This window comes from Ahaetulla prasina, chromosome 3, assembly GCF_028640845.1.
Source record: "Ahaetulla prasina isolate Xishuangbanna chromosome 3, ASM2864084v1, whole genome shotgun sequence".
In the NCBI taxonomy this organism is placed as follows: Eukaryota; Metazoa; Chordata; class Lepidosauria; order Squamata; family Colubridae; genus Ahaetulla; species Ahaetulla prasina.
In genome coordinates, this window is record NC_080541.1 from 150,773,218 (window position 1) to 150,845,306 (window position 72,089).

General features: G+C 38.9%; 1 protein-coding gene across 7 annotated transcripts; it reads left to right on the plus strand.

Annotated features, from left to right (window-relative positions):
- The first annotated feature begins 912 nt into the window (after positions 1–912).
- Positions 913–37,867, plus strand: ODF2L (outer dense fiber of sperm tails 2 like). Of its 7 annotated transcripts, XM_058177684.1 has the most exons (19): positions 2,136–2,257; positions 4,006–4,130; positions 5,957–6,121; positions 8,416–8,579; positions 14,004–14,130; positions 14,602–14,733; positions 15,804–15,866; positions 17,292–17,363; positions 19,369–19,485; positions 21,721–21,906; positions 24,136–24,245; positions 25,957–26,092; positions 26,488–26,598; positions 28,744–28,848; positions 28,978–29,136; positions 31,280–31,365; positions 31,461–31,623; positions 33,884–34,009; positions 37,686–37,867. In XM_058177684.1, exons 3-19 carry the CDS (start codon positions 5,960–5,962, stop codon positions 37,812–37,814), a joined length of 2,148 nt encoding a protein of 715 aa, XP_058033667.1. In that variant the 5' UTR covers positions 2,136–2,257; positions 4,006–4,130; positions 5,957–5,959; the 3' UTR covers positions 37,815–37,867. The 7 variants fall into 7 exon arrangements, with proteins under 7 accessions (XP_058033669.1, XP_058033666.1, XP_058033670.1 ...); XM_058177686.1 differs by lacking the exons at positions 2,136–2,257; positions 4,006–4,130 and adding an exon at positions 913–1,216; XM_058177683.1 differs by lacking the exon at positions 4,006–4,130 and having other exon boundaries at positions 2,134–2,257.
- The last annotated feature ends 34,222 nt before the right edge of the window (positions 37,868–72,089 follow it).

The window sequence follows — 72,089 nt, forward strand, 5'->3', positions numbered from 1 at the left end:
ATCCGAGAATTAAACATAGGAGACTCAGTGTGGGCACATAATTACAGCGACGGCCCTAGCTGGAAGAGGGGATAGTCATAGACAAACGGGCCCCAAATCTTATCTAGTGGAGCTAGACGATGGCAGAATCTGGAGGCGCCACATAGATCAATTAAGAAACAGATTGAGCGATAAGGCAGAATTAGGCGAGACCAGCCCTGACTATGATTTAATTAACCCCACAGCTGACTGGAGCCGAGAACAAACAGAAATCGTAAGCAAAGAACCAAACAGAGACTTATCTGAGTCAGGCGAGGTCCAGCGACACCCTCCGGTCCCTCTAGAGGACAGCAGGTCCGAGCCGGCGAATAATCCAGGGCCGGATGGCGGGAGGAGGAGCTCAGAGGGCGAAAAGTCCCTCCGGCAAGCTCGACTCAACTCCAGAAAGTGAACTGCGCAGGTCCGGGAGAGTCAGGAGGCACGTACCTGCAGGACTACGAGAGAAGTAGTATGCAAATATGGGCAAAGTGCCTTCTGGGAGGGAAGGAGTGTAATGTATTACTGTAAGTTTTGGAGGGAGTTTTAGGCGGGAAATATCTCGTCTCTGATTGGATGCAGCCTCAGGCTGAAGTGTATATAAGGAGAGGTTTTTCTCCAGAGTTTTGCTGGGTCACACTATATTAAAGAGCTGTTGTCACTAACCTGGTCTCCTGCCTCGTCAATACCCAAACATAACAAGAAGGGCTCCTCTGTTCTATAGGGAGATGTCCGTTCTGTTAGTCAAAGCATTTTGACGTAAGTGAAGCATTCTCTCCTCCAAGCGGAAGAGAGCGGGAATGATTCGTTTCAAATCCTGGAAACGTTGTCGAGAATTCAGTCTCCCTTCAGTGAACTATGCTCCGGCGTCACTCGCTCTCCTCCCTTACCTGGAGCAGCTCAAGGAGCCGGAAAGCATCGGGCTTTTCCTAATCAGCCAAACTAAGGACTGAGGCGGAAAGTCAGCACAACTGGGCTCCTCCAACCCGAGAAACCCGCTCAGTCTCGGCTGGAGATCTGTTTGGCCAGGAAAAAGAGCAGGCGACCCGAAAGGTGCAGTTTGATAGATTGGAAACATGGAGCCGATCGTCTCTGATTTATTAAAGGAATGTATTAACGGGATTTTATATTGCACTCCCGCTCTTTCCCCGGGGAAGCGACATTTGGAAGGCTCCCTTGCGGCTGGCCAGTACACTTGACGGTGAGTTAACATATTTTAAGCATTTATTATTATTGTTTCATTGCCCATTCAAAAAAGCTCCTTGCATGGTTTACGGGTAAGAAAAACAAACAAGTAAAAAGGCTTACAGTTACAAATAGAAGCAGATCGCGGGGCTGTTTTATTTATTTACAGCTGCTGTTATTCCCCGCGCGCTTAATTTGGGTTTAAAATCCAGTCCGCGCGGGATTTGGTGTGTCCGGATTCGCTTTTGCAGGCGGCGATCCTGGCATATTTATTTTAGCTGCACTGAGCTTTATCGGGTTTATTTCCGAATAAATGTCCGCACATAAATAAAAGCGTTTATTTACGATTGAAATTTCAAAAAAACCAAAACCAGAATGGTGTATTATTAGTCAAGGATCTTGTTGTAGATCTTTGGCAGGATTATAGCTACTGCAGAAACCTCAGCTACATTTCATGTGGTGGTTCTCTAACGCAGGGATCTCCAACCTTGGCAACTTTAAGCCTGGAGGACTTCAGCTCCCAAAATTCTGGGAGTCTTCAGCGCCAAACCAGGCTTCTGCGTCGCCAAAACCTCATTTAATGCCTAAAGTTGATTCGCTTTTGCTTCGTAGAGCCGGAACGTGTTTCCCGCTGGTATAAAAATCGAGCCCCGTTTCGGATTGCCATTGAATTCGAGCCGGGGTTGATAGGGAGCCACTGAGCAGGTTGTATTCATGTTAGGCTGGCTGCTACTTTGTTTCGCAAGGATAATTCCTGAATTTTTCAAAATCAAAATACTATTTTTTCCTCCACCGCCGCCTCCTCCATTTTACCGAAAGAAAAGGGGTACACCTTTACGGGAAAGGCAGAAACAGAGCCCATTGCTAAGAGAGTAAATACAGCCCAAGTAAGGGCAAGGCAGGGCGTCAATCGCCCCTCCTGAGCATGCTCGGAGTTGAGGCGAGCATGCTCGGACGATTCCCGGCGGCCTTCCTAAAGGTTGTTGCCAGGGCGAGAAGGAAGCGGAGCTCGGTTTTCCCGCCCGAGACCGCGGCGGTGGCAATGGAGAGCAATGGGGTAATGTCGCTAACTGGGTCTAGGGGAGAAAGCTGGGTCACGTCCCAAGGTGGAGATTCCTGGTTTGTGATATCTTAGGGTTGATTTTTGGGTCTTGGAAACCTCAACCTTCCCCCGCAGTTACATTCTTTGCATAGCCCCCTCCCCCCCAAAAAAAACCACCAGCTTGCACTTTTTTATATCAGTGGTGGTTCATGGACTAATGGTGGTCCATGAGAAAATTTTGGTGGTCCCCAGAAAAATTATTTGCATTTTTTTATATTGCACTAAATCAGGGGTCCTCAAACTAGGGACGGATAGGTGCCGTTTGTGTTGCTGCAGAGAGTCTCCCTCTTCGGGGTCTTCTTGTGTGGGTCAGAAGGTGGCAGAAATTCTGACTCTGGGTCTGCTTCAGCCTCCTGGTGTGGGGCTTTGGGCGAAGGCTGGAGGGAAGCACTGCTGGTGGCAAAGAACCGGAGGACTTCGTTCCAGTGGGACAGCATCATGGCCTGGAACTGGCTGACCATCTCAGCCCGCTGAGCCTCCAGGTGCCGGTACCTGGCCTAGCATTCCCGCAGGCCTTCCCTCTGCTTGGAAAGCCTGTGCTTCTAGTCCTCAGCGAGGTGCTTCTGCTGAGCCAGATGCAATTTGAACTGAGCCAGCTGTTTTGCCAACTCTTTCTTGTGGCTGCTTAACTCCAACAATTGCTTCCCGTTGGGGCCCTAAAGAGCCCAGGCAGTCAGGGAAGGTGCCCTTCGACATGAGTGACATTGAGTTGGCCACGCCCACCCAGCTGGTCATTAGACAGATCATATTAGTGGTCACAGGATTTAAAATTATGAATTTAGTGGTCCCTGAGGTCCGAAAGGTTGGTGACCCCTGTTCTATATGATGGTTACATGACTGCTCAGGATTGACGGTGATGAAAGAACAAGGCTAATTTGCAATCTGAAAAGCAGAATGCTCCTAAGCATGTCTAGAGTGCCTTTCCTTTGCCACTGAGCATGCCTCTGTCCATGAACTGAGTCTTTTATTTTTGCTAATAATGATTTCTTATTAATATAAGGCCTGTGAAAGATGGGATTCAGGTAAAGGACTTTTTAGCTGATTCAGGTTTTGGGTTGGAATATTCGTTTGCTTATAACCCTGTGTAGAATCAAGTGTGATATGAAAGTTGTGTTGTCTTTTTACTAGCAAGTGCTATTTCCAGATTATAATTTGAACTGGGGGCCACCAATATGTAAACTGGGAGTAGAACAATTTAGATTTGCAATAGATAAGAATATTTTGTTGATTTTGTATGGTGTATATTTACCTCACTACAGATATTAATTTCAGTTTTCATTGAGAGGTCAGAAAAAGAAAAGGCAGCTTCCAAATTACTTCTTTTTTGATATATGTTCCCAATTTTATATTGTTTTTACATTCTTGACCTTATGGCATGTCTATGAGGAGAATTGCAATGTAAAAAATAATAGTTTTGAGCCCTATCAATAATTACTAATTAGCAAAGGGATGTTAATTATGTGTGGAAGTTGTGTGGTGCACCTTTCAACTCATTAAGGTTATTGTCATACTTTAGCATCAATTTCCAAACTCAGTATTGGAACTGAAAAAAATATACGGTGAATTGTCATAGAATTCTAATATAAGGGACATGCTTATAGCATCCAGAAACATCCAGAAGGATGTTGGATTAGGGCAGGCCCAAGACACTTTGCTGCTAAAGTTAAAGGAGAAGATGATGCCATCTTCAATTCATCACCCAGGTATTGAATCTTGTCATGAAATCGGCATCTTGAATAACACTACAGCATCATCTTCTACTATATGTGAAGGCTATGGACTAACTCAAATGGTGCTGGCATTTTTCACCTCCTGACATCCATTACAGGTAATCCTTGGTTTACCACTATTTGTTTAGCAACCATTCAAAGTTTACAGTGGCAGTGGAAAAAGTGACTTACAACCAGTCCCCGCGCTTATGACCATTGCAGCATCCCCACAGTTGCATGATCAAAATTCATGCACTTGGCAACGGGCATGTATTTATGATAATTGCAGTATCCTGGGATGTGACCGCTATTTGTGACTTTCCCAGACCTTCTGATCAGCAAAGTCAATGGGAGAAACCAGATTTGCTCAGTGATTGTGAGCTGCACTTAACAAGTGCTGCTCTTATCAACAATATGATAAGCAAATCTTAACAAGTGCAGTAATTTGCTTATCATATTGTAAGTAATCCAAAGTTGGTATATCAGTGAGATGGGGCCCCCATAAAAATGTAATAAATAAATAACCCAGGCGAAAATTGTAAAATAGGACATCACTCACTTAAAAACCACCTTGCTTAGCTATGGAAATTCTGGGCCTAATTGTGGTCATAAGTCAAGGATTGACATATTGTGCTAAGCCTAATTGTCATAAATCAAGGATTTATCTGAGCCACTCATCCCATCATGACTAGCCATATCTTTTATATCTTCATGCTGTACAACCTTACAACCTTTTGGAAATGTAAGTTCTTGTTCATCATCTAAATTTTAGGGATATGTAATTGCATCTAGTAAGAAAGAAAGGTCTTTGGCGAGAGACAGTTCTCATAGTCTAATCTATGGAATCTACTCTTTGTATCTTGCGATTATAGCATACCATATGAAAAGTGAAAGGAAAAATAGTATCTGCTAAGAAGTTCTCCTCTCTAGAGTTATGTATATGAATATTTTATTTTTTGTTACTTTTTTTTTACTTTCTGTTAATTGTAATTTGGTCTTTAATTTTGTTTATAAGATATTCTTAGACAGAATCATGATATTTATCTTTTGTAAGCCATTGAAAACATTTTTTAATTGTAGGATATAAATCAAATAAATAAATATAAATAATTTGTACAGTAATTAGAATAGAATAGAATTTTATTGGCCAAGTGTGATTGGACACACAAGGAATTTGTCTTGGTGCATATGCTCTCAGTGTACATAAAAGAAAAGATACGTTCATCAAGGTACAACATTTACAACACAATTGATGATCAATATATCAATATAAATCATAAGGATTGCCAGCAACAAGTTATAGTCATACAGTCATAAGTGGAAAGAGATTGGTGATGGGAACTATGAAACGATTAATAGTAGTGCAGATTCAGTAAATAGTCTGACTATTCTATACGTAATAATCCAAAGTAGGATACCCCTGTCTTTTAAAAAGCGAAAAACAAGCCTCTTTAGTTTTCTTAATCTAAGGCTATAAAGATATCACGTTGCTCTTTAGTCAAGTGCTATAATTTTGATTATTGTCTAATAAAACTATTTCAGGATTTTCACAATTCCACTGCCCAATCAGCAGAACTCTTTAGTTTACAATTTTTTCCAGATTATATTTGAAACTGTAGGCCTTAACTTCATTACCAAATGCATTAGATGATTATTGCAAAGCTATTACAAAGCTAAAATGCAGAAAAATAAATGGCCCTTCTGTTAGAAGCATTCTGCTGTCTGGCTAGAAAAACATGAGATAAAGGCAACAAATGAATTTCAACTTTCCCTGGATCTTTTTCACAATTCCTTAAAATGTGCCAGTATACATCTAACTTTGATGCATTTTTCAGAGTGTCTGATTTTGCAGGATTTTATTTAAAACTCTACTGTATTTTAATAGTTATATATTATTATATATTGCTAACTAACAAGAAACTTTATCTTATGTGATTTATTTTAGGAAATGAACTATATGTCCTGTCTTGCTTCTGGGGAAGCAGAACATTTTTGTTGTATTATTCAATCATGTGATTCAAGCTTTGTAAAAAATCATCTTGGAACAGAATCATCCAGCCAACTTGGAAAGTTTTTATTAAATGAATCAACAGACAAATCAGATATGCATGTAAGTAATATTGTTGTAGTGTTCACTTGGAAACTAGCTGTTTCAAATAGTATTTCTTTATATTGGTATTGATTAAAGCTTTTACATAGCTGTTGATAATTGTATATCTAGTAATAAATAACTTATTAGTGAGACTTAGAAACTTATCTAAGTTCATGCATGTATTCAAGTGTGTTAAAATGGACATAATAAATGTTGCACGAATTGATGTGATATTAACACCTCTAACCGAGCCAATAATAGCATATAGTTGTAATTGGGATGAACATCATTGGCAATTGCCTAAGCTTAACATATTAATTAAAGTTTCGAATGAATGTGATTAGAACCAAATGCATATGCAACTAATCAAGTGGTTTTACTAAATTTAAGATTGAAGACTACTATGTGACCATATAGATCAGGGGTGAAATCTAAAAATTTTCCCTACCGGTTCTGTGGGTGTGGCTTAATTGGTGGGTGTGGCTTGTTGGTTAGGTGATCGGGTGGGTGTGGCCAATAACAAATAATAAAAATAATAAAGTACACGAAACAATAAGAGGTACCAAAAACCAACTTTCACACTTTACACACACACAACACAACACAACTGACACACACACAAAATGCCACAAACAGCTTTGTGAGATTTTGTGTGTTTGTTTAGTTAGAGTGAAACACTACAGAAACACACCAAATCTCAGAAAGCTGCACAAATATATTATTTTATTTATATTTTTTAGATAAAAGCAGCTAAATTTAACTTTAAATTGCTGTCTAAAAAAAAAACTCCTTTAAAAAACCCCAATTAACTATTTTTAAAGCTCCCTCCCCAGTTATACCCAATTGGAGGCAGACAGATTGAATTGCTCACCGATGAGATGGATTGCAGCAGGCAGATTCAGTTGTTAGCTGATGCAATTGATTTTAGCAGCCGAAGCAAGGCTTAGCGAGCCCAAAAGAAGCAGCAATTAGGCAAGTGGGAAGTGGGCGATTGCGTGGGCATGGGCAAGGGCTGTTGTAAGAGGTTGTAAAAAAATGATTTTAAAAGGCTGTGATAATCAGGCAACTCATCTGGGATCGCCAGAGGAAAAAATGCTTTTAAAAGGCTCTTCTGACGATCCCAGCTGAAGTTGCCTGATCACCAGAACCTCTTAAAAGGATTTTTTAAACAACCTCTTCGGCCAAAGAGCTTGTAGAAAACATGCTTTTTAAAGGTTCTGGCAATCGGGCAACTCAGCTGGGATCGCCAGAGGAACTTTTCAAAAGCTTTTTTTTTTTTTTAATACAACCTCTTCGGCCGAAAAGGTTGTTAAGAAAAAGCTTTAAAAGAGTTCTGACAATCCCAGCTGAGCCGCTCGGTCAAAAAGGGAAAGGAAAATGATAATGTGATAATAAAGAATTTGAAAACTATAAACTAATTATAGGACAATATGGCAAAAAGAAAAACTAAAAAGTTATAATGAAGTTTTTTAAAGATGTATTTGAAGCAATAAATCAGCTGGTACCATTAGATTACAAAAAATAAGATCAAAGAGGATATGGCTTAAAGAAAAACTGAATTAATTTACTGTCAAACATAAGGTCAGATGTGTGTAATGTAATCTGTGGATGACATTGGGGGACAAGAAAAAGAAATGCCACCTACAGGACTACCAGACAAGAGGGAGGAGCCTGCAGTCACGTAATAGTCAGAGAAAGTTAGCTTAGAAAGAACCTGACCTAACTGATCAGACAGCTAAAAGCAGTTGCAAGGAGGTTTGTACCTTCAGGCTTGTAAAATTTTGCTAATGTAGCCTTATAATAAAGTAGATTTAGCTCATCTAGTTGTGTTTCCTATCTGGCTTACCTGGAAGGGCTGACATCAGCCTTCCAAGTCTGAAGAGTTATTGATTGATTTATCTTAATAAAAGCCAAAAAAGATATAGAAGATACATATTTCCTTCCTTTTATCCTATCGGTACAGAAATTATAGAAAATAAAGCAGTTTTCTTCTGTTGGTATCTTGAATCTTGATATAATAATAATTGTTTATAGTTATAGCAATTTTACAACTAGCCACCTATTACGACAAGATAAAAGGTTCAGTAAATCTATATGTCTTTAGTGATTTGCTATTCTTGGTTAAATACTCTTATTAAATATTAGTCTTGGTTAAACATTATTACTTAGTAATAAATTGTGTCAGAAGGAAGAGAGGGAAGTATCAGCATCTCAGACTGTCACAATTTTGATGTAAAGTTTGCTTTATGAAATCGGGTGTGAGGATGGAAGAAGAAAAATAAAGAGTGAAGTAAAATCAATATTTTTATAAGCCCTCAGAAAGTGAAGAGGTTGAATCGCTGAAGGAAAACTGGGTCTCATACAACAGATTTATGAATAAACATCAGAGCAGGATGAGAGAAATCTTGCCGTCCCTTAAGGAGAAACCCCAGGATAGCGCCTTGGAAGAAAGCCTGAACACAAGTGAAACAAAATGGTATGCTTTGAGATTGGTGGTAAAAGGAGTTTTAGGACATATCCTATAACTCAGATGTTTTTCTTTAGAATGTATTTGGTTTTTATTGATATTATTATATCTATCACGCCAAGAATATTCTGCCTAGATAGATAGATAGATAGATAGATAGATAGATAGATAGATAGATAGATAGATAGATAGATAGATAGTGGAAAGCTGGATTAAAAGAGCCAAAGCTTTAGAAAATCCTGTAGCTAATTTTTTTCTCCAGAGTCCTCTTGAAAGCATGAGGTGTACATATATTTTAAAACAAACTTGTTGAATACTGTTAGATCTTAAAATTCATTTTTACAAAATCTTTTTCATTCCTTTCTCTTAAATGCTAAAAGTAATGTTGGATAGATTATCATTGAGCATGTCATATTTGTGGGAGAAGAGCTTGAAGATTCAGTATCTGTTGGCAACACAATATGTGGTTGGTTAGGTGTAGGTGTACAGATTCAGGATTTCCATTTTTTATACCATTGCAATGTACTTTAAAATCTTATTGATTCATGAGAAAAAAAATGCATAAATTTTTATTTATTTATTTATTTATTTATTTATTTATTTGTTTATTTATTTATTTATTTATTTATTTATTTATTTATTTATTTATTAGATTTTTATACCGCCCTTCTCCCGAAGGACTCAGGGCGGTTTACAGCCAGAATAAAAACAATAGCAATGTACAATTAAAACAAAATTAAAAAAACTTATTATATAATTGGCCGAAATTTAAAACATATAAATGTGTAAATCTCTGTGTCATTTGTTACTAGCAAACACAGTCAATTTACAAACTCCTGTATGAGTCTGGTTTGAAATGTATACAAAAAGCTGACATAAATAACAATTTAGGATTTTCTTTCTTTCTTTTTGTTTATGACATTCCTTATTTGTAACACTGAGTTTTACGGAACTTGAAAATGTGTGTTTTTTATGTGTTTCTTTTCCTAAATAGGAGATTACCATCTACAGATTTGAATTTTTCTAGGCTGACTAAATGATTAGATTACTCTCTTAAAAAAGAACATTATATCCAGAATTTCATTGGAAATCTTAATAGTTTATTAAGATTAAATTCATTCAATTTATATGGCCATCCATCTTACATTTGTGATTTGGTGGCTCACAATTAAAACATACTACCAGAAAACCAAAACATAAAATAGCTGTATAAGCATAACAAACCATTAAATCAGTTGGAACAATTAAAACAGTCACAATCACTAGGAAAGTACAATTGATTCAAGAACAGTGCAGTCATTTTATGGGATCCACATTGCTATTTGATTCTTAAACCAGATGGAATAGCCCAGGACTGTCAAATTTGCTGCCCATGGGCCAGATGCATCACATGATGCCCACACACATGGTTTAGCGAAGGGGGAAAAAATTGTGATATGTACGTGATGATGCTGTGACGATGCAAGTTTGACACCTCTGGAATATTCAGACCCTTCCAGCAGGCTCTTGGGGCTAGGCTTATCCTGAGTTTGGGTGGTGAGAGGAATGATGTTCCAGGTGCAGCATTACAATAATTATAAGGGGCGTGCATAAGAGCACCAGCGTACCTACCATTCCTGTCCTAATGTTCCCTTTGATCGTATCCAATTTGTATGGTTATTTCATGCTTATATATATTGTTATGTTTGACAAATAAATAAATAATAAAAAAAGGCCCTCCTGGATCCTATCAGGTGACATTATCTAGTAGATGGAACCTGTAATACACCCCTTCTGCTGAACCTGTTGAGTTGTGTAGAAGTGACTGTGAAGAAGCAGTCCTTCATATAATATCAAATAGCTATTATTGTAAAACATTAAAAACCAGCTTGCTGTAGTAGTTAAGATGCCAGGCTAGAAGTCAGGAGCCTGTGAATTTTAGTTCCTGCCTTAACGTTGCCTTAGGCATAAAAGCTGGCTTAATAATTTCACTCTTTCAGCCCAACTCATCTCACAGGGTTGTTATAAAAATAGGAAATAGGAGGAGGAAGAAATATTAAGCATGTCTAGTCACCTTGAGTTATTTATAAAAATAATAAAGGCAGGATACAAATAAATAGATAAATGTTTTTATTTCAAAAAGTACAGGCAGCCTTAGAGGACTGCTCTACTTCGAATAAACCACATCATCCTTTATGACGTCATATAGAAAATAACAAAACGAAAGTTGCATTCATGCATTCATGTTATTAAAGCTCACATCTGTATGTCAGCATTGGTGATGCTATCTAATCTGGTAAATGAAAAGTCTTCAAGAAGAACATTAATTCAGAGAGAATCAAGAATCCCCCTAATTTCTTCCTATTTTCTAGATATCCATCATAGTTGGAAGATTTGTAAAAGATTGCATAATTAAAATATTTAGTGCTTGGAATTAAAATGCTTGGAATAACTTAAATGGCACCCTGGATTTGATTTTCATCTCTGGTCAGTGGTTGAAGGATCTGGACTTGAGGGATTTAGTCATTGAGCCTTTGTCATGGTCAGATCACTTCCTCCTTCGCCTAGACTTTCAGACCGCCACTCAACACCGCAGGGAGACGGAACCAATACGTTGGTTCCGTCCCAGGCGCCTGATGGACCCGGAGAGGTTCCAGACGGAGCTTGGGCCGTTTCCTGAGGGTCTGGCTCACGGCTCGGCCGAGGAACTTGTCGCGGCTTGGGAACGAGCCGCGGCGGGGGCCTTGGATCGTGTCGTGCCTTTGCGGCCTCTGACCCGGCGTAGGTCTCAACCAGCTCCCTGGTATTCAGAGGAGCTGAGGGAGATGAAACGCCGGAGAAGACGCCTAGAGAGTTCCTGGAGGTCCAGTCGTTCGGAGGCTGATCGGACACTAGTTAGGTCCTATACTAGGGCCTACCTAGTGGCAATGGGGGAAGCGAGACGTTGCTACGTCTCCTCCCTCATTGCGTCGGCAGATAACCGCCCGGCCGCCCTGTTTCGGGTAACTCGCTCTCTCCTTCAACAGGGAGAGCGGGATGACCCGTTGCAGGGACGTGCTGAGGAGTTTAGTGGTTATCTATACGACAAAATCGTTCAGCTTCGGGACGGTCTGGACCAAAATTGGGTAGATCCGGGTGGGATGTCTGAGAGCCGTCTTGTTGAGGTTGTTTGGGATGAGTTTGACCCTGTGGCTCCCGAGGACATGGACAGGTTGCTGGGTAGGCTGAATGCCACCACATGTTTACTGGACCCGTGCCCCTCCTGGTTGGTGCTGGCCGCACAGGATGTGACACGAGGCTGGCTCCAGGGGTTTACAAATGCTTCTTTGTTGGAGGGGGTCTTTCCGGCCGCCTTGAAAGAGGCAGTGGTGAGGCCTCTCCTCAAGAAGCCTTCCCTGGATCCAGCTGTGTTAGGTAACTATCATCCGGTCTCCAACCTTCGCTTTGCGGCAAAGGTTGTAGAGAGTGTGGTGGCATGTCAGCTTCCCCGGTACCTGGAGGAAACGGTCTATCTAGACCCGTTCCAGTCCGGTTTCCGGCCCGGTTACAGCACTGAGACGGCTTTGGTCACGTTGGTGGATGATCTCTGGAGGGCCAGGGATAGGGGTTATTCCTCTGCCTTGGTCCTATTAGACCTCTCAGCAGCTTTTGATACCATCGACCATGGTATCCTGCTGCACCGGTTGGAGGGATTGGGAGTGGGAGGCACCGTTTATCAGTGGTTCTCCTCCTGTCTCTCCGATCGGTCGCAGACGGTGTTGACGGGGGGGCAGAGGTCGGCCCCGAGACGCCTCCTTGTGGGGTGCCTCAGGGGTCGATTCTCTCGCCCCTCTTGTTCAACATCTATATGAAGCCGCTGGGTGAGATCATCAGTGGTTTCGGTGTGAGGTACCAGCTGTACGCTGACGACACTCAGCTGTACTTTTCCACACCGGACCACCCCAATGAAGCTATCGAGGTGTTGTCCCGGTGTCTGGAAGCCGTACAGGTCTGGATGGGGAGAAACAGGCTCAAGCTCAATCCCTCCAAGACGGAGTGGCTGTGGATGCCGGCATCCCGGTACAGTCAGCTGCAGCCTCGGCTGACTGTTGGGGGTGAGTCATTGGCCCCAATGGAGAGGGTACGCAACTTGGGTGTTCTCCTGGATGGACGGCTGTCTTTTGAAGACCACTTGACGGCCGTCTCCAGGAGAGCCTTTCACCAGGTCCGCCTGGTTCGCCAGTTGCGTCCCTTTCTGGACCGGGATGCCTTATGCACGGTCACTCATGCTCTCGTGACATCTCGCCTGGACTACTGCAATGCTCTCTACATGGGACTCCCCTTGAGGAGCACCCGGAGACTCCAGGTAGTTCAGAATGCGGCTGCGCGGGTGATAGAGGGAGCCCCTCGTGGCTCCCATGTAGCACCCCTCCTGCGCAGACTGCACTGGCTGCCTGTGGTTTTCCGGGTGCGCTTCAAGGTTTTGGTAATGATCTTCAAAGCGCTCCATGGCATAGGTCCGGGTTACTTATGGGACCGTCTACTGCCACCGAATGCCTCCCACCAGCCCGTGCGCTCTCACAGGGAGGGACTCCTCAGGGTGCCGTCGGCCAGGCAGTGCCGACTGGCGACGCCCAGGGGAAGGGCCTTTTCTGTGGGGGCTCCCACCCTCTGGAACGAGCTTCCCCCAGGACTTCGTCAACTTCCTGACCTTCGGACCTTCCGCCGTGAGCTCAAGACACATCTATTCATTTGCGCAGGACTGGACTAGATTTTTAAAAATTTTAAATGTCTAAATTTTAGATTTGATTTTAAATTGGGTTTTATTGTTTATATGTCTATTTTAAATTTTGGCCTATATAATAAGTTTTTTAGATGAATGTTTTTACTTTGTATATTTATGTGTTTTTATATGGCTGTACACCGCCCTGAGTCCCTAGGGAGATAGGGCGGTATAAAAGTATGAATAAATAAATAAATAAATAAATAAATAAATAAATAAATAAATAAATAAATGGTATCTTTATACTTTTAAATTAAAAGATTATGTAACAGTCCAAAGAATTACACACTTTGAATGGATTCAGACATCACTGCAGTTCACAGTGGCTTTGTGTTTTGTATGAACCCAGTCTCAGATCTTATAAACAGAGTTTTATACCAAGACTGCAAAGTGCTTATATATTCATGCAGTCAAGGAGAGTATCGGGAGAAGAATAAGGTAATGATCCCCAGCCATTTCCTGCCCTGCTTCTTCGTAAAGTTTGTCAGCCTTTACTCTGTAACGTGAGCGCTTTTAACTATTTCTCAATGCTTTGCCCCGACTCACCATTTAATATGCTGCAATGTATTCAATAAACCATGGTTAAGCATGTATCAGCAATGTTTTAATTAATATAAACAGGATTAGATAAACAGGTTTTGTATATTTTATATTACAGAATGCATTTCTGTTTGCATTGTTTTTATGATTAGGTCATGGGAAGATGCTATGAAAGATAAAGTTGCTTTTCAGGAAATGCTTCATGAGGCAGAGCTGGCAGTTAAGTCGGCAGAAATGTTTTTGCCATCGTTTAAAGAAAGTCTTCTTAGAATTACAAAAGTAAGTTCAGTTACAGTAGTTATCTATAAACACTGCTAAATCAGGTGAAGTAAGAATTATGAGCAGAATTGTGATCATGGAAATGGATTTCCCCCCCTTTGTTTACTATCCTCTGACTAAATTTGGCAAGAGATCTTTCAGTTTTCAGTCCAGCACAAGAGACTGCAAAAAATACAAAGCTTGGGTTGGGTTTAAAACAATATTTGGATAAGTTTATGATTGATTACTTTCTGATAAGTCAATACAAATATTGAACATTAGATTATCAGTTCATATCTGATTTGAAGTTTAATTTTGCTAAAGTTCCAGTAGTCATATGCATTGTAGCAAGCTGTTCTTCTATTTGAATAATATTACCTGTAAATTACCTGTATTTCAAGATGGCTTGTTTTAAAATAATAATGTTAACAGTAAAACTGACATTAAAAACGTAAAGAGTTTTTGGAGATTCATTTAACCATTTTTTTTTAGGCTTGTTGTATTTCTGCTTCTGATGAAATAACAATTTCTATGCAAGAGGACTTACTGATAAAGGAGCTAGCAGTTATCAAAAAAATGAAGGAATTGTTAAGCTGGCTATTAAGATCAAGAAAGGAAAAAGAAGTAAGAAGGATGTAAATTATTGTGACCAGGATAGCATGAATTAAAAGGGAATTAAATATTTGTAACTGTTTTGATTTAAGGATTACAAAGGGAAGTTGTGCATTCACAGAAAAATGTTACATATATACCAAGTTTTTTGCACCTGTCTATTACTTATCAGAGTAATGATGTTTCCAGGTTTAGTAATCTGCCCTAAATTTCTGTTGCTTTGCGTATCTGAAGAAGCCACTCAATGACAGAGTAACTTAGGAATGGCTTATTAGATCAATTTGTAAATAAAAATTCCATCGGAGCAGATCTGTCAAATGGCTGACCCAGATGATCAAGAACATTAAGCAGAAGTATATGCTTTTTTGAAATAAATCTACTTACGTTATGCCCCTCACCAAAGGAAAACAAATCCTGGATATTCCTCTTCTAGCAAAACAGCTGTTTGTAGAATAAAATAGGTATCGGTAGTTTATTGTGTCTTGCATTAGATTTTTGCTTTTAAATATTGTGTGCTTCTCCAATTCCCCAAGGGGAAAAAACAAATGCAGAGTTCATAAATAAGTTACTCTTTATTGCCCGAATAAGCAAAAATGAATGCAAAAGAAGTTATTAACAGAAGATAGATTTTTGGTAGTTGTCCCAAAGGTGCTTTTTCAAAAGGCAAATGGACTTTGCTTTTCCTTGAAAAAGCACCTTCGGGACAATGTGACCTGGATGACAGAGACATTTTGGGTAGTTCTGTTTTTATGAGTTCTGTAGCTGTATTCAGCATTTGATAATGGAAGTAAGTTTTGCTTTGTTCTTTGTTCTCTAAATTATGTATAAACATGGCACATATTTATATATTTACTAGAAATGGGTGAACATTCACTTTCCAGATGTAGCAAAACTGCAACATCCAGTGTGTTCTTTGTTTCTGGCTATGCTGGACTTGTAACGTTCAGAGCCTCTGAAGAATTATATGTTCCCACCTCTTTTAGGAGGATGAAGAATTTGATACTTCAGGAGCCATATCAAACAATTACATTGTATGTGTTTTTAAATGACAAGCAATTTGACTCAATTTCTATTATTTTTAGATTATCGATAAAGAGACAAAAGATTTGGGTCAGACTTTATCAGAAAGTGAAATGGATGTTGAAGTAAGTTTTTTTTTCCTGCTACATCTTCCTCTCATCAAGGGTAACATCTCCATTGAAGATATACTCAGCAGCTGCTAAGAGAAGAAAAAAGGATAACAACTTTATCCTTTGACTGTTACTTCTGATAGTATATTTTCCACCTAACTACTTTTATTAAAAGACGTGAGCTGTAGCTCACTTTACCAGATGCAAAGGTCATTTTTCTTTTATTAAATTGACTAATCAGAAAAGGTGCTACCAAACTCCTGATTTTCTGCCACCATAGACCAGGGGTGTCAAATTCTCAGCCCACGGGTCAGATGAATCACGTGCTGGCCACGCGCACCCTCGGTTCCGCGAAGGGGAAAAAAGTTGTGATACATCACATGACGACAATGTGACGCCGCGAGTTTGACACACCTGCCATAGGTTAACACTGCTCTCCTCTTTGTTACATATAATTGTAAAAGATTATTTAGCAAAAATACATGAACATAATGCAGAAAACGTGAAACAAAAGCTTCCCTTGAATGTTTTAGAAAAACATTGTGCAACCAGGTTTTCCTAGAGACTGACTGCTTACTTAGGCACCAGCAGTATAAGGAAATGGCTGAAGGCAGGTTGGAATATTGGCCTCAAACTGGGTGCATAGCCTGAGACCCCAAGGCAATATGCATTTCTGCCAAAACTTTGTCATACTTGTTACTAAATTATTATTCAGAGTAATACAAGGAGGAAATGATTAAATATGTGAAGAATCGTATTGTTTGTTTTTAATATTTTTAAAGGTCCTATGCAACAATTCCAGATCTTTTGTTCTTTGACTGCTGTTGGTAGAAGTTCTCTTGATATCTGTTGTATTTTCAGTAGCACTCTCTCACTCTCTTCCCCTCCTTCCTTCTCTCTCTCTCTGTCTCTCTCTCTGTGTGTGTGCGTTTGTGTGTATATGCAGGCATGCAGTGGCCCATGCCTGCTTGCAGGCATGTGCCCATGCTTTGAGTCAGTTTTAACTATTGGCAACTGCCAGGGGCAAATCACTGTGGGTTTGGGGTTTTTTTTGCAAGGGTTTTCAGAAGTGGCTTACCATTGCTTCATTTCCAGGACTGAGAAAGTGTAGCTGGCCCAAGGACACTCAGCTAACTTCATGCCTAGTGCAGAGCTAGAACTCCTGGTCTCTAGTCTGGTGCCTAAAGCACTACACTAAACTGGCTCATTTTCAGTACTTGGGAAGGGAGGGTGGATCAATCACACTTAAGTAATGAATGTTGGCTACTTGGTATGCGAATGACCCCTAGAGATTATACCTAAACAATATGATTCTTCATGTATTTAATCATGTCCTCCTTGAATTACTCTGAATAAAACAGTAAGGATAGAATTCATCTAAAAATAACAATCTCATAAACTTTTCTTGATACTGGGTCTTTTTTCTCCTTGTGTCTGAAGAGCCTCAGAAATGAAGTGATTCAACAAGAGAAGCATATTTTAGAGCTTTCAGTTGAGCTTCAGCAAGAAAAAGTAAGTTAACATGTTTCTTCAAGGCATACTTTTTTTTAAAAAAAATGTTTGTATTCATATAACAATAAGATGTGCCTGGCTATAAGGTTATATGATAATCTCATTGCTTTTGGAATATTTTGGCTTCAGGATGTATTTGCCTGTTTTAAACTTCAATCCCATATCTGGAAATATACTATACTGAACTGAATTTCCAGCTATATGGGAATGTAATTTGAATACATATACTGCTGTATTTTATTATCTATCCATTAAATCTATGCTGATTTAATGTTTATAAACGATTGATGTAATTTTTTTCTTGTACTCTATTTTCATATATGATTATTAGCTGCTTTGAGAATTCATTTGGAAGTAAAAATGGAGTAAAATCATAAAAATAAAAATTAGGTTTATCTGAATGGGCTAGCAACAATTTCTGGAATTTTCCACATTATATTACGTCTAGCACTTCTATTCATTTCAGAAAGTGCACATTAGTTTGTGAAGTGGTTGATTGACTACATCATAGAAGCAAAAATTCCTCTTGAGTCGAGTGAAAAGTTTACCATGATCCCTTATGCATTTTCAAGCCATCTTTATCATAAATGCTACAATTGCTAACCAATATGACTACTGTCTTGCAAATAAAAGGCTCAAAACAAGGAAGTTTCTTTTCCTGTTTAATTACTATTTTTCTTTTCTTGAGCTTTGTACTTTCCCCTGTGCTTTTTTTTTTTTCTTCTGAAAGAAAAATTCCAGCAATGCACCATAGGATTGAAATCTTTCAACCACAAATGACGTATGAAGCCATTTATTACCGGAAAAAGTAGGGCATTTAGATAAAATAAAATAGCAATTTAGAAAGGACTTCACCCTGTTTCCCTGTTTTTAGATATGGTAATAACATGGTAAAGCTCAACAATACTAGAAAATCACAGGAAGAAACACATTTTGAAACTCATCATCCTGTTTCATTCTGAGATATTTTATTATATTTCATTAACCCACAGATTTCATTCAGAATATACTGGTTTAGCATTGTATGTGTTAATGGCTACAAGGATTTTCTATGCTGTTTGTTGAAAAAGATCTTTCATCTGCTCTGTGGAAGAATGTCTAACTAAATTGTCTAGACCAGGGGTCTGCAAACTTGGCTCTTTTAGACTTGTGGACTTCAGCAAAGCTGGCTGAGGAACTCTGGGAGTTGAAGTCCACAAGTCTTAAAAGAGCCAAGTTTGCAGACCCCTGGTCTAGAATAACTTCATGATAAAAAAGTATATCTGATGTTAAGTTGACTTTGTAAAAATATACAAATAGAATGAGACTATTGCCTTATACACTGTAAGCCGCCCTGAGTCTTCGGAGAAGGGCGGGGTATAAATGTAAACAAAACAAAAAAAATTCAATTCTATTAGGAAACCATTTTTAGACTATAGTTTTATACATAAAATTTGGAGTTTGACTTTATATATATTGATTTGTTATCTATATAATCTACATAGAATTTACAGGATTCTCTTAAGGCATTGTTTATCATCCATAATTACTCACTCCTTTTAATAATTCCATTTCTATTAACCGAATACCTTTAAAGTTTAATAGAGATATGCTTGAATGGATGTGAACTCTCACAGTATAAGATATTAATGATATATTAAAATATATAAATCTTAAGATATTTTAATTTGTTCTATATTTGCCTATATTTGGTTTTAATCTGCATTATCTATTTCTATATTTTTAAAAACTTATAATTTTTTGTCTTTTAAAAAAGTATATATAGTTTGTAAATTAAAATATTTCTGGTTTCAAATAGTTGGAACACTTGCTTCATTATTCATCTAGTTCTGCATGCAATATAAGTATTTAAACTGAATACAAGGCTGGGGAGCACATACACACTAAATTAAAACTTCAGCATATTTCACAGTGATCATGCCAGATGCAGCTGATATTAATTCAGTACTTGAAAAAAAATGCTTTTATTCTTGGAATATATTTGGGGGTTTCTTTTATATTTTAGGCTAATGTACAAAAAACATACCGCCATTCTGAAGCAATACAAACAGTACAAACTCATCTTCAATCTCAGGTAGAGAAAAAAGAAGAAGAAAATAATCAACTAAGAACAAAATTTCAGGTTAGTTTTTAATAATTTTTGTTTCCTTAATAAACAGGTGGACATCTCTGAGTTGAGAAAGTGGTTATGGTTATTAAACTGTAGTTATGTAAACTTTTATGCAAAATACAGATAAATGGGCTGATTTCTTTAAAAAAAACTTGTCTATTTGGCAGTCACAAATATATCTGCTTATAGATTTCTTTAATTCTATCAAAGATTTGGAAAAGCATGTTTGTCTTGGAGATAGAAAATAGCTAAATGTCATAGTTTGTGAAGACCTATAAACAAGTTTAGATTCCAAACCAGGGATTTAAATGAATTTTATGGGAAAAAAACTTTCCCATGAATAAATGGGAAAAATTCTGAAAACTTGATTTCTTTGTGATCTATGACATATTTCATATAAAAATTACATTTAAATTTGATTTTTTTTCAAATTTGATTTTTTTATAAAAATAGAAAATAACCTCATTAAATCAATAAACTGAATAACATCAATAAATTATTTTTAATTTAGTTTACATTGTAAAAGATTATATTCTTAAGTGTAACCACACAATTGACAGATGTAAATAATGTAAATATTCTATCCATAAAGTTGTTTTATTTCTAGATTGGTCATTTTTTTTGTTGAAATTACAGAACTGTAATGGTGACACCTAGTGGTAGCAGGAAGAAAAACAGTGATATAGATTGTTACTGACATTTGTCAGTAAACTGGGTAAATGGCATATCCATGTAGGCCGAACTACCCTGCTTGTATTTTAACATATGAATAATTCACAATTTCCTTCCCCAAGCAGACTCAAAAACAATTTTTTTTGCATTTTTGAATTTTGAAGGTTATCATACATTGCAGGTGGACTACATTTGACTTGGCAGGCTTCAATTCACACAGGCCTACTCTAACCTGGCTTGGTGGCTACAGAAGTGGAAGTGTAGGACTGGAAAGTTTATATTGGAATAGTAGCTTAAAATATTTCCCCAGGCAACCTCTTTAGACTGTCTGAGCCAATTAAAATAACATTTTTCCACTCCTCAGCTTGATTTGTTACTTGATGCTGTTGTATAAAATTATTGCACTTTTTAAAGAAAATGTTGTTGTCCTCTACATGTAGATACTACTTCAATTGAAATATATGACTGCTGGTTACCTAGTGGATTCTATAGTACAGAAACTTGTAAAAAGCTTTCCAGGCTAGTGAGACGGTTTGAACCCGAAATAAGCATAAACATTCTGGAATTTCTGCTGTACTGTTCCAGTTAGGCCATGGTTTAGTAGAAATGAAATTTGCAGCCTCTCCTCCCCTCCCCTCCCATTCCTTCCCCTCCCCTCCTCTGTCATTTTACTAGTGCCGTCTCTTCCTTTGGTTCCCTGCTTCCATTCCATTGTCACCACGACTATACCAGTGTGGCATAATACACTGGACCTACTCACATTTTTCCAACCTTTTTCTCTTCTTCCCTTGCCCAGTTTTATTTCATAATCTGAATCAAATATCCATGTTTTGCTTCAAACAGTTTTCTGTACCTTTGTACTTTCTTTATGTTTCACAAAGAACATAAACCAGATCGATTTGATCTGATCAGAATGACTCCCTTCTAGTATTGGATTCAAAAACCTATTATCCTTATTTATAGGGTTATCGATAAATTAAAGATTAGGGTATAGTTCCATATAACAGTATTTGCAAATAATCCCCTTTGAATGCAAAAAAAGAATTTATTTCTGAGTAGATGTGAATAAAATTTACACTATTAATAAAAAGGCATGACTTTTGATTGTGTACAAGGCAAATAATATTCTTCCAGAAAGAATATTTCCCTCCCTTTCTCAGACTTGCTGTTTATCCTTGAATATAGAGTTGACGATGTATGCTTGAGTCAGGTAGCCTCCATTAGTGTTCAGATTTTCAGTACTTATTATGTCAGCTAGATATTCAAAATAAATAGTTTATCACATGTGGTACATTTTCAATAGCCTTGATCCAGTAATGGAATTTATTCACATTTAGCCATTCCCTTAGCCCAACGTATCTCACAGGGTTCTTGTAGAGAAAATAGAAGGAAAGAGTGTTAGATATGCTCATCATCTTGAGTTATTTATAAAGATAATAAAGGCAGGATATTTTTTAAAAAATTAAAAAGACAAATATCTTTAGCATTTCATTAAGGTAGATTATATGTCAATTCTAGTCAACATTCACATTAATTTTCCCATACTGAGGACACATTTTAAAAATTCTGTTGCAGACAATGGAGAGAAATATTGCTGAATGGAAGAGACAAGTTGGTGAATATAAGCAGAAAATTTTGGCTGAAAAGAAAAGAAAAGTGGAACGGAGGAACGCCCTGAAAAGAGCAGCTGTTGTTCAGAAACAAAGAGCTGAACAGATGAAAATGGTTGTCGAAAACTTATTTTCAAAAATGAAGGAGAAGGTTGGTAATTGTAGAAGCCAAAGTGTGCGGATAGAAGGGTGATAGGGCTGCTGATAACTCCGTAGTAGCTACTTTATGAGAGTGCCCTCAACACTCCTTCAGAATTCCAGACATGCTTGCTGGTTAAAACATATTGCTGACCCCTTCCTGAAAGGAAATTAATCATTGGCTAGGGATTTCATAGATAGAAATTCAACTTCATATACACACATGCATATTTACATTATTTTATGATGAAATACATACAAGGTATTGGAATGACTTACAGGTAGTCTTCGACTTACGACCACAATTGAGCCCAAAATTTCTGTTGTTAAGTGAAACATTTGTTAAGGGAGTTTTGCCCCATTTGGCGACCTTTCTTGTCACCGTTGTTAAGCGAATCACTGCAGTTGATAAGTTAGTAACCCGGTTGTTAAGTGAATCTGGCTTCCCTATTGACTTTGCTTGTGAGAAAGTCGCAAAAGGTGATCAAATGACCTTGGGACCCAGCAATGGTCATAATATAAACCAGCAGCCAAGCATCTGAATTTTGATCACATGATCCTAGGGATGCTGCAAAAGTCGTAAGTGTGAAAAATGGTCATAAGTCACTTTTTTCAGTGCCATTGTAACTTTGGACAGTCACTAAAATAACTATTGTAAGTCGAGAACTACCTGTACTTATATCATGCACGTACATTGTTGGGAATTTGTCCTAAAAAATTAACTGTTTTTATTCAAAGAAATCCATAAATGCATTCAGGCAATGTTCAGCTAAATGATTAGGAAAAAAAATAGATTTGTTCTAATTTTGAGTAAGGAGTTGGACTGTGGGTATTATTACCTGCCAGAATGCTGTTTGGTCCACAGGATTGCCTTCTCATGTATGCTGCCTTTGGCGTCCCTGCTTTATAAGGCTTGCACATTTTGAAAAAGATTTGGGAAATTTTCAGATTTTGTAGGCAAATTAATTTTGTTGGGCTTCCATGGGAGGCAGAAAGAAAATGGCTGCTGCCTTAATGAGCGATGTAATTAAAACATCTTTAATGCAACTCATATATTAATTGCACCTTTTTCAGGCACTGAAAGAAGGCTTGTTTAATGAATAGCAAAAAGGTGTTCTGCTAGTACAAGATTCAAAATGCTTGTGTTTGTTTCTTCCATCTAGGGCTTGAAAAAGTTTTGTTTTTGATTTAGCTACAAAGTTGAATGTTGTGCATCGTTTATAAAGCCGTACAATTGAATGCTGTGGTACAGATAAAAGGAGAATATTTTTAGCACTGGGGTCCTTGGTGCTCTCTGAGCTTCATTGTTTTACCAAACTAGGTAACATCATCAGTGCTAGGTGAATATTGTAGGTATAGTTTGTTTGTGTATGTGTGTTTTAACAAACTTTCCTTAACTGTTATTTGGAACAGGTGTGTTTGTGTGTGTTTGTTGCAAGCAGTATTTTATTGCAGACTTGTAGATAAGCATACAAAAGTTTCTAGCCCGGAAGATAAGGAACTAGGAACTTTGTACTACTAGCAATCCCTTGATTTCTGCTGTTCACTAAGAGAGGAAGGTTTTCCCAATAATCTGCTCAATTTGATTCTAGACAAGAAGAAAGAGGGGAGTAAAGTAAAAATTGTTTCTCGTTCAACCTTTTTGTTCCTCTAAACAGAACTTCCAGTTACCTGTGGCAACTGGTGAAGTGCAGTTCTAATGCAAAATGCTTTCCAGGTTCCAATCGGTTGTTTTTTTTTAAACTCATAATTCCAATAATGATTTCATTGGGTTTCTTGTTGATAGCAATCTCATTAGCATTTGCCAGTCAGGCATTCCCGGCAGTTGAAATAGAAATATTTCTGACCAACCTTCTCTTTCTCTTGCCTGTAAATGTTTGGTGGATAATGAAGAAGAAATTACCTGGGATAACAATTAAAGGTTGAGGTCATTTCTTTGTCTTTCCTTAAAAAAAATATGTTTCTAAACAAAACATTAATATTGTTCATTAAGGAAAAACATTCCTAGTATGATGATGTTAGGTTGTTTTACAGTTTACATTTTAAAGTGTTTTACAGTTTTTTGGTTTTTTTTTACTTTTTAAGTGATGTATTTATGGTGAGGTTTCAAATATTTGTTCTACTCTGTGTTCTACTGCAATACCTTCAAAAACTGTTTTGAAGAAAAAAATTCTCCCGAGCTTATGGAATTTGAAAGTGGGGTCCTTGTAAATACAAAGTCTAAATTTTGTATTATCTCCAGGAAATCCAGTTGTCTGAAGCATTTGCAGCTTCTAATATCTGGAAAAGTCATCACGAGATCATAATAGAGGAAAAAATCAAGTTAGAGGTCCAGGTTGAAACTCTAAAAAAGTAAGTAAATGCCTGTGGCTAAATATTTCTCTTTTTTAAAGGGTATAACATAGCCTGTTTTCATTTTTCATGTAATGTATGTCATGTTTAAAATTTCCATTCTCCTTGGGGTATTTTACTTGGACGTTTGATAGGAATCAATAAAATAAAAAGAACTAAATAAATAACAAGCTCCAACTTTACAATAGAGAAGTTTTTGGATTTCAGTCATTTTCCTGTGGCCTCAGTGGTTTTTAGAAATAAAACAGACTTACTGCGGGTCATTGAGTTGTGGTCATTTTTCCTAAGCAGTGAACTAGTTGGAAAATATCTAGATTAGTCTTTTTAGTGGGGCAATAATTACACTGCCTATCTATTAGATTTTTTTTAAAAAGACACTGAGAAGAAGATACAAAAGCATTATCATTAGTTAGCTCCTGCCCTGCTTCTGTTATGCTAGATTTGTACCTACTGTGGTTCATTTGCAAGAAATTCATTTGGGATATAAATACTCACTTGGTCACCATTGGTGACTGTAGGCAAATGAACAGGCCTTTAGAGGAAGAATAGATTGAATGTCTCTTCTGTTAGCTGACTTTGTTTCCACAGTGGCTGTTGAAAGAAGAGGTTTCTCTTTGACCATGGCCAATATTGAAAGAAGCTGGTGAAGAGAGAAAGAATAATTTTCTTCTTTTCAGCTTCTTTTCTTTTCTTTGTAGCATTTCTTCTATAACCAGTATAATAGGGTGTTTACCACATTGTTCCAACATTAGACTGCTTCACAGAAAGTAATTTACATGCGTTTCAATGCTGGTAGTAGAGAAGAGCATTTCCACTTCATTGTAATTGCAGAGAAGAAAGCTACTAAGTGCAATGAGTTAATTCTTCTACTAGGGATTAGATATTTTTCCATCAAACTGCAAACACTGATGAAGTCAGCTGCAGCTCAAACCTTATTAAACTTGTTAGTAGAAGAGATATTGCCAGACACCTTTTTCTTCCAAACATGGTTCTACTATAATACTTATAACGGGGGTGCCAAACTCATGTCGTCACGGTGGCGGCACAGGACATATTGGGACTTATTTCCCCTTTGCTAAACTGGGTGTGGATATAGCCAGCATGTGACGCATCTGGCCCATGGGCCGGAAGTTTGATAGTCCTGGTCTATAACAAGGCACAATTGAGTTTCTGGTGTCTATAAAAATTTCCAGCTATTGCAGTAAGCTGACTGTGACATGTATGGAACTTACTGAGTGTGATAAAATATCATAATTAATCTGATTAGTTGCTAGGAATAGCATAGATAAAATCATACACCTCTTTTCTAGTGCAGTTTTATAATGCAGTGTTTTGGAGCCATACAAACGGAGGTGCCACTGCAGTTTTTATTAAATTGACTGCCTTTGTATGCACATTGGAGAAATATAGAACAACATACCACAAAGTAGATGGACATAAGATATTGCTACTCTTGAATAAATCTTAAATTCCCAATCAATTAATTTAATTACATCTTTCTTTTTCATATCATCAGTTAGAATAAATAGATTTTATTTATTGAAACATAGTTTTTTATATATATACATATACAAATCTAAACATCTAAAAAAGCTGCTAATGGAGATTATATTTAAACCAATTATAATTATTGCAATGCATTTATAATTAAATAATATTACACATACTATTACACATATTAATTGCTAAAAATGTATTTCAAACTTGAAAGGCAGACAACAGACCTTGTAATGGATCAAAACAGAATAGAAGAGGATGAAAGAAAGTCAACGAACAAGATTATCCAAAAGATTAATTTTGTTGCTTCTGAAAATAAAAAGATTTCTACAGAAAATTCAAGGCTAAAGGCAAGTTTCCTAAATGTTTATCTATAGTAAAGCGTTACTCAGCCCAACTTCCTCAATGAAATTCCAGGAGTTCTTTCCCTAAATAATTTAGAGGACTGTCTTGATTTGCTGAAAATACACTAATGGAAATAGGCAGGTTTTTCCCCCGCCTAATCGTTCTGCAAAGGTCTTCGTTTTGGATAGAAAGCTTTCAAAGTTCATTCTAGTTCTCAAATTGTATATTAAGAAAGATTTTCAGTTTAATAGTGGACTTATTCAGAAGTAAATCTAAGGTTCAGCTTATAATATTGAATGTTAATGTATCCTACATTTAAAAATCCCAAATGTGTTTTTGAAATAAATGTGTTATTATATTTTTCACGACCAGTGCTTATACAAGTTATGCTCGATTGTAGGCATCCCTAGCCGATTTGGAAGCAAATTTTATTACTGCAGAAGCTGAACTTGAAAATTTACATGAACAAGTATACCAGCAAGAAGAACTAGTTGAACAGTATAAAACTGAGGTAAGTTTGCCATGAGTCTAATTTGGATGATATTTTCCCCTTATACATAATATGAATTGAAGGTATGCATTTCCTACCTCAGTTTAGAACAGGATTTTTCAGTTCATAAACCTCTTCATAAAGTTTCAGATTGTTCAACAATCTCAAAACAGGGATTTTAAAAAATTTAATAAATACTACCCTGTTTTCCCCAAAATAAGACACCCCCTGATAATAAGTCCAATCGGGATTTTGAACGCATGGCAATAAGGCCAAGCGCTTATTTCACGGTTCAAAAAAATATAAGACAGGGTCTTATTTTCGAGAAAATATGGTACTTTCACAAATAGTGCTATGAAAAATAATAACAGTAACCTTTGGGAATCAATATTGACCACTTTAGAGGATTCTGGTTTAGAGCTTTACATCCATTGGAGCTATGCATAACATAAAAAACACTCTTCATTTTGAAATCAAAACAAAGCAATCGCATACACATCATTCCATTAAAATCTTCCAAGTTGGCTGCATTGCAACAGGAAAAAATTGAAAATGGCACATGTGCTCTGTCTTTCATGTATAGAAAGTGATAACAACACAATATGAAGCCATGGTTCTCTTTTTTTTAAAATACCAGCTGAGCAAAATAAATGGGTGACTACATATGCACATTGCTTTCTTTCATAATTTTAATTTCTTCTATAGAATCTATTTTTGAAAAATACATTTGGAGATTCATTGCTGTGAATTTAGCTATACATTTCTGTCCCAGTTGTTCAAAATCCTCTGAAATGTCTAGTGCAGTGAGGGCGAACCTATCGTACGCATGCCCAAAGTGGCACACGGAGCCATGTTGCCTGGCACATGTGGTGTCACCCGTTCCTCTTCCGGGTTTCTGGCACGCACGCACGACAATCAGCTGGTTTTTTTGTATGTGGCCATGACTATGGGGGTCGGCCAGCTGATTGTTGCACGTGCATGCACGCCAGAAATCCAGACGACTAGCTGGCTGGAATCAGCATGCGTGCCAGAAACCAGAAGTTCATTTTTGGGCATGTGCATGCGCCCTGCGCAGCTCTTCTTCCGGGTTGCAGCCCTGATGAGTGTGTGAAGCATGTGCGTGCACATGCTCCCTTTTTGGCACTCGGTGCCGAAAAGGTTCGCCATCACTGGTCTAGTGTCATGCCTTTGTTTGTCATATTGTAAATTGCACTTTTCTCTTTCTTGCTTGGAATTTTAGTTCCCTCTAGTGTTCCATTTTTGTAATCACAAATTCTAGGTTTCTATGTTTTTTTTTAATTTTCAAATTTTAGCCAGTTATCACATTCCTAATAGATTAAAAATTTATATTCTCACTCAGATATTATTTTGTTTACTCAGTTTTTCAAAATTCTTAGCAAAAGTCTTCATATTCTAATTTTGTCTGTTCCCTTAATTTGTTTAGAAGTTTCTTCAGTCAAATTCTTACTTAGCTTTTTGCATTTATTTTAAAATTCTTTAAGCTGTCAGTTAATTTTTCTTCTGTTCTAGGATGAAGATTTATGTACCAGGTAGTTTTTTAAACTTGTTATATGGAAAAGCTCTTTTAGGTTTAAAATAATTGTAAATCCAAAGGGTTTAAAAAGTGAGATTAGATGAACCCAGTGTCTTTAAAGTCTCCATCACTGTTAAGAGCTTTTGATGGCTTCCCTCGTCTCTTGGTGCTTAAGAACAGCCATCCAGAGCACAAGTGGACAATCTCCATGTCCAGAAAATTCAGTTGTACCGTGCTTATTGTTCTTTGCTACGTTGTCATCTCCACTACTTTACCTCACTGTTACTCCCCTGGAAGTCATCATTTTTTAGAAATAGCTTGCCAGTTCCTCCTTCTTATGGTTGAGAAAAGTGACTACCCCAATGTCATCCAGCTGATTTTATGGCTATAGCAAGGCTAGAACTCACAACCTCTTGTATTCTAGTTTGATTCCTTAACCACTACACCAAATAGGCTTTTAGCAGTAAAGGAAGGGTATGCTAAAGAATGATCCACTTTCGGTGTCAAGTATGCTAGGTTCACCACTGAGTGACATGATCCTAAATCTAGTCCAAATATTGTTTCTGTGTGTATGTATTCATATATATGTATATAAATAACAATAATATAAAATAAATAAAATGTTGTCCTAGGTGGCAAAATTAGAAGTAGAAGCTGAGGAACTGAGAACAAGATATGAAAAGGTCATGCATGACAGCAGAACTATAACAGAAGGCAGAGATGTAGAAAGGGATGCGGTACGTGGTTCCAATCTATAGTATAATTCTTTGTGTTCCGTACTTTGGTTTATGGTTTGATTGCAGGAAAGTGAACAAAGTGACTGAACTCTTATGTTTTTTTCCTCCACCCCCGATGCCATTACGCAGATGAAGAGCCAAACGGAGGCTCGCCAGAAGGAGGTAGAATATGCCCGTGGCTTACAGAAAGCAGCGGAAGAGAAACTGCAGAAGGATCAGGAAAGACTACTCTCCTGCCAAAAGAGCTGCGTAGAAAAATCCAAAACCATTAGGGAGCTGCAGGCTCAGGTGCTTCGAGAATAAAACTTTCCTGCTTGATACTGAAACCAGCACCGAAAAATATTTTTTTAAAAAACTGGCAACTTGGCTCTCATCCTGAACATTGACTATCATCAACTTTTTTTAAAATGAGGGAGGTTTTTTTTTTTAAAAAAAAAAGCTACAGTTACTCCAGTTTTCCAAGGAATTATATGTTCCAAATTGTTCTTTTCTCTTGTGTTTAAAGTAGGTGTTATATCAGATTCATTTCAAAGTGGGGATTTAGGCATAAAATGGCCCCAGTAGTTTGGGACCAGTATTATTTAGAAATTAGTTGTTTCTGGGTAGGAAAGGTAGTTTGGACACAAATGGGTGTCTTCTCAGTAGTAACAATTGAACAAGTACACTGCATTCCACCAGGCATTTAAAAAATATTATATACAGGTAGTCCTAAACTTATAATGGCAGTTAGAACTGGAATTTTCTCTTGCTAAATGATGAGGTGTTAAAAGTGAGATTGGGGAGGAATGGGAGTGTGGATTGAAAAGGGTTGGGTCATGGAGGATTTATGGGGATGTGGCACCGATCAAGAAGGTACACGGGTGCGAGGGAGGCACGGGGTTATGCAAAATAATTAATTGCTATCTATTTTGGGAACTCTGGATAGGCATGAAGGTAGCAAATAATAAAGCTGTTATAATAAAGTAGAAAAATAATGTGGTTATTTATTATTTTATTATTATCCCATCTTTATAAAGGTGGCAGACATATCTAGGGGCCGTGGTGGCTCAGGCTGTAAGATAGCCTGTTATTAAAACACAGCTGCCTGCAATTACTGCAGGTTCTAGTCCCACCAGGCCCAAGGTTGACTCAGCCTTCCATCCTTTATAAGGTAGGTAAAACGAGGACCCAGATTGTTGGGGGGGCAATAAGTTGACTTTGTAAATATACAAATAGAATGAGACTATTGCCTTACACACTGTAAGCCGCCCTGAGTCTTCGGAGAAGGGCGGGATATAAATGTAAACAAAAACAAAAAAAAATAATACTTCTTCCTCCTCCTATTTCTCCCCGACAATAACCCTGCGAAGTGAGTTATGCTGAGAGTTTTCAGGGGAAGCAATGCTTCCATCCACACAACTAATTCAGGAGCCATACTTTTCAACAGCTGTCTGAAAGTGTCCTGACATACAATGATTACAAAATTTCAATTTTGCTGAAATTATCTTTATCTCTCTTATTGAAGTTGTTTCAATAAGAAGTCATTATCCAAATAAACGCCGTATTTCCAAATATATGGTTGCATGCTGCATAGCAATACACAAAACTTTTGAAATTCAAAAGAAAAGTTTTTTGTTTATTTAGTACGTTTGTAAGTCCCTTTCCAGAAAATTATTCTCTTAGTAACTTACATCAAAATGACTAAAGTTGAAAAACTAATTGGCATAGTAAATAAAGTATTGAAGTATTGAGTATCACACAGCAGAGCAGTGAAAAAAATGGCATTACAAAAGCACAATATATTTATATTTATATTTTAAAACCAGGACAATATAAAAATGCTTAACAGTCCCAAAGAAGATGGACTCAGGTGAACACTTGTTGAAATAATAGAAAATGAGTCCATTTCCTGCCATTGTTAAGCTTAATTCAGAAGGTGAGAAGAACCATAGCCGGATCTAATAAATGAATGAAACCATAGCAGGATCTAATGATGTCCATACTTTCTTGTGTGTAGGGTAGATAGGAAAGCAATTCTTGAAAATAGCTCTGGGGACGCAGTGGTTAGAATGCTGTATTGCAGGCTAATTCTGCAGACTGCCAGCAGTTCAAATCTGACTGGTTCAAGGTTTACTCACCCTTCTATACTTCTGAGGTAGGTAAAATGAGGACCCAGATTGTTGGGAGCAATATGCTGACTCTGTAAACTATTCTGAGAGTGCTGTTGAGCATTGTGAAGTGGTATATAAGTCTAAGTACTATTGCTATTGCATTTCTCCCTGAACCGGATCTTCCACAAACTTAGATTTTTGTATATTACTCTTGCAAAGTACAATCCGACTAGTTTGTATTTACAGTGGGTTTATCCGCCAGTATTGCAGCTAGTTTCACAGCAGTTCATTTCTATATAGCTTTGTTGGATACGCTAACATTTCTCCCCTGTTTTAAACAGATAAACCATAGTGATGAATTTTTGAAACAGCTTTCTTTGGAGGAAGAAAATTACAACATCCAGCTAAAATATGAGGAAGTTAAAAGGTAAGTGTGATGCTTGCTTTTTTTCAAAGCTACTTATTCCTACTTATTTCTCTGTGTGGTATTCTTAACGCCTGTATATATATTTGACTTAAAAGGAAGCTAGAAGAAATTGAATTGCAAAACGCAGAACTGGAAAATCAGTTGGTGAATCAAGAAGAGAGCCTTCAGAAAACCGAACTGCAGTTTAAACAGAAACTTACAGAATATGATGGTTTGGCAAGACAGCTAGAAGCTGCTTTGGAAGATGGAAGGAAACAGGTAAAATTAATATTGACGGCCGAATGTTTTGTTAATGAAATTAAGAATAATGTGTCTCAGATAGCTACAGATATACAGATAGTTATACAGATAGTTCTTGACTTACGACCACAATTGAGCCCAAAATTTCTGTTGCTAAGTGAGACACTTGTTAAGCGAGTTTTGTCCCATTTTATGACCTTTCTTGCCACAGATGTGAAGTGAATCACTGCAGGTGTTAAGTTAGTAACATGGTTGTTAAGTGAATCTGGCTTCCACATTGATTTTGCTTGTGAGAAAGTCACAAAAGGGGATCACATGACCTTGGGACACTGCAGCCATGATAAATATGAGTCAATTGCCAAACATCTGAATTTTAATCACATCACCATGGGGATACTGCAGTGGTTGTAAGGTGAAAAACCGTCAGAAGTCACTTTTTTCTGTGCCCTTGTAACTTCGAATGGTCACTAAATGAATAGAATAGAATAGAATAGAATAGAATAGAATAGAATAGAATAGAATAGAATAGAATTTTATTGGCCAAGTGTGATTGGACACACAAGGAATTTGTCTTTGGTGCATATGCTCTCAGTGTACATAAAAGAAAAGATACCTTCATCAAGGTACAACATTTACAACACAAATGATGGTCAATATATCAATATAAATCATAAGAACTGTTGTAAGTTGAGGTATATGCATAACTGCAAAGATCATATATATAACACTTCCCAATTAATTTAAATATCTTTTGGGGTGAACGAAATACACAAACACACACACACACACACACACACACACACACACACACTGATTAAAGGCAAATTATATATATAATCACAGAACAATTGCAAAAGAATTTCCTTTTCAATTTCCTTTCTCCCTTCCTGTGCAAAAGTCCTAGATCAAAACCCATCCTAATTGTTCCTCTAAACTAATTGCACATTGTAACATAAGTATCTTGGATTTCCCGCTATTGTGAAATTTGAGTTTTTTAAAATGGAGCGAAATTGATTTAAAAATATATAAATAGGGTTTTTGTAATGTGCCTTTTGTGAAAGCAAAACGCATTCAGGAATATGTAAAGACACATTCAATTTTAAATTCTTGACCTATTAACCTTGTAGTGAAATGTAAAGATGGAGTGTAAAGGATACATAAAATAGACTTATACTTGAAATAAATTGCACAGTTGATCTGTAACCTAGTGGTTCTTATTCACATGGGCCTTTAGACAACTAAAAGAAATGGCAGTGTGCCTAATCTTTAGTAAGTCTAATACATGCCTCTCTCTGTATATCTATCCTTTAAATAATTTCCATGTTAGAGAAAATCCTTTGATTCCCTTTTTATTTGATCACCATGCATGTTCTTATATAACGTATTAGTTTATTCAGGTCTGAAAGACCAGGTCCACACCTGAAGGCTGAATTAAACTGATTTATTACTTAACAGTTTAGAATCTTCTTAACTAATAGTTAGCATCTGCTTGGAGTTAGATAAGGGTCCACAGAATTCAAAGGGTGTTAGATTTAATCTGTTTGTGGCTATGAAGGGATTCTAGGCTAATCCCTCTTTTAACCCCACCCCCAGATTCTGTAACTCCTACAGTTTAGGATGAAACATACTGAAAATCTGCTTAAAGTCGCCTTAATCCATGAATAAAGAACAGCATGGAGAAAAATAAATTTTTAATTCTCCTTCTGGAAAAAAAATCATCCTGAACAAACAAAAATGCAGTCAGAGACATAAGATAAAATTACTAATTGAGTTTTAAAAAGTCAAATTGTATAGAAGGGATTTTGCTGGAATATCCACAAAGGGAGTTTTTCTTTCTCTGATAATGTAACTAATGGCAAGGATTGGCCAAAACTTTCTTCTTGATCACAACTTTCCTCTCTAGGAAAAAATGTTCAATTAGTTTCTCTAAGTAGACAAGGGCTTAGCCAATATTTGGTTTCAAAGATAGATATAACTTTAACAGAAGTAAAATTTTATATTTTAGTCTAAGCCAAGAGGTTGGCAGGCAAAATTAGAAAAATACTATCATTTCTATTTGAGTGATTATTTAAAAATGGTAGTAGTTTTTTGAAAATATTCATATTATATTTGAAGGTTAACATAAAAAATCATAAATATATAATTTCAATTTATATTTAAGACATTTTTTCTGTTAAAAATATGGATTTCTGTAACAGACAAGCATGTTGGTGACCATTCACAGAAACATAAAATAGTTTACTGCTGAAGTGAATCTTAAGATGTTCAATTCTTACAGTTAACAGAGGAACTAGGAAAAATTAATTCTAAGGAGCAATCTTTTCAATTGAAAATATTGGATTTAGAAAATGAATTAAGAGAGAAGAAAAAAGAAAAGAAAGAGCTATCCAAAAGACTGGACAATGTAAGTAGACTTTTTTTCAAATCAAAAAGCTAGATGCGTGTACTATAATAGCATATCATCTAGCTTAAGACTGATGATTCTTTTTATTATTTCCGTATTACTTTAATTCGACTTAAACTTTTTAAACTCAATAGATTTCCATAAGAATTTAAAAATATCAAACACATTGTATCTAACAAATGAAGTATACTTTATTTTCAAATAAGCTAATTAGAACCAGGGTGGTTCTCTACCCTGTTTCCCCCAAAGTAAGACATCTCCTGATAATAAGCCCAATCGGGGTTTTGAGCACATGGCAGTAAGGCTAAGCGCTTATTTCAGGGTTCAAAAAAATATAAGACAGGGTCTTATTTTCAGGGAAACACGGTAGTTCATATCAATTTTCCAATTTACTCTATCGTTATCACAGCAGGTGCTGTTGATCAATATCTAGAACAATATGAATTTGTAGAACACTTAATCTTCACTTCCTACTGTTTGCTATCTATTCTTTTCCTTCCAAAGCCCAGACTTCTTATTCTCAACAATATTGGATAATTACAGAAAATATTTTCTGTGCATGTTTCTCTATGTACTGAATTATATGCCCTTCCTTCTAAGAACACATTGAGAAATCTCTACATCGTTTTTTTTCTGCCTCTGATCATTATAAATGGCACAAAATTTAGAAAAGGAAGTGCCTGAAAGGAAAGGATTAAATATCCCCTCCTCGCACATGGGCTGGTTGGAATGCATTCCATAATTTGGAGCGAATAAGAACAGGAGCTTACAAACAATGTACTTAATTCACCATGTAAAATTACAATGTGTTTCTTCCTTGCATTGATCTTGCCAGGATATTGAATTAAACCAAGGGCATTTGGGATCAGATCCCTAACAAATCATAAATCACATTAAGACAGATGAAGAGAAATTCAAACAAAGATAACTGCTACCTAAAATGCACTTTTTAGTGAGTATAGCCATATATTTTTATTTTATTCATTTATTTATCAAAATTTAGAAACTGCCCCTCTCATAGAGAGTCACTGGACAAATACATAGAAATAAAATATTAAAATGTAAAAACTGTATATGAGGCAAATATGTTTAAATTCAATATTAAAAATTAATTGAAAGGCGGAGGGAGGACCTTCAAGGTGCTAACCATCGTGAGCATCAAGCAAGACAGCAGCTCCAGGTTTTGTTGTGTCCCACCAGCTGTCAGTGTAGCTGGCGGCAGACTTGGAAGATGAGGAGGTTTGGGAGGAACTTGGGCCAGTTCTGGAGTCTGGGGAAGGCTCTGTTGGATTCTCTGCGCTGGAAGCAGAGATAGAGCCAGGGCCATCTGACATTTCCCAGCCACCGGAGAGGCAGCTGCCTGTGGAAGCTGAGTTAAGTGGGGAAGAAGAACAGCTGGGTGTCTTCCAGATGCACGTATGCGCAGAGCTATTAGGAGAAGAGAACAGCTGAGGAGAAGGAGTCGACTCAGGAAGAAAGGCACACGTGGACGCTGAATGGCCCCTCCCTGGCTAGGGAATAAAGGAAAGGAAAGGGGAGTGGTGGTTGTAGGAGACAACCGTTCGGATTTCAGAAGATTTGGGCTCATCGTGTTTTGTGCCTCAGAAACTGCTTGCCAGAACTTTAATTACAGCTTTGTGGCTCGAAGCTTCCAGCCTGGCAATTATCTCAAAGAACTGATAAGGTCTGTTACTGTAGTTCACACTGAAGGATTATTGCCTAGACTTTTCGGTGTGTGAATGCCATTAATTTACAGGAGATAAATAAAGATGGGTTTTTCAGGACAAGGAATCTATTTCTTGCTTCTGCTAAGGCTGGGTGAGAACAGGTTTTTAGACATTTGCAAAAGTCCAAGAAAGTGGGGGCCTGTTGTGCCTCTGGGGAGAGAATGTTTCAAAGGGCAGGGACAATTGCACAGAACACACTGTTCCTGGATCCTGCCAGTTAGACTGATGGGATCTGGAACATACCATCTCTGCCTGACCGGGTTGATACAGTGGGGAGAAGACCATCCTGCAGGTAACCTATCCCCATGCCATGTAAGGCTTTTAAAAGTCATAACCAATATCTTGAATTGGACCCAGAAGCAAACCGGCACTCCGTGCAACTCACACAACAAAGGTGTAACATAATCCATCCTTGGGGCATACAAGATTGTTTACGTGGCAACATTCAGTACCTTCTGGATATTTTTCAAGGGTAATCCCATGTAGACCACGTTGTAATAGTCAAAACGGAAAAAGACCGAGCTCCTTAACCAGGAAAGGCCTAAACTGACACACAGCATGAAGTTGAGCAAAGACTCTCCTGTACTTGTCAACACAGTTTAATAATCTTAAAGCTGAATCTTCTAAGGTAATCATTGTTAAAAGTACAGCCAGTGTTTCCTTGGACTTCTTGCGGCTAAGTGTGAAGCATGCATAGAATGCTTCTGTTGCTTTTTGTTGATGTGAAAATTTAGTACAGAGATGTGAAATAGTATCTAAATCTGGACTCATTGGGTGGGCTACAAGATCTCTGGGCTCACAAACGAATTTCCAGAGTTCCATCTTTTTTCATTTAGGAAAGAGCTACAACATACCTACAACAAATGAAAATCTTGCTCGGCCCTAGTTGGAGATGGAAAGTCTTGAACCTGGGTCTTATACATATAAGGATATGTGCCTTTCTATTGAGCCGCCATCTTTCCTTTTGACAAATGTACCAAGTTTCAGGTTCTCGCAGGATGTTTGGGGAATATTACTTGCATCAAATAATCAAGTAGCTTTTTTCACCACAAAGCTTTAATTTATTTATTTCACCACAAAGCTTTAATTTATTTGAATTAACCATTCCAACCAACCATTCCAACTTGGTAGGTACAGATCATATCTGTCTTAAAATTTTTGCTCCAATAGAATATTTCTTTACTTTCTTGTGTCAGGGCCATTAAGTTACATTTTAAGCTGATAGTTAAAAATAAACATGAACTAATTTTAATTCATGCACCAGCAGTGTCATAGAGTTAATATAGAACACATCCTTTGCTCATCTTTTTTCACACAAACAGGAACATATATACACATGCACGTACAATGCATATATACTGAAAATACATTACAGAAAAGAGAACACATATCAGATTGTTCCACTTCAAGAATTTCTGGAAATAATTGTGAACAGTATAAACCTATAAACAAAACTCAGAACTGTTATATGTATATATGTTATAGGTTATCATTATAGAGCAATAATTTTTAGAACAATTTATCAGTGGGATGGCTTGCCTCCAAAAATTGTGGGTGCTCCGAAACTGGAGGTTTTTAAAAAGATATTGGACAATAATTCGTTTGAAAAGGTATAGAGTCTCCTGAGCGGGGTGGGGTGGGGTTCGACTAGAAGATCTCTAAGATCCTTTCCAACTCTGTTATTCATTACTATATGTTTAAAAAACCTTATCCCAAGACAGTCATTTGTGTAATCACTTTTAACTAGAAGTGGTTACTGCAGCCAGCATTCACAAATTGCAGTGATATTTACTGACCTGATGAGAAAATAGTTGGCCTCCCTACTTGAATATATAAAATAAATACATTAAGAACCTTGAATTACTTGAAAAATTCCTTCTTCAAGCACTTAATGCTGAAAATATTAATGTGTAAATTTGATAGTAATGTTTATTTGTCTTTTTTTCCAGCGAGATAAACGTCATGAACTGTCTTTAAAGGAACTAGAACACAGTCTTCAAAGATCAGAAAATCAAAACCAAAGTATCCAAAACTATGTGAAGTTTTTGAAAGCCTCTTATGTAACAATGTTTGGCTAAATTTCCTTGGTTGTTTTTTTTCACAAACTAACTAAAGCATATTTTGGAACAGATTTTTGTCTGTGTTTATTGCATTGGAACTCATTGTGTTTAGGTTCCCTTCCATTCTGTTCCCCAAAATACATATTTTTTGTTAATTTTTAGCAAAGTACCCAACATCTGCTGAAAAAATCTTACCAAGCATGATTGTTCCAGAAAATTCCTAAGAGTGAAGAAATGCAGAAGAGGACCAGCTATTCCAACTCTGATATAGAAATCTACGTTGAAGAGATGGAAGTAGCAAGAACATTGGAGGAAAGTAATCGTAATACTGGAGTAACCCAACAAGTATCCTGGTTCTTTTAAAAAAGCTAACATTAATAAACTTGTCATAATTGCTGAAAATACCAGTGAGAAAAAAATGGAAGCACGCAGAAGCAGCATGTGGCCATAGTAGGAATTTGATTGACATCTAAAAACCAAAGAGGGCACATATAAAGATAGGGAAAGGAATACTTCATGAACAAGAATATATACAGATACCTTGAAAGTAAACAGCTGGTGACAGGAAAGCCAAAACTTAGACAAACTTAGTTTTGGCAAGAGATGCCACAAACAAATATAGATCCTTTAGGTATATTAAAATTTAAAAAATCAGTTTATCTGCTGCACATTAAAGATGTCAAAAGGGAACAAAGCAAAACCAGAATTATACAATTTTATTTTGGCTCAGCCTTTGAAAAGATTATGTGTTCTTCACCAGGTAATTGTGAAAAGTAGAATGCAGAGACAACATTGAAGTGTGAGATTATTCAAAATGATCAGGAAATATCTTCATATTCCAAAGGAAAGGGAAAGGGGGTTAAAAGAAATTAAATTCTTAGTACAATCTTCAATATCAGAATATTCTAGAACAGATTATTCTGTAAACACTTAAAACAATAGAGTCATTAATAGGATTCTGCATTGATTTGTCAATATTTAGTCTTGTCTTGTTTTTTTGATCAGGCGATTTCACAGCAGATTCTAATAATGCTGTAGAGCAGGGGTCTCCAACCTTGGTCCCTTTAAGACTTGTGGACTTCAGCAAAGCTGGCTGAGGGACTCTGGGAGTTGAAGTCTGATATTGTTGGGGTGAGATTCACATGGAATACCACACATTCAGTCCTGGATCCTATGCTTATCAATATTTTTACTAATGACCAGGATGAAGAAGTGGCAGGAATGTTTATCAGATCATCAGATAACACAAAAATGGGTGTAACAGTTATTAATATTTATTTTATATAGAGCAGGGGTCTCCAACCTTGGTCCCTTTAAGATTTGTGGACTTCAGCAAAGCTGGCTGAGGGACTCTGGGAGTTGAAGTCTGATATTGTTGGGTTGAGATTCACATGGAATACCACACATTCAGTCCTGGATCCTATGCTTATCAATATTTTTACTAATGACCAGGATGAAGAAGTGGCAGGAATGTTTATCAGATCATCAGATAACACAAAAATGGGTGTAATAGTTATTAATATTTATTTTATGTAGTGAGTATCACTACAAATGAATCTATGAGGCTTTAAAAACAAGAAGAATAAGAAACACATCTCTGCCCACACCAGCATCAAACAGCACCAGTTTGATTGGAGCAATACAAAAATTGGCCACACTACCACCTGCCATGCTTATGAGTTCATTGAAGCCTGACGCTCCACAAGCAATTCCATCAACAGACACATTAACCTACAACCAGCCTACGAACCCCTCAGAATCCAAATCAAACGCACAGCCAACCAACGACAGCACTGGCGTTCAACACATACACACACCTTCAACAGCAGTTCACTCCCAATGACCCTGACCTGATATAACCCCCTTATTACAAGACCCATCACAAGATTCTCACTGATGACTCACACCTGAGTCTCACAAGACCCTACTTGACACACCTACACATGAAGCCCTTATAAACAGAAGAACATTGACATCCCCCAAAACTGCTGAAGATGTTACCTAGCCTGGTAATGAAATGTCCCACAAGCTCAAAGACTGACGCTTCACCTTCATCCTACACCTGAGATACAGGCATTTGCCACTATTGCAAGAGACATGTTGGTGGTGTCCAAAAGGGGAGAAAAACATTAAAAAGAAACACCCACCCTAGAAGACAGATAAACTTTAGAACAATTTTCCTAGATAAAAGAAATGGGTTGAAAGTAACACTGAAATTTAAGGGAGACAAATGGATAGTTGTTCACTTAGAAACAGTAATGCAGAAGTTAAAAAAAAAAAGGGATACCTGGCTGGTTAATAGTTAATGTGAAAAAAACCTTGAAATACAGTAATTGTCGACTGCAGTGTGAAACAACTGCAAACAAAGCAAATGCAGTTTTAGGCTGCATCAACCGAAGTATTTACTTCCTAAATCACAGGAAGTAATCAATTTGCTTTGCATTGTTGAGACTCACAAGCAGGGGTGAAATCCAGCAGGTTCTGCAGAACCAGTAGCGGAAATTTTGAGTAGTTCGGAGAACCGGTAAATACCACCTTGCATGGCCCAGACTGGGGTGGGAATGGGGATTTTGCAGTATCCTTCCCCTGCCATGCCCACTAAGTCACATCCACAGAACTGGTAGTAAAAAAAAATGGATTTCACCACAGCTTACAAGTAATAAATCCAATTTTGGGCACCATACTTTAAAGAAGGATCACAATGGAACAGATTCAAAGAAAGATGAAGATAATCAGGGATGAGAAACCTAAAGACAGATTGAAAGATCTGGTACGTTTAGCCTTAAGAAAAATAAACAGGAAGAAAAATGGCACTTTACAGATATGTGAAAGAAAATTACAAGGAAAAAGACTGACAAAATGCATTTAAGTTTCAGGAAGGCACATTGTGATTCATCTTTTTTAATTTCTTGATGACCAAACCAGTTATCCACTATTAGAGGTGCTTTAATTTGGATTTCTACTCTCAGTGTTTGGTTAGTCCGTAACCCAAATGCCCCATTCTGACCATTATTTTATCAGTTTTTTGGGTATCCTAGGAATGCAGGTGATGGAGAAACTAAGTAATCCAGACAAGAAAGAGGAATGCTGGCATGACTATCATTATTGAATATCTTTAGAATCCTCCCCCAAAAAAGATACCCTACTTTGACAATGGAGTTAATTTAGGAGGTGATCTCCAAGAATATTTTATCTGGGATGGCTTTTTGTCCTTCATAATATTTTCAAAGATGATGATGGTAGCATAAAAAATACATTTCCCCTGATCCAGGATTGCTGTTGCCTGTAGCCTGTACTAGTAAAATACACTTTGTGCTTGAATTTTGCTACTCTAGATTTTAATCCCTCTGGCTTTATTTAAATGTTTGCACAGAGTTGCAGATTCTTGGGATTTTAGTATCAAAAACAATTTAGTATTGTTCATTGTCCATACAGTCTTTGAAGACCTGAAAGACTGGTTTGGGAGAAAGGAAGGAATAGTGCATTATCAGTTGGCTTCTCCCTGTACTTCCTGGAGGAATACTCCTGCTCTCATATGCTTTTGATTTGTTAAGTGTCTGGGAAAGCAGAATTTAGAGCAGAAACCGTAGTCTCTCAAGGCAACTTGAGACCCTGACCTGCTTTAATCTAGTCTGCCAAATAGACTATTACTAGTGTTTCAGAACCAAGACACAATTTTTATCTCTACTTCCTAGTCATGGCATGAAGGTGCTGTAAATATTTTTGCTAAGGATGATTTGAGCCTGATAGTAGAATCTTAATGGTTTCTTTCCATAATGTGCTGCTTTGAGGAATTTCTTAAAAAATATTCTAACTTAACATCAGATTTGTTGCATTGAGAGGATGAGTTTAAGGCAGGGGTCTCCAACCTTGGTCCCTTTAAGACTTGTGGATTTCAACTCCCAGAGTCCCTTAACCAGCAAAGCTGGCTGAGGGACTCTGGGAGTTGAAGTCTATAAGTCTTAAAGGGACCAAGGTTGGAGACCCCTGGTTTAAGGCATCCAGATCCTTCAATAATTTACAGGTAGTCCTTGCTTAGGGACTGCCTAGTTTAGTGATCAAAATTATGGTACTAAAAAAGCTTTGGAACCAGTCCTCGCATGTATGACCTTTGCAACATCTCTCTGCTCTTATTTTCACTCGCTTATTTAGTCCTTCCAATATGTCCTCAAAAAGAAAGAACACCAGTTCAGCTGAAAGAAGTAACAAGAAGCTATTGAAAAATAAAATAAAATTGAGGGCAATTGAGTTGCTGTCATTTGGTTTTTATTTAGTGACTGCTTTGTATTTATTTATTTATTTAATTAGATTTTTATACCGCCCTTCTCCCAAGGGACTCAGAGCGGTTTACAGCCAGATAAAACAAACAACAAGATAAATACAAGATAAAATACTATTAAAAAACTTATTCCATTTGGCCCTGATTAAGATAAATTTAAAACAATAAAACCCATTAAAATTAAAACTATATAAAATCTAAAATCCTATGCCAGTCCTGCACGAATGAACAAATATGTTTTCAGCTCGCGGCGAAAGGTTCGAAGGTCAGGAAGTTGGCAAAGTCCTGTGGGAAGTTCATTCCAGAGGGTAGGAGCCCCCACAGAGAAGGCCCTTCCCCTGGGGGCCGCCAGCCGACATTGCTTGGCAGACGGCACCCTGAGGAGTCCCTCTCTGTGAGAGCGCACGGGTCGGTGGGAGGCAATTGGTAACAATAGGCGGTCCCGCAGATAACCCGGCCCTAAGCCATGGAGCACTTTAAAGGTAGCAACCAGCACCTTGAAGTGCACCCGAAAGACCTCAGGTAGCCAGTGCAGCCTGCGCAGGAGTGGTGTCACATGGGAGCCGTGAGCGGCTCCCTCTATCACCCACGCAGCTGCATTCTGAACCAACTGGATAACGATCAACTTGCCCCAATTGCAAACACTAAAGAACTATCTGTAGTAAGTTCTAGAACATTGCTTGGGACCCCAACTTCATATGTGGAGTCAGGCTATAAAAAGGAATTGCTCTTTTATGGACTATTGCAAGGTAGTTTGAAAACCTTCCATAAATTGATTGTGGAAACTATGTCTGCTAAAGTCTTAATTGAAATGGGCCTTTTTTAGGTTCATACATGTTCACTGTAATGATACATGAGTTTACAGGCCTGGTTTAAAGTCCTATTTTTGACCGTCAAAGAACTATTTGGAGGGGATGCCAAGATCTAAGAAACAGTTTCTTCCCTCAGGCAAGAATTGCTGTTGCATGAAGTAAAACAGAGTAAACTGCAGCTTCCCCAGGAAGCCTCAGATATGATGCACCTGTCCTGGAGCCCCTGTGTGCATTTCCTTAGGAAAGCACTTTCCAGGGTTAGGCTGAGGCTGCTGGATAAACTGAGCAGGAAGGAAAATTAAAAGCTATCAATTGTATAGGAGCAATGCTTGAATAACAAGCCAATTTTTAAGGCTAGCTTGATTATCCAATATTTATTGCTCTAAATCATCCTGGCTTGTTTCCTTATGTTACTTCCTGATTTATTGTCCAATCCCAGGTCTCCTGAACTGGTCCAGACTGATGTCTTTTGCTAAATCCAGGGACTGTCATCTTGTTAGATGAAATGTTTTCCTATAAACTACTACAGTTCTGATTACACATAACTTTATTCTGTGCGGTAGTAAAAAAGCTGCCATAGGCATTTAATCTCCATAGACATTTCAATAAACTGCAGTAACAATATAAAGTCTCTTTTGAGCTGAGATCAACTGGTGGGCACAGGGACAAACTGTCATTTTCTGGGCCGCACCACAAAATGGTTTACTGTTCTCTCATTCTGGTGGTTTCCCCATCAACCATCTGGTGGTTAACTTCCAATCAACTCTGCTTAGCTCCTCTTAGATCAACTGGTTGGTTAGGCACTGCTTCCTAGCTTGGTAACTGCATTTGTAGAGAACACTGAACCATGGCTTATGAGCCACAATGGCTAAGTTTGTACAACTTGATTCTAATCTACAGCTAGCCATAATGGCTGAGTATATCCTGTTCCGCTGAATGTCTTTCCAACACCAGTAGAGCTATTAAAACAATCTTATGGAAACGCACATACAGTATACTTAAAAGAAGAAAAAGCTACACACAGTCCTTCATGGCTCATCTGCACCATCTAATTTGTAGAGTGGTTTTTAGACACCCAGCAACCACCTGCCCAGCTTGAAGTCTTTCCCACCAAAGCATTTGTCATACCAATTCCTCTTTTTAATTATCATTGCGGCCACAGGATTATTCCTGGTGGAGGCCCTTCCTTGCAAACATGCCAGGTGCTTATCCACATACCAATTTACTAGCTCCACCTCCCAAGAAAGCCATTGTGAATTACAAACTACAAAAAATAAACTATGTATTTTTAGCAGCCTTAATTTTACAGGCAGGGTTTAGATTGGTAGGTTGGTTATTCTGAGAAGGCAAAATGTTAATTTACAGTGTTGGGGTATGTAACAAAAAATATAGAGAATACTTTGAAATCGCAAGTGCTTTCTACATTGTAGAATAAAGCCATCTCAGTAAAGTTTAGTCCTGAAAGATCATTTATGGAGAAGTGCCATTTATTCAGTGGTGGAATATTTATTTTGCATTGTTTCAATACTCAGCAATTAAAAACTTCTATGTAGGCCAGCATTTCTAAATCTTGGCAGCTTCTAGACATAAGAGTTCAATTCCCTGAACACTCAGGCTTGCTGGCTAGAAGGCCTTGGGAATCCACACATTCAGAAGGAAGCACAAATGTAGACAATCTAAGCTCTGGTTTATTTATTTATTTATTTATTTATTTCGATTTTTATACCGCCCTTCTCCCGGAGAACTCAGGGCGGTGTATTATTATTATGAGCCGTGGAGGCCCAGTGGTTAGAATGCAGTATTGCAGGCTCATTCTGACTGTCAGGAGTTCGATCCTCACTGGCTCAAGGTTGATTCAGCTTCCATCCTTCTGAGGTCAGCCAAATGAGGATCCAGATTGTTGGGGGCAATAGGCTGACTCTGTAAACCACTTAGAGAGGGATGTAAAGCACTGTGAAGTGGTATATAAGTCTAAATGCTATTGCTATTATTATTATTATTATTATTATTTATTTGATTTTTATACCGCCCTTCTCCCGAAGGACTCAGGGCGGTGTACAGGCAGAATAAAACAAACAATACAAAATACAATTAAAATGCAATTTAAAAAACTTATTTAAATTAGCCTGACAATTTAAAAATTTACCATACACTAAAAAACCCCATTTAAAATTAATAAAATTGACATTTAAAATTCAATTTAAGCCAGCCCCGCGCGGATAAAAAGGTGTGTCTTCAGTTTGAGGCGAAAAGTCCGAAGGTCAGGTATTTGGCGTAAACCTGGGGGAAGCTCGTTCCAGAGTGTGGGAGCCCCCACAGAGAAGGCCCTTCCCCTGGGGGCCGCCAGCCGACATTGTTTGGCGGACGGCACCCTGAGAAGTCCCTCTCTGTGAGAGCGTACGGGTCGGTGGGAGGCATGTGGTAACAGCAGACGGTCCCGTAGGTACCCAGGCCCTAAGCCATGGAGCGCTTTAAAGGTCGTAACCAACACCTTAAAGTGCACTCGAAAGGCCACGGGTAGCCAGTGCAGTCTGCGCAGGAGTGGTGTTACATGGGAGCTACACGTAGCTCCCTCTATCACCCGCGCAGCTGCATTCTGGACTAACTGAAGCCTCCGAGTGCACTTCAGGGGGAGCCCCATGTAGAGAGCATTACAATAATCCAAGCGAGAGGTAACGAGCGCATGAGTGACTGTGCACAAGGCATCCCGATCAAGGAAGGGGCGCAACTGCCGAACCAGGCGGACCTGGTGGAAGGCCCTCCTGGAGACGGCCGTCAAATGATCTTCAAACGACAGCCGATCATCCAGGACACCTAAGTTGCGCACCCTGTCCTTTGGGGCCAGTAACTCGCCTCCAACAGTCAACCGCGGCTGCAGTTGACTGAATCGGGATGCCGGCATCCACAGCCACTCCGTCTTGGAGGATTAAGCTTGAGCCTGTTTCTCCCCATCCAGACCCGTCGGCTTCCAAACACCGGGACAGCACTTCAACAACTTCATTGGGGTGGCCGGGGTGGAAAAGTACAGCTGGGTGTCATCAGCGTACTGTTGGTATCTCACCCGAAGCCACTGATGATCTCACCCAGCGGCTTCATGTAGATGTTGAACAGCAGGCGAGAGAATCGACCCCTGCGGACCCCACAAGTGAGGCACCTCGCGGCCGACCTCTGCCCCCTGTCAACACCGTCTGCGACGGTCGGAGAGATAGGAGGAGAACCACCGATGCACGGTGCCTCCACTCCCAATCCTCCAACCGGCGCAGCAGGATACCATGGTTGATGGTATCAAAAGCCGCTGAGAGGTCTAATAGGACCAGGGCAGAGGAGTACCCCCTGTCCCTGGCCCGCCAGAGATCATCCACCAATGCGACCAAAGCTGTCTCCGTGCTATATCCGGGTCGAAAGCCGGACTGGAACGGGGCTAGATAGATGGCTTCATCCAGGTAATGGGGTAGCTGTCGCGCCACAGCACTCTCTACAACCTTCGCAGGCGAAGGTTGGAGACTGGGCGATAGTTACCCAAAATAGCTGGGTCAGGAGGGCTTCTTGAGGAGGGTCTCACCACCGCCTCTTTCAAGGCGGCAGGGAAAACCCCTTCCAGCAAAGAAGCGTTGATAATCCTCTGGAGCCAGCCTCGTGTCACCTCCTGAGTGGCCAGTACCAGCCAGGAAGGACACGGGTCCAGTAAACATGTCGTGGCGTGAAGCCTCCCCAACAACCTGTCCACGTCCTCGGGAGCCACAGGGTCAAACTCATCCCAAACCGGCTCAACAAGACGTGTCTCCTCTCCCTCGCTTGGATCATCCCAATTTCGGTCCAGACCGTCCCGGAGCTGAGCGATTTTATCGTATAGATACCCACTAACCCCCTCGGCCCGCCCCTGCAAAGGGCCACCCCGCACCTCCTGAGGAAGGAGGGAGCGGGCCACCCGAAACAGGGCGGCCGGGCGGTTATCTGCCGACGCAATGAGGGTGGAGGCGTAAGAACGCCTCGCCTCCCCCATTGCCACTAGGTAGGTCCTAGAATAGGACCTAACTAGTGTCCGATCAGCTTCAGAACAACTGGACCTCCAAGTGCTCTCTAGGCGTCTTCTCCGGCGTTTCATCTCCCTCAGCCCCTCGGAGAACCAAGGTGCTGGACGAGATCTACGCCGGGTCAGAGGCCGCAAAGGCACGACACGGTCCAAGGCCCCAGCCGCGGCCTGTTCCCAGGCCACGACTAGTTCCTCAGTCGTGCCGTGGGCCAGATCCTCAGGAAATGGCCCAAGCTCCGTCAGGAACCTCTCCGGGTCCATCAGGCGCCTGGGACGGAACCAACGTATAGGTTCCATCTCCCTGCGATGGTGAGTGGCGGTTCGGAAGTCTAGGCGAAGGAGAAAATGATCGGACCATGACATTGGTTCTGTTACTAAATCATCTAATTCCAGATAATTCCAGATTATGTACTTTGTGAATTTCTGACACTGAGGAACAGAACTCTAGTTCTGTATTTTGCAACTATATGAATTTGCATTATCATCAATATATATTCTGGGTATTTTTTTCTATTTTAAATGTTTATTATAAATTTTGGAGAGGGAACATTTAACACAGATGTAAATCTTAAACAATAAGCATATAATAAGTACATCTGAATAAGTTTAAACTATTGCTTAAGCAATTTTTGATGGTAAAATTGACTGAAGTAGGCTACAAATGGAATAAATAAAATTTTATGGGAAAAATCAGCAACACTGATATTTGGTGGGAAATCGCCACATTTTAGCAGCAAAGAGAGGAATTTTAACAGCTGGTTCTTGGAGTTACAATTATGGTGCCAATTCCCTTTCCAGGAACACATTATTCATAGGTGGGAGCACTTCCTTGCAAGATTGCTAGATGTTTATTCACATCCCACCCTTTGGAACGAACTTTCCCCTAGACTTCGGCAATTGCCGGACCTTCGGACTTTCCACCGAGAGCTGAAGACCTATTTGTTTGTTCGCGCAGGACTGGCATAGGATTTTAATAGGATCTTAACTAGTTTTAATGTTTTAACATTTTATAAATTCGGGGTTTTATTTTAAATGTTTTAATTCGGCCATTTGTATAATAAGTTTTTTAACTTAACAACAACAGAGTTGGAAGGGACCTTGGAGGCCTTCTAGTCCAACCCCCTGCCCAGGCAGGAAACCCTACACCATCTCAGTCAGATGGTTATCCAACATTTTCTTAAAAATTTCCAGTGTTGGAGCATTCACAACTTCTGCAGGCAAGTTGTTCCACTTATTAATTGTTCTAACTGTCAGGAAATTTCTCCTTAGTTCTAAGTTGCTTCTTTCTTTGATCAGTTTCCACCCATTGCTTCTTGTTCTACCCTCAGGTGCTTTGGAGAACAGCCCGACTCCCTCTTCTTTGTGGCAACCCCTAAGATATTGGAACACTGCTATCATGTCTCCCCTAGTCCTTCTTTTTATTAAACTAGACATACCCAGTTCCTGCAACCGTTCTTCATATGTTTTAGCCTCCAGTCCCCTAATCATCTTTGTTGCTCTTCTCTGCACTCTTTCTAGAGTCTCAGCATCTTTTTTACATCGTGGCGACCAAAACTGGATGCAATATTCCAAGTGTGGCCTTACCAAGGCATTATAAAGTGGCACTAACACTTCACGTGATCTTGATTCTATCCCTCTGTTTATGCAGCCCAGAACTGTGTTGGCTTTTTTAGCAGCTGCTGCACACTGCTGGCTCATATCTAAATGGTTATCCACTAGGACTCCAAGATCCCTCTCACAGGTACTACTATTGAACAAGGTGCCACATATACGGTACAGTGCATTTTGTGTAGATGTAGAACGTAGAATGTAGAACCTTACTTTTTTCACTGTTGAATTTCATTTTGTTAGATAGCGCCCAATGTTCAAGTCTGTCAAGATCTTTCTGTAACTTGAGCCTATCTTCTGGAGTGTTGGCTATTCCTGCCAGCTTGGTGTCATCTGCAAATTTGATGAGTTCCCCATCTATCCCCTCGTCCAAGTCATTGATGAAGATGTTGAAGAGTACTGGGCCTAAAACAGAGCCTTGGGGTACTCCACTGCATACTTCCCTCCATGTGGATGTAGTTCCATTGAGGACTACACGTTGAGTGCGGTTGGTCAGCCAGTTACGAATCCATCTGGTGGTGGTGCTGTCTAACCCACATTTTTCTACTTTATCTAGTAGTAGGTTATGGTCTACTTTATCAAATGCTTTACTGAAGTCCAAGTAAATTATATCGACAGCATTCCTCTGGTCTACTAATTTTGTCATTTTGTCAAAGAATGCAATAAGATTAGTCTGGCATGATCTGTTTTTGACAAACCCATGTTGGCTTTTGGTTATTACTTTGTTTGCTTCTAGGTGTTCACTGATTGCTTGATTATCTTTTCCAGAATCTTCCCCGGTATTGAGGTCAGGCTGATAGGTCTGTAGTTTCCTGGATCTGTTTTTTTTCCTTTTTTGAAGATGGGAACTACATCAGCTCTTTTCCAGTCCTCTGGCAGCTCCCCTGTGCTCCAGGATCTTTGAAAGATATAGTTCAGTGGGTGTTGTATATCAAAAAAACTCAAGAGGGCAGTTATGGAAGCCTAGCTCAGATTCAGAAGCAAGACTCCATTGCTTATGCATAATTTACTTTGTTTCATGAGGTTCCTTTTCTCTTTTATAAATCAATGCAGGCTGTTCAGAATGAAACAGATATGCTCATTCTTCTTTCTGCTTTGTATTTAATCCATTAATAATATTGTTATCCTACCTCAATTTAGGACCCGGTAAATATGTTGGGATACTGTAATTCATGTATAATTGACACTGGATTATATTATAGATTTTAGTTGTTATTTATTATTTTATACTAGAATTCTTAAGTGTATATATACTGAGTGCTTTTATTTGTTCTGGTCTAAGACTGTAATAATATATTGAATACTGTATGTTAGGAATTATCATTTACTTATTTGGAATTCACCAAGTTGAGGTAGTCTAGCCTCTATTACGAACAGGCATTGCTTCACATCTGATACTTGTACATTTGGCCACTACAAATTGATGTGAACTCTGTACTTTGCTACTTGTTGAATGGTCCTAAATATTATCTTCCTAAATCTAGTCCAGCTAGACAAGGTTTTCCACAGATCTTGTATCACTTTTGCTTCCTTCACTTTATGACATATTATTGGTCCATACATGCATATTAGAATATGCAAGCCATCTGATACTGAGAAAAATGTAGACTTTAAGGATGCTAAAGGATGGGAAAAGGAAAAAAAAGATTATTGTCCTTAAAAAATTGGTCCTGGACAAATAATTACAAAGAAAAATAAATTTTGAATTAGGGGTGAAATCCAGCAGGTTCTGACAGGTTCTGCAGAAACAGTTGCGGAAATTTTGCGTACTTCAGAGAACCAGCAAATACCACCTCTGGCTGGCCCCAGAGTGGGGTGGGAATGGAGATTTTGCAATATCCTTCTCCCAGGAGTGAGGAGGGAATGGGGGTTTTGCAGTATCCTTCCCCTGGAGTGGGGTGGGAATGGAGATTTTGAAGTCTCCTTCCCCTGCCATGCCCACCCAGCCACGCCACGCCCACCCAGCCACACCCACAGAACTGGTAGTAAAAAAATTGTATTTCACCACTGCTTTGAATGCAATGTTGTTGCCTGGGCTAGTACTTGGGGTTTGATGGAGATGAAAGATCTCTCTAATGCATGTATTTAATAGTCTGAAGTCAGTGGTGGGTTGCCCCCAGTTCAGACCTGTTCACAAGAACCGATAGTAAAACTGGTGGGAGGCTCCGCCCACTGACCCAAACATCATCAGGAAGCTTCTGTGGCCCCATTGTGAACCGGTAGTAAAGGTAAGTAGAACCCACCCCTGTCTGAAATGTATTAGGTGATGAATGGATCCTGGTGGTAAGTAAATAGAACTCAACCTGTCCGAATTGAAGATCAAGAAGGATCAAACAGATGAAGAGGCCTATTTTGTTTTAATAGAATGCAGTTGTTTGCTCTCCAATGCTCCTTCTCAGTACTGTTTTTGAAATACAGAATCCTTTTTATTAAGGATTCTGCTGAATAGGGATTATGCAGAGGAAAATATGGCCAACTTAAATTGGTAAAGAAAATGTATGCATTGCTGAAATGCATAATGGTACCAAAAAAAAAAAGAAAACGAAAGAAAGATCAAGGTTATTAAATAACTTGAATAAGTGGGACCACCAGCAAGTTATTTAGTGGCTTTTATCCCAATAAAACAAGATTCCCACAGTATCATGAATAATATGACACTTATTGTAGTCAGTACTCCCATGAACTTGAATAAATTTCCTGAGTTTTCTACTGTATGTTTCTAGGCATGTTAGTTTGTGGAAACACAAGGATTTAGTTTGGGGATCCAGCAGTCTGGAACAAATAAATTTTTCTTAACATGTCTTGAACTGGAGATGATTAATCATCCTTTGAACTAGATTGTTCCCTTACCCATATGCTGCTTATAATTAATTTACACATAGCTGTTCAAATTTTTGTTTTTAATATAAACTGTGGGGTGCTCAGCAAATTTTTTCCGGAACACTTCAGAACATGGAGAATGGGAAATACCATGTATAGGCATTACATTATGCGGGATATGTTATGGGAATAATTATTTTTATATTTTATTTTTGACACAGGAAAAGCTTTTATTAATGGAAACCCAAAAGTGCTTTTTAAAAAAATGGCAAAGGTTTATTTTTAATCTGCAACCCCCACCCTATTTTGATAACTCTGAAGGCAAATACTTTACAACTGCAGTTATAATTCTCCTAGCACGAAGCAGTACCTAAGTGTTAATATAGTGAGCCCTGCCATCCTAATCTTAAACCTGTTATCTTCTATAGACATCAAACCTTGTGGGTCTGAACCCAGAAACTTTGCCAAGCCAGACATATTCAGTATTCCTGTGGCTCCAGAGAATTTGTTGATTCTGGAAACCAACTCTCTGTAATTTTCTCCAAAATCTTCTGCACTTATGTAAGTTGGCAAACTCATTTGAGGTTATATCTCTGAGTGCTTCCAAGATTGTCCCCTTTGGTCTGCTCTGTTGCATAGCTAGCCTAGATCTCCATATACTAGCTTCTTTTGCACCAAATACTGTAGTAAACATTTTCAGGGCAGTCGTGTTTATGAAGTTCTCATAACAAGAATTAAAAGAAAATCAATAATGGTTTTTTAAGTATTTTCCTTTCACAATAAAACATTCATCTGTCAAGCACAGGAAATCTGAAGTGCAGGGAGTTCAAAGCAAATTGGTGGCAAATAAGAGTCAACAGAATTTGATTGACCAGAGGTGGGCTGGAATGAAGCAGTGGTGAAATCCAATTTTTTTTTACTACCGGTTCTGTGGGCATGGCTTGGTGGGTGTGGCATGGCATGGCTTGGTGGGCATGGCAGGGGAAGGGTACTATAAAACCTCCATTCCCTCCCCACTCTTGGGGGAAGGATTGCAAAATCTCCATTCCCACCCACTCTGGGGCCAGCCAGAGGTAGTATTTGCTGGTTCTCCAAACTGCTCAAAATTTCCGCTACCGATTCTCCGAACTGCTCAAAATTTCTGCTACCGGTTTTCCAGAACCTGTCAGAACCTGCTGGATTTCACCCCTGGCGCAAAGGAACTAGAGACTGATTGCACGATTGACCCCCTCAGGCATAGCCTGATTATCTCCTACATCATCGTTGTCCTTATATTTGATTGTTCATAAAATATTTCATTGTTACGTTGTTAGAAGAAATTACTCAGATATATAATACATTGAAAGAGAAGGGGACGATTAGCTTTTCTTTCTCTATTGGGTCCCCTGAAATATATACATGTAGCACAAGTTGTCTTCAACTTACAACTGTTTGTTTAATGACCGAAGTTTCAGCATCTGTGAAAAAAGTGACTTATGACCATTTTTCACCTTAGGACGATTGCAGCATCCATGCAGCATGATGGTTTCGGTGTCCTAGGGTCATGTGATCACCTTTTGCAGCCTTCTGACAAGCAAAGTCAATGGGAAAGCCACATTCACTTAACAACCAATTGAACAACTGCAGTGATTCACTTAATAACTGTGGCAAGAAAGGACGTAAAATTCACTTAATAAATGTGTCACTTAGTATTAGAAATTTTGGACTCAGTTGTGGTCATAAATTGAGGATTACCTGTATCTAGGTATACGAGGTGTACATGGGTGCACTTCAAGGTGCTTGCTTTGATGAATAAAGTTATATATGCTCTGGCACCTTAAAGTTGTGGTTTCTTTAAGAGCCACATAGTGAGTCCATTCCTTGCTGCTATGTGGAGAGGGATTGAGGGTTTGTGAGACTGGCTGGGAAATGGAGTGTTGCAAATGAAGATCATGTGATCACAGCCCAGCACTAGCCAATAACACTTAAGCAGCCACAACTTTCCCAAATTTCATTCCATCGGAAATTGTGGGTCCTGGATTTTGGACACATTCTGTACTTTAGTCCAGGGGTTAGTCTCCAATGGGCCTTTGAGCCCAATTCGGAACCAGGCCATGGAAGTGACTGGCGAGCACTCGAGCGCTCCATTTGTGCAACTAGCAGGTGCGCGTGCCTGCTGCTTGTGCAAATGGAGCTCTGTGCGCATGCTTGCCAACTGCTTGTGAGGAACCATTCCCCTCTCCTTGTCTTTCACTGGTCCGCCATCACTCTGCTAAACAAATATTTCCCTCAAAACTGTGAAACTATTTACTAAATCTGCACTACTATTAATCTTCTCATCGTTCCCATCACCCAACTCCTTCCACTTATGACTGTAACTTTGTTGCTTGTATCCTTACGATTTGTATTGATATTGATTGTTTCCTGATTGCTTATTTGTAGCCTATTACTATCATTAAGTGTTGTATCATTAAGTGTTAGATTTGTACCCTATGGCTATCATTTAGTGTTGTAAGTGTACCTTGATGAAGGTATTTTTTCTTTTATGTACACTGAGAGCATATGCACCAAGATAAATTCCTGAAGTACCATAGTTTTAAAATTATTGTCCTGTGATGCCCCATTCTGCCTGGTTAAAAGGTACAACAATGAGCTGCAATAGTATTTAGATCACAGGTATTGTTGGTTTCCCTAGCAGAATTTTGTTTGTAGCCCTCACAATTTCATTGGAACATCTGTAGTAGCACACAGCACTTTTGCAGGCATCTCACATACTGCCAGATTCAATGCATCGAGCACATGGTAGCCAGATGGAAAAATTCTGTTCTCAGAGTTGCAATGATTACATCCTAAGCAAATCTCTCACTAGATGCACATTTGTGACAGCGCATTCAAAACTTTTTGAATCTCACACCTGCTCTTGGGTGATTACCAAACATGACCATACTTTCGAAATTAGGAACATCAGCTTTTCATATGAATCCCTTTAAGCAGAACATACTGCTGACAGTTGTGTTATTCTCTAGGCAATGTAACACAAAAGCTGATATATTTGGGCCTTTTGTTTCTTAATAGAAATAGGTAGTTTTTAAAGAACAAAGTTTTACAGCAGTTTCAATTCATATGAAGTCAGCAAAGCTGGCTAGTTCCTCAGAATTTGCACTAGAAGAATCTGACAGAATTAGTTGTAGATTATCAAAGAAAGAAACAATATTTCATCATGATCGGATCATATCAGGTACTGAGCATATCAAAGCATAATTTGTCCACTTATATAATTAAGATTTTCTCCCTAATATTCATCTGAGATCTGCCTTCCTATAGCATGTTTTAATCAATAAGTCATGAAGTACCGGTAGTTTGTCAAATGTTTTTCTGAAAGTGATATTATGTCCGCAGCATCCCTGTACTCTGTGAAGTAAGCTATCTAATAAAAACTGAAATATATTTAGTGTGCTTTTCAGAAATGGTTTCCCATTGCCTTCTTCTTCATAGGGCTGAGAATGACTGTCTCAATGTTAAACAGCTGGCATCAGACCTAAGGCAGGACTCAAATTCTTAGCTTGGTACCTTAAACCACAACATACAATGGGCTCTATCTCTCCACGAGTACAAACATACAAATTTAAAAATTGGAAACTTTTCTACTAACTATACATCTGATTCTTAAATAAATGGGTTCCCTTCCATTGTTCTCTCTGTCATTCATTACTACTCTATATTATGGAGGCAACAGGTTAAGGAACAATTTACACTTTTACCATTGCGCAAACACATGCTGCTTAACACTTCTTAAAAATTAACCAGCAATTTCATTAAATTTCAACTAAAACTATCCCCCCCATCACTACAACTTCCTGTTAGACAAAAACAGCAAATACGGTTTTATTTACTGTATCTACTTCTTTTGGTGTTCTGTTCTAGATGTCCAGATGTCTTCCAGCAAGAAGTTGGAGCTTAGCATTGAGTATATACAGTATTTAAGAGAGTTCCAGCCAAATATAGCAGTGAAATTCTAGCTATGTGATATCTCTCTGCCAGCCTCCTCATTCAACAAAAAGCTTTTTTATTTGTAGTAGTCTCATTTTGGAAAGCCATTTCAAAAGCTCATCTAAATATTTGTATTCTAACAATTGAAAGCGACAGCTTTAATTCTTTACTTAAATCTAATGTGAAGATTACCAAATGTTTTGGGCTGGTAGGCACATCTGGAATTTTCAAAATGTTTTGAAATGTTTTGGGCATCTTGCCAAATGACTGATGTCAGGGCTTCCCAATTCACAAATTAGCTCTGAGGCAGCACATTGGAACTCTTGGGGATACAAAGCCTGCTGCATTTTACTTTTATATTTCTTCTTTATTAGAAGGTGAATATAAGAACCATTTTGATAAATGAGTAAATAACCTCAGGCTAAGTCTGAACATTCATCTCTGTAAACATCTTAATTTTACTAATTCAACAATGTTTTAAAGATTTTCTCTTTTGAGTAGAAAACTTAATTCTGGGCAAGTTTTGATAGAAATATTGTATTCAGGATTATCAGTAAATGGTAGAAAAATAATAATATTTAATATTTTATACTAAGCATCAAATTCTGCTTTTCATGAGTTTTCAACTTCTTTCAGTCAAAAAACCCCAATGAAGTGTTTCGTGTTCTCATCCTCGTGAGAACTTCGCATCAAAGAAATAATTTCCATCTTCCCTTAATTTTGTTTTCCAAATTCTTTATTCTTTGTCTTGAGAAGCAGAAAATAAAAAGAATAAATTAACAGTTAGTGAGTTTCACTGACAGGAAAAAAAAGCCATATACAGCTTACTTCAAAGCACTGAGCTATTAGATACACTGTGTTTAAAACCAAGGCTGACATCTTCACCTACCTTTTAAGCAAGATACATTCAAATATATATTATATGCATAATACTCTGTAGGAAGTGAAAACTTTACACTCTTATTACAGAAATGATCAAAGGTTTTGAGTTAAGAAAATACATATCCTTACAGCTACCTATATACTTTTCATGCTAATTAATGTTTACAGAATGGAAACTGATTGGCTTTTCATTAACTTTCTACCGTAACGATTGGAAAGTTATATTTTCCATCTTCCAGGCTTCTGGCATTCAAGAGGTTTGGGTGAATCTTCCATGAATGGAAAAGGCAAGCCTGAAGTTCATAGGATGATTATAATTGTCATTGAATTTTAGATTACAAAGTCCTACCAGATCTCCAGCCTTAAATTCCTAGGTTGGTCCATAGCAAGGGTTCCTAATTTTTTTTTGTCATCACACCTTTATTAATGAATCTTAAGGTACATAGTTGCTTAAAAATTCAAAAAACAAAATGCATGCAAATGAACAAATGAAAACAATAAAATTAAACTTTGGAAAAGACAGATTTACGGCAATATTGTTATAGAATAGAATTTTTTATTGGCCAAGTGTGATTGGATACACAAGGAATTTGTCTTGGTGCATATGCTCTCACTGTACATAAAAGAAAAGATACGTTCATCAAGAATTCTAAGATACAACACAATGATAGTCATAGGGTACAAATAAGCAATCAGGAAACAATCAATATTAATACAAATCGTATTGGGAACGATGAGAAGATTAATAGTAGTGCAGATTTAGTAAATAGTTTGACAGCGTTGAGGGAATTATTTGTTTAGCAGAGTGATGGCGTTAGGGAAAAAACTGTTCTGGTGTCTATGTCAAGGTTCCAGAAAAACCACCTCTGCATAAAAAAACTCAGAAGCCATTGTCTTTCAGAGTTCTTTACTGGCATAAGGAAACTGGCACACGATGAGTGAAATTCCAAAACTGAACTTCCGGATTCTTTTCCCAGTTATACAAACCCCAAGAGTCCCACCCCCCATAACCCCTTTGCTGGTCACATGGTCCAACGTTCTTCCACTTTATTCAAAACCTCTTGTTGCCATTCCTTCTGCAGATGTGAACACAATCCGACCTTGACTGCTTGAAAAATGTTACCATACCCCTCAACCCTCCTTCTTCCTCTCAGACGAAAAATGTGGCAGCGTCTGGAAACCTAAGGCCTAGTATAGTTTCCAGGCCTGACGGTCTAGTTGTTCTAGTGTGCAGTGCTCTGTAGCGTCGTTTTGAGGGTAGGGGTTGAAACAGTTTATGTCCAGGATGTGAGGGGTCTGTAAAATATTTTCACAGTCCTCTTTTTGACTCCTGCAGTATTATTTTGCTACAATACAGTTCTTCACAAAAGATAATAAAGTTCGGGAAAATGATTTATAGCTACTCCCATTTATCAAGACCAACAATCGGGGATAGTAGGAGTTCAGGTTCAAGATTCAGTAATCAGGTTCAGGTTTAGGAAAGGATGTTCTGCACTGAAAGAGTGCTTCAGCTGATGAGGATGGCAATATGAGCTTTCATGTGCAGGAATCTCCATTTCCAGATGAGGGATTCCCGTGTAGTAGAACTCTCATTTAGGAATTCAGATGAATGCGGTCTAAAAAGGAAATTTCAGAATAAATGAAACAATTCACTTCAATAGACGTAGGCTCCAATTCTAGATTTGCTAAAATAAATGGGGCATATAGTTCTAAATAGACCTTTAGTCAGTTAGAACTTCAGCAGATGTGACAATGGTGCCCAAGACTGAGTTCAAAGATAACCCGTTTCTTCCGATTTTCAGCGAGAGAGCCAGAGACATAATCATCTCAACTCATGATTTCACTAGCTTTTGTACAAATTATATATTTTTTCTTTCTTAGGACAACATTTTAAAGCATATATAAAACAGAAAATAAAAACAATCTTAATAATTTAAATATATACAGTAGATGTGAACAATGGTACATTCTAAAATGTGATTGGCCAGAGCAGGGGTCTGCAAACTTGGCTCTTTTAAGACTTGTGGACTTCAACTCCCAGAGTCCCTCAGCCAGCTGGCTGAGGGACTCTGGGAGTTGAAGTCCACAAGTCTTAAAAGAGCCAAGTTTGCAGACCCCTGCGCTAGAGAAAGAGGAAAGGTGAATTTACACTTATTGAGAGGCGGTGCATATATTGGTTTAGAAAGGAAGCAGAAACAGATTTCATTGCATCAAGGAATGATGTTTGTAACTACAGTGTAGCGCTTACCACTAGCATTTAGATTTATATACTGCTCCATAGTGCTTTACAGCAGTCTCTCAGCAGTTTACAATGTCAGCATGTTGTCCCCAACAATATGGGTCCTCATTTTACTGACCTCAGAAAGATGGAAATTTGAGTCAACCTCGAGACCTGTCAGGATCAAACTCCAGGCTACAGGCAGAATTAGCCTGCAGTACTGCACTACCAGACTCTTATATATTATATATCCCTATGCAGTCTTCATTAACTATAAATTATTTAGTAATGCCCTATGATGACAATCTCAAAAGAGCTACCAGAGATTGCAGCTGCAATAACTCTGGTCACAAAGCTAAGAATGAAATCAATGGAACTTTACATCAACTTTATTTTTTCCTCAGGACTATTTTTTGCTTTAGAGTGGAGGCCAACTGAACATCAAGCTCTATAGAAACATTGGGATAACAACTTCCATCCTTCCTTATGATTGGCTTTGCAGTTTGGATTGATGAGAGCGAAGGTGCAAAAAAGGCTGTCACCTTTGCACTAGAAGAACCAATCTTAAATCCAACATCCTAAAAATATAGAAGTCTATGGTTGGTGTACTGTAATTATTGCCAAGTTGCAGACCCTTTTACATATGAAGGGTTGATGCCTTTTTGATATGAAGTGCTGGTAAAAACTGTTGGTGCTAATTTTAGATCAATGGAAACAACTTCAAGAAGTTACTCCAGGTTTGCTATGGAAGTAAACTACAATAGTTATCCCTAGAATAGTTCATAAATTAAAATCCTTTGATCGAAGCAAAGGCTTAGAGAAATACCAAATGCATGGCCAATTCTTGGCTTACATAAGCTGAACTTCTACAGGTTGAACATCTGTTTTAATAGGCAGACTTGGTTTTCTTTTTACACAGCATTTCACATAATTAAAAGGGCATATACACAGAAATAACATCTGGATCACTCAAAACATGATTTTTCTATTCTGAAGAAATGGATCTGTGAAGCCATTGACGTGGTAAGAAATAAAAGTTTTCCTTTGCTGTTTCCCCCCCCCACTTTAGCAGTAGCCCCAACAAAGGGGTTCAATAATTGCATCCATTCTCCCCAGAGCAAAAGCAAAAAAACAAACAAAAAACCACCATCTGGAAACTCCTGGTCAAAGTGAAATGTCATGTTTCCCCCATTCTGTTAAACAGCTTAAGTAAATCCAGTCCTTTACATCTGGATTATGATTTAGATCATAATGGAGCGAGGGGGGTAATAAATTTCATAAATAAATCTGGCATAGAGGTATGATATTTATGTAAAAGCATTGCAGGCATTCACACATTTCCTACTTCCTATATTTTCAAAGTAGTTGTTGAAACATTTTCAGGTCTAAAATTAAGATACTGTACGCACCATATTCTCCTAATGTGAGACCTATAAATGTCAGCAAAAGGTAATAAATTCTTTTCTCTTCATTAGGAATCCATAACGACGAATCCAACTCAATAGCTTTTATTAGAAAGAAAATCTAACACCAAACTTTCAGCAACCACATGAACTAAAGGACTTTCAAATGAGCAAGGAAGGGTTAGTATCTTTTTTTATTTTTTTAATTTTGTCACAACAGTATACACAAGCATCAACATAAATCAGCAAAATATCATATAAACATATATATGAGCAAAAGTATGTAATAATTGTATTAATTGGATATAATGAAAGGAAACATTAGGACAGGAACAGTAGGCACTTTTGTGCTCTTATGCACGCCACTTATAGTTCGCTTAGGAATGGGGTGAGGTCAATGGTAGACAGTTTTTGGTTAAAGCTTTTGGGAGTTTGAGAAGAGACCACAGAGTCAGGCAGTGTGTTCCAAGCGTTAACAACTCTATTACAAAAATCATATTTTCTGCAATCAAGAGTGAAGTGGTTAACATTAAGTTTGAATCTATTGTTTGCTCTTGTATTATTGCGATTGAAGCTGAAGTAGTCTTTAACAGGAAGGACATTGCAATAGATGATTCTGTGTGTTAAACACAGGTCTTATTTATTTATTTATTTATTTATTTATTTATTAATCAAATTTCTAGACCGCCCTTCTCCCGAAGGACTCAGGGCGGTGTACAGCCTTATTAAAATACATAGATAGACAATAAATTTAAAATAATTTTAAAATGAAATATTTAACCGGCCAATTTAACTAAAAATAACAAAACCAATTAAAATCAGTACAAAATTTAAAATTTAAAATTTAAAAAACTAAAAAATCTAATCCAGTCCTGCGCACCTGAATAAGTGTGTTTTAAGTTCACGGACGGAAGGTTCTAAGGTCCGAGAGTTGGCGAAGTCCTGGGGGGAGCTCGTTCCAGAGGGCGGGAGCCCCTGCAGAGAAGGCCCTTCCCCTGGGTGTCGCCAGACGACACTGCCTAGCTGACGGCACCCTGAGGAGTCCCTCTCTGTGAGAGCGCACGGGTCGGTGAGAGGTATTCGGTAGCAGAAGGCGGTCCCGTAAATAGCCCGGCCCTATGCCATGGAGCGCTTTAAAGGTGATCACCAACACCTTGAAGCGCACCCGGAAGGCCACAGGTAGCCAGTGCAGTCTGCGCAGGATAGGTGTCACCCGGGAGCCACGAGGGGCTCCTTCTATCACCCGCGCAACCGCATTCTGGACTAACTGCAGTCTCCGGATGCCCTTCAAGGGGAGCCCCATGTAGAAACATTGCAGTAGTCTAGGCGGGACGTCACGAGGGCGTGAGTGACCGTGCATAGGGCATCCCGGTCTAGAAAGGGGCGCAACTGGCGCACCAGGCGAACCTGGTAAAAAGCTCTCCTGGAGGCGGCCGTCAAATGATCTTCAAAGGACAGCCGTTCATCCTGGAGGAAGCCCAAGTTGCGCACCCTCTCCATCGGGGCCAATGACTCGCCCCCAACAGTCAGCCAGCTGCACCAGACTGTACCGGGATGCCGGCATCCACAGCCACTCTGTCTTGGAGGGATTGAGCTTGAGCCTGTTTCTCCCCATCCAGACCCGTACGGCTTCCAGACACCGGGACAGCACTTCGATAGCTTCATTGGGGTGGCCCGGTGTGGAAAAGTACAGCTGGGTGTCATCAGCGTACAGCTGGTACCTCACGAAGCCACTGATGATCTCACCCAGCGGCTTCATATAGATGTTGAACAAGAGGGGCGAGAGAATCGACCCCTGCGGCACCCCACAAGTGAGGCGCCTCGGAGCCGACCTCTGCCCCCCCGTCAACACCGTCTGCGACCGATCGGAGAGATAGGAGGAGAACCACCGATAAACGGTGCCTCCCACTCCCAATCCCTCCAACCGGCGCAGCAGGATACCATGGTCGATGGTATCAAAAGCCGCTGAGAGGTCTAATAGGACCAGGGCAGAGGAACAACCCCTATCCCTGGCCCTCCAGAGATCATCCACCAACGTGACCAAAGCCGTCTCAGTGCTGTAACCGGGCCGGAAACCGGACTGGAACGGGTCTAGATAGACAGTTTCATCCAGGTGTAAGGAAAACTGATATGCCACCATACTCTCTACAACCTTCGCCGTAAAGCGAAGGTTGGAGACCGGACGATAATTGCCTAAAACAGCCGGGTCCAAGGCAGGCTTCTTGAGGAGGGGTCTCACCACCGCCTCTTTCAAGGCGGCCGGGAAGACTCCCTCCACCAAGGAAGCACTCGTAATTGCCTGGAGCCAGCCTCGTGTCACCTCCTGGGTGGCCAGCACCAACCAGGAAAGGCACGGGTCCAGTAAACATGTGGTGGCATTCAACCTACCCAACAACCTGTCCATGTCCTCGGGAGCCACAGGGTCAAACTCATCCCATAAAATATCACCAAGACCACCCTCGGACGCCTCCCCTGAGTCACTGCAATTTTGGTCCAGACCGTCCCGAAGCTGAACGATTTTATCGTATAGATAACCGTTAAACTCCTCAGCACGTCCCTGCAACGGGTCATCCCGCTCCCCCTGGTGAAGGAGGGAACGAGTCACCCGAAACAGGGCGGCTGGGCGGTTATCTGCCGATGCAATGAGGGAGGAGGCGTAGCAACGCCTCGCATCCCTCAATGCCACTAGGTAAGTCCTAGTATAAGACTTCACTAGTGTCCGATCAGCCTCGGAACGGCTAGACCTCCAAGAACTCTCCAGGCATCTTCTCCGGCGCTTCATCCCCCTCAGCTCCTCGGAGAACCAAGGAGCCGTTTGGGACCTGCGCCGGGTCAGAGGCCGCAAAGGCACGACACGATCTAAGGCCCCCGCCGCGGCCCGTTCCCAGGCCGCAACCAGTTCCTCAGCCGTGTCGTGGGCCAGACCTTCAGGAAATGGCCCAAGCTCCGTCCGGAACCTCTCCGGGTCCATCAGGCGCCTGGGACGGAACCAACGTAATGGCTCCATCTCCCTGCGGTGTTGAATGGCGGTCAGAAAGTCTTGTCGGAGTCAGCGGAGTTCTAAATTTTCTAATCCCAGGATTTCAAGTCTGGTGGTGTAAGGTATTTTGTTGTTTTCAGAGGAGATTACTATTTTAAATTTCAAAACAATTGGCAGTCTTTTTAAAATGAATAAACAGGACATTGAATTTCAATAAACCTCACTTCTCTGGGAGTATCAATTAACTCTGGTAACCAATAGTGGGTTCTGGTTCTGAGGCTTAGTGGGCATAGTGTGGCTTGGTGGGCGTGGCAGGGGAAGGATACTGTAAAATCTCCATTTCCTCCCCACTCCAGGGGAAGGTTACTGCAAAATCCCCATTCCCTCCCGATCAGCTGGGACTTGGGTGGCAGAGAATAGATGGGGCGGGGCCAGTCAGAATTTTTACTACCTTTCTCAGGACTACTCAAAATTTCCACTACTGGTTCTCCAGAACTGGTCAGAACCTGCTGAAACCCTCCTCTGCTGCTAACCCGGTCAATCCCCACATAAACCATACCTAGAAGCTATTACCTTTGCTAGTAGATACTTCCCTATGAAAGCCAGTCTGCATGCCTTGTATGGGTAGTCCTGGACTTACAACGGTTTGTTTATCAACCTTTCAAAATTACAATGGCACTGAAAAAAGGAATTTTTCACACTTACTACTGTTGCAGCATCCCCATGGTCATGTGATCAAAATTCAGGCACTTGGCAACTGACTCATATTTATGATGGTTGCAGTGTCCTGGGTCACATGATCATCTTTTGCGACCTTCTGACAAGCAGAGTTAATGGGGCTGCCAAATTCATTTAACAAACGTGTTATTAATTTAGCAAGTGTAGTGATTCATGTAATAACTGTGGCAAGGAAGGTCATTAAATGGAGCAAAACAACAACTGTCTCGCTTAGCAACATAAATGTTGGGCTCAATTGTGGTCATAAGTCCAGGACTACATGTAGTCTGCAGTTCTTAAGCAGAGATGAGAAAGAGTGAGTGATAAGCAATCTGTTTTTCAAAACTCAGGCAGTTTTTAGTGAGAAAGCTAGGAGTGGAGTAGAGGCCTTTCCAGTGGTGGGTTTCAAATTTTTTTACTACCGCTTCTGTAGGTGTGGCATTGCTTGGTGGGCGTGGCTTGGTGGGCATGGCAGGGGAAGGGTACTGCTAAATCCCCATTTCCTCCCAATCAGCTGGGACTTGGGAGGCAGAGAATAGATGGGGGCAGGGCCAGTCAGAATTTTTACTACCGGTTTTCTGAACTACTCAAAATTTCTGCTACCGGTTCTCCAGAACTGGTCAGAACCTGTTGAAACCCACCTCTGGGTCTTTTCCAGACTTTCCGCTCCCCTCACTAATTTAAATGAGGATAAAATAATCCACAATGTCTATGGAAGAACAGAGAAACTTGAAATCTATTTGTCGTGTCCCACTCCCCCTCCGACGACCGGGTCTAGGAAGTCCGTATCAAGCGTGGCCACGAAGCCTCTGCAGCTTTGCCAAATTCCTTTCAGATTTCTCAGGGCAGGCAGGAATCCAAGTTGTGACTTCAGCAAACTAAATGAGACTTTGCTTGACTCAAAGTTGCTTGACTCAAGCTGGTCCTTTATATAGGCTGTGGGGTGTGGCTCCATGACTCAGCACTTATCCAGGCCTGCCCCTCCCTTCCTTCTGCTGAGGTCGCCTCTCAGATCTCCGGAAGCGGGGATCCTCCCATTGTGAATTCTCTTCCGCTGGATCTGCTGCCGGTAATTCCAGCACGTGGCTGGCTCCCTGCTCACACGCTGTAGGGGTGAGGTTTGTTTGTTCATTCCTGAAATCCTGTCCGGCCATGGGGCCAGGGCTGGGGGCTGGAGGCATGACAGGCCATTCATCTTCATTATCAGACTCCGAATCTGATAGCAGGCCCGGGAGGAGACGGGAGAGGCCCGGCTGAGGAGAGGAGGGTGAACGAGGAACAACACTATTGAAAAGACATCTGTTTCTTGCCAATGCAGGACTTAAAATTAATAAAAGTCTCACAGTGGATCATGATAGGCAGTTATAGTATCGTGATGGTGAACCTATGGCATGTGTGCCAGAGGTGGCACGCAGAGCCCTCTCTGGGCATGCGCATCACTGCCAGCTGCTCTTCTGTTTTCCAGCGCATGTATGCATGTCAGCCAGCTGATCTTCACATGTGCCGGAGCTCCGGAAACCTGAAGACCAGCTGGCTGGCACGCACATGCGCACTGGCCAGCTGGTCTTCAAGTTTCCGGGGCTTCAGCGTGCTTGTTCCAGTTTGGGCACTCGGTGCCCAAAAGGTTCGCCATCACTGGGCTAGTAGATACATTTCCAAACTGAGAGTGTGTTGACTGGTTTACATAGTCCTTTGAGAAAATTCCTCCTTGGTTCAGGTTTGAATCTTTCACTATAAAGTTTCTACCCACACAAGGGAACGAATGTCGTAGTAATATTAATCAGCATTCAACTAGAGGGGATAATATGTGTACATATTAACTTAACAAGTGCAGTGATTCATTTAATAACTCGGGCAAGAAAGTTGTAGAGGTTGTAAATGGGCCAAAGTCACTTAACTGAGTGAGCAACAGAAATTTTGGGCTCACTTGTGTCCATAAGTCGAGGACTACCTGGAATCAAGTTAGAAGCAAACCTTTGGTCACTATTCTTTATGAAAAGCTGGTTGATGCATCCAGCAGAAAGTGTTGCTGCTATGGAAGAGGTATGGATGGTTGATTTAGTATATGGTTCTCTTGCCTTGGCATATAGATTCCATTAAGGTGCAGGCATTGCACAGGAAACAACCACATAGAGAGATTGTATGTGGAGGCTATATTTTCAGAAAATCAAGTAGTGGAACTTGGCAATTACATGTATTTTCAACAGCTGACTCAACAATGTTTTATTTTTCTTAGTCTATTTTAAGGTTAACTTTCTTGCTGTGCCTTCAAGATAAAAACATAGTCAAAGACTGTATTTGGCTATCTTTGTACAGTGTAACAGACCCAGTTCACTGCTCTCCCACAATAAACACCATCTTGTGTGCTAGCAGCACATGATCACAGATGCCCCAATCCTTGACGGCCTTCCCCTCACCCCAGTTGTTGCAAAGCTATCCTTTCCTGCCATTTTTTTTCAATCAAGACAAATATTAATTATCTGGAACGGTCAAATTAGGTTTGCCCCAGCCTATTTTCCCCATCCCGCCCCTGCAATTTCAGGAAAATGGTTTAAAATGTGAAGTGGGGAAAAATGGAATTTGTAATACAGCCTGGTTTATTAAATTTCTTGTCTGTGTTCAGACAAGGTGGCTAACCAAGAAAAGTTCCTTTAGTCCCACGGAAGGTCAAACAAGACCAAGTGTTTGCCTTTTAGAGCAAGACTCTGACTGAATAATAATCAAGAGTAGGTTAATTTGTTTTCCATTCTGTTTACTACATTTTTGATGAAAATTAGGGCAGTAGATCAGATTTAGTTAGAGTACATATGCAACAAATATATCCATGCTTACTTATTTTTATGCACTGCTCCCACTACCATTCCCTTATTTCTGAATTCCCTCTCAAAATATCCATAATACATAAGTAGTGCCTGTGTTATCTATTACACCTGAGAGCCAGAGTAAATCAGATAAATGAGAAATAGTTACATAAATATATAACTAGCCAATAGAAGAAAGAGAGAAAAGTACCAAAATAAATTTAGATCATGCTCCTTTAGGTGATAGTAGTTTTATGAAATCCTGGATGAACAATTTTCATTCTAATTTACTGTTAAAGTCCAGATGCAACTACGAAAAGGAACATATGTAAAATATTTTCTCTTTAACTGAAGTGCAAGAAGTGTAGTTCAATACTACAATCCCACAAGGGATTTATACATGTACTTATCATTTCAATCATAAATAGATTCAGTTCATTGAAAAGGCCATCAGATTTGGCCACTGGATATACTGGGCCTGCAATAGACCAAGTCTGTCATATCCATTAAAGCATCATCTTTTGGGGATTTTGCTTAACTATCATTTATTCTTCAGGACTGACTGCAGCCAGTGATTGCCTCGACTACTAAAAATGTTTCCTGCCTTTTTTTTTAGAGAATACGTCTCTATCAGAATAAAGATGAGCTGCTTGTGAACGAAGTCTTGAAATAATGACATTCCTCATTTCACACCTTCCTAGCGGTTGATATCCAGCCAAATGTATTGCAGGGACAGTAAATAATTTGGAAGAATGGACAAAATGAGTGGGAGGGGGATTACAAAGCAGCTGTTGCCACTTCATTTATTTACAACTATTCATAATGATGGCAAATTTTTATTCTTCATTTTAACCAAAAAATGCTGCTGATTAGGAAACAAAACCATTGCATGGTTTTAACCCCTGTTCCATCTTTTTGATTTTATCAAGAACAATTAAATCGTTTGCTAAATGGAAGAAACTCTTTTACTTCTGATTAGAAGAAGATGACCTAACTTGGGTGTCACTCCGGATTTGTGCAAAATGAGTATCCAAGGAGAGCATTGGTAATTACATTTAGAGTTTGGGATTCAACTTCTATTTAGTTATTTATGCATATAAAGAAGAGAGCCGAGCATATATTTGAGGATAATAGCTTATTGTGTTATTAACTGGTTTTTTTTTCTGACTACAAAAGTTAATAGGATTATACATTTAAAATCTCCCCACTCACTGGCTATTCAACAATAGTTTCAAAGTATGTTCTCAGAAAGCCAGGGTTCCTTGAAAATATATCAAGAGTTTCTCAAAAGGAAACAAGCATAGTTGCCAAGACCTGTTTAAGACTGTTTTTATTTTAACCAAAATGCTTTGATTCAGCAGCATCCAAAGGAACTTATCCCTTTCATCATATCCAATTTCATGAACCAGCTCGGTAGGATTGGAGGCCTGGTTAGAAAAGAGTGGAATTCCTACTTCTTTGCCAGACAACACCCCATGCCACATCTGGGTCAGTATTAGGGTTTAACAAACGGCTAGCCCTGTTGGTCTAGCCATCCCTCAAAACTTGTCTCTTGCTAGGCCTATCCCACATTAAGAAGAAAGATTGATGGATTCCCCCCACTTTCCCGATTTAATGTTTGCTGGGAGGAGAAAATAAATCAGGACAATCCATTAATTATTTAATTTATCCTGTGTTAAAGCAATAAGGGGCCAGTCTCATTCCTATGACAGAATAAAGGCTCAGTTCAAATTATGCCAGAATACTTTGGCTCGAACTCTGGAGGACCGTACTTTAAGGTGGCCACCTGGCTGTGCCCTTTGTTTCCGTGTGTTTTATTCTGGACGGTAATAAATGTTTTCCTCCAAGAGAGCTGGCTGGCAATTACTTTTTTTAAAAAAAAGAATGAGAGAAAATAGAAGCTTTCTTATTTCTTTTATTTCAGTGGATGAACCACATAATTTTCCATTTCCCCTTAGAAGAAAAAGCTGGAAAATAAATCAGAAAGATAAACCCATTCATTTTAACAGCAGAGCAATAAAGATGGAAAACTAATTTGCTGAGCATACCAAAGCCTTTGTGGGAAGTTATATTATTGAACATTCCAGTGGACAATTGTTTTGTATGTTTACTGAACTCACTGTTCAGTTTCAATTACACAATAGCAATCCCAACGTTGCTATAATTGAGCATGTTTTGTGTCGGAGCATCTGGCAAGAGCATGTTTTGTGTTGGAGCATCTGGCAACCACTGTTACAAATATAGGAAGTCAGTTAGATCCATGTTCCAGGAATATATAAGAAACTTCCAGAATGAGAACATTAGAGTTTACTGGGAACCTGTTCACTGTCTCAGGACTAAGGCATTAGACATAACTATTCAGTATGTTGTGGGATGTGGTGGCTCAGTGGCTAAGACGCTGAGCTTGTCGATCTAAAGGTCAGCAGTTCAGAGGTTCGAATCCTTACTGCCGGGGTAAGCTCCCGTTACTTGTCCCAGCTTCTGCTAACCGAGCAGTTTGAAAGCACGTAAAAAATGCAAGTAGAAAACAGGAAGAGGAAGAAACTTAGGAAGGACCCAATCAGGTCAGTTAAAAGTGGCTGTGGGAAGTTTCTACCTTCAGACTTGAAAGATTTTATTAATGAGCCTTAAATTAGTAGAATTAGCTTATCTAGTTGTGATTTCTGTCTGGTTCCTCTGGGAGGGCTGACAGTCTTCCAGAATTCCCCACTAATCTTGCTGGTTTTGGAATCTGGGAATTATAACCATAACACACTTAGAAAGCAATACATCACTGATGTTATTAATTCACCCCCATCCTTTTCCATCCAATTTCATCTTCCCAGCTAACTGTATCCTGAAGTGGGGGGAGTCTCTTATGGAAAATGAATATCTTTTCTGTGAGAATTAATTGGTCGTGAAGATACAATTTGTTTTTCAAATTCCAGTTAGAAGCTTTTCCCATTTTTTTTAAACATTGCTGCTGCTTCTTCTTTGGATGTTACCATAATTAAGAATAGTAAGGAAAAAGGATTTATTGGCACCAATGTCATGTCATAAAACTCCATTATTTATTTTTGGCTATTACATATAAATTCACTTCTGAATGTCCAGCAAATGCTGGAAATTTAAATTTCCAGCTTTATTCCAAAACTTACAAATTGTTCAAATTCTGTCATAATATATTTGTGGTTCCAAGCAGTTGGTTTTTTTTCCCTAAATCAAATATTGTGAAATAAGATTATTCTATTTTTTTCCAGCTGTTTCGACAATTCAATTGCTGTAGCTCCTAATTATTTATTGAGAAATTATAGGGAAACATATTCTAGTTTATTTTATAATCTATGTATCTCATTAATTAAGCCCCAAGATTTGCAATATTTTCTGATTCTGATTGAGCTACACTGGTCTCACTTGATATTGCCGCATCTATTTCTTCAACTACTATAATGTTCTAGAAGTCGGTCCCTCTGAAATCCAAAGTCGTATAAAATAATTACATAGTTATTCTGGAAGCACTTTGTCAACCTTATGGTCATACAAATACTTTAGAGAATCAAACCCATTCTTTAAATTCCAATGTGCAATTTTTTGCTACGTAATCATATCTTGTTTTATAATCTGTCTGGGCAATTTTGCCACATCTGCTTATTAGCAGCAGTCTTTGGATCAACAGTCTTTGTTTTTCTCTTTGCCTAATGTAGATTTGGTGTTGTTTCTTGTTTCTTGAATTTTTGTTTTCATGGCATTTCATGGCTATAATTTGTTCTTGGTCTACAATTAGTAATCCTTCCATTTCCTTCTTGACGGTCCAGTCTGAAGCCATTGCCAAGTTTTGTTATTGCAGAACACACCTTCTGTTTTTCCACGTATTGACGGCGTACAGTTTATCTCTCCAATATATTTCTTTTTGCTGCCCAGGTTTGTATGCTGCCTTTGATTTAAACTGGGTTCCTTGCAAACATTTCTAAGCATCCCCCTGCTTGCTTTTATGTATTAAGACCTCTATTTTCATCACTGTCTGGTATATTCCAGCAAACTACGACCAATCCATTTTCTTTGGCTGTTGCAAGTGATCTAGGCCTCTTTGGGGGTGTGGTGCGTTGCAATATATTTGGGAGTTTTGAAATCTAAAGCATATAGTTTAGATTGTATCTAGCCAAAAATATCTGCTGTGTATAATTTTCAAGGAGCCACCTATGCATTAATGGATTTAAATTTTAAAAGTGTTATTCATACTAGATTTTAAAATATTTCTAAATTACTTTACATATCTGGAGCTGGTTTTCTTTGTCAATTCAGCATGCAAAAGATTATCTACTCTGCTCTATAGTCAATGCTTTGATTTTAGCATCATTCCACAACTTGATTCAATTCCATCTGAATATAAATTTTTGTCCTTTTTAATTTCAGTGTTGTATATTCTAATCAAAATTCTATTCTGATTTCATTAAAATTTGAATTTATTTAAAAGTGATTGTATTTCTCCATATGATTTTATACATAGCTTCAAATCATCCATTGAGAGCATTATGTATTATCTCTGGGTCTACAACATTTCAAAATATGCATTTTTTTTTCTTTTGTGGTTTTTTTAAAACGATCAACTGCCTTTGTTTTTTGCATTTTCTTTCAGTTTGTTCCCCTTAAATGTATTTTTTGCACCACTTTTCTGTTAAATTTGAAAACCAGGCTACATAAAATATTTGAATGTTGGACGGGCAGCTGAGTACATTGTTTTTCTCCTGGTACAATAGGTCCCCTATGGTGTTTTCAACATTTCAAGGCTGGCAATGTTACTTAAACATCTGGGTCAGTTTTAAACTGTTCCATATGGTTTGTTCCATGAAAACTGGTAATATGAAAGTGTCCTTATTCTTAACGAGACAATCTGCTCATTCTGCCAAGTTAATGTAGTATGTCTGAATTAATTTTTGTATGTTGTAGAGAATTATTTCTTGATCTTGGCAACTTTAAGATGTGTGGATTTCAGTGCTGGCAGAGGAATTCTGGGAGTTGAAGTCCAGACATCTTAATGTTACCAAGGTTGAGAAACATTGCTACAGAGTCCATCAGTTACCCTTTGTTGTTCTATAGTGCCCTTATATAATTATAGTGGCATGCTTATAAATAAAAGATTGGTTATATTTAGATGTCACTCTTGTTCTTCAAAATCTTTCCAGAAGTATCCATTTACAGAAGCTTTCAAAAAGGAATGACTCACTGCAGCCAAACATGGCGCTAATTTATGCTCCATTGGTCAATGCCAAATATTAACTCAGAAACTTATGGCAAGATTATGAACCTTAAAACAGGTAAAAAAATGAGTTACTCGTTACACACAGACTGAATTTTTTTCACATCTAAATAAATGCAGACTGCCCAAAATAAATAACATTTCTAAGTATTACATTTGGCCCATGATTCTAATTTTAGCAGTGAGCTAATAATCTTTCAAAATGTATTTGGCCTAATAAAGAAAAAAAGGTGCAAAGGATTTACAGTCTACTTCTCTATTTAAACACTTTATTTGGACTTCTATGCATATGGTATTGATGTTTTTCCTAGATTCCCTTAAACAGTTTTTCTCCGGCAAACATATTTCAATATCTAGAGATTGAGATTTGCCTTTATCAATTTTAGGAAGGAATGTATTATTAAATTCTTTCCCACCTAATGATTATACCTGGTGTTTCAGGAGTAGTACAAGTTTATTAAGTTCTCTGTTTTCGGGCAATCCAAAGCATTTTCCCTTCTGTTTTCCAACCGATGTTCTAAAGCAGTGATGGCGA

What these genes read in the sequence shown, in the direction of transcription:
- ODF2L (XM_058177683.1), top strand. Translation starts at nt 2,147, where the DNA reads ATGCTCGGACGATTCCCGGCGGCCTTCCTAAAGGTTGTTGCCAGGGCG. An exon ending in CAGGTTGAAACTCTAAAAAA is followed by an intron (nt 24,246 to 25,956) that starts GTAAGTAAATGC and finishes CAAACTTGAAAG; the next exon opens with GCAGACAACAGACCTTGTAA. An exon ending in TTGAACAGTATAAAACTGAG is followed by an intron (nt 26,599 to 28,743) that starts GTAAGTTTGCCA and finishes ATGTTGTCCTAG; the next exon opens with GTGGCAAAATTAGAAGTAGA.